The 72,089-nt window shown below is 36.3% G+C and overlaps 3 protein-coding genes and 2 pseudogenes across 3 annotated transcripts; 4 read left to right on the top strand and 1 right to left on the bottom strand.

Annotated features, from left to right (window-relative positions):
• The first annotated feature begins 6,734 nt into the window (after positions 1-6,734).
• Positions 6,735-8,576, top strand: LOC100673347 (olfactory receptor 10AG1-like). Its single transcript, XM_023542258.2, has one exon. It carries the CDS (start codon positions 6,883-6,885, stop codon positions 7,828-7,830), a length of 948 nt encoding a protein of 315 aa, XP_023398026.2. The 5' UTR covers positions 6,735-6,882; the 3' UTR covers positions 7,831-8,576.
• A 13,351-nt stretch (positions 8,577-21,927) lies between these two features.
• On the bottom strand, positions 21,928-23,574 carry LOC100656467 (olfactory receptor 5F1-like). Its single transcript, XM_003423009.3, has one exon. It carries the CDS (start codon positions 23,446-23,448, stop codon positions 22,492-22,494), a length of 957 nt encoding a protein of 318 aa, XP_003423057.2. The 5' UTR covers positions 23,449-23,574; the 3' UTR covers positions 21,928-22,491.
• Positions 23,575-34,496: 10,922 nt separating this feature from the next.
• Positions 34,497-35,971, top strand: LOC111748991 (olfactory receptor 5AS1-like; annotated as a pseudogene).
• Positions 35,972-40,032: 4,061 nt separating this feature from the next.
• LOC100655893 (olfactory receptor 5J3-like) lies at positions 40,033-44,567 on the top strand (annotated as a pseudogene).
• Positions 44,568-54,253: 9,686 nt separating this feature from the next.
• Positions 54,254-65,083, top strand: LOC100655611 (olfactory receptor 5J3-like). Its single transcript, XM_064274266.1, has one exon. It carries the CDS (start codon positions 55,870-55,872, stop codon positions 56,833-56,835), a length of 966 nt encoding a protein of 321 aa, XP_064130336.1. The 5' UTR covers positions 54,254-55,869; the 3' UTR covers positions 56,836-65,083.
• Positions 65,084-72,089: the final 7,006 nt, after the last annotated feature.

Genomic DNA, 72,089 nt, shown 5'->3' with positions numbered 1-72,089 from the left:
TCTAATCTCAATCAAAGTGAAGTGTTTTGTCCTGCCTAAAAGTAATCTAAGACAGTTAAGTGGTCTGTGTTGGTTCCTGGGTCGCACAAACAGTTTGCTCTGAGCTACTAACTGAAAGGCTGGTATTTCGAATCCACCCATTGGCATCGCAGAAGACAGCCTTGGCCATCTACTTCCATAAGATCACAGCCATTGAAAACCCTATGAGTTTATAGTTCTGCTCTGAAATACATGGAGCTGCCATGAGTCACAGTTGACTTGTTGGCAATAGGTATCCTAAAACAAAGGAAAAGCTGCTTAAAGGAAAATTTTAGATGTTCAGATGACACACATTTGAAGTTCTGCAATTATAGACTGGAAAAAAGTATATCAGTATTGGAAATGTAGATCTCAGAAAAAAGATGACCAAACTTATACATGTGGGAGAGGTCTTCCAATGAGGAAATTTGTATCAGAGTTATGAGGACGAAAAGCTAGGAACCCCGGGAAAGCACACTCTCAGCAGGGAGTAGAAAGCAGATCAGAGTTTCCCCCAGTGTACTATAATGCGCCTACATTTTTCGCATGTCTCAGTGTGAAGTGGTATGGAGCTGTCATGAACAAGGGATGCAGGAGTAGCCCCCATGGAGTGGTGGGGCATCCTCAGCGTTGTGGTAAACAATGTAACATTGGTGCTTCTGGACCCCAGGATAATAGTACTCCATGTAAGGACAATTGTCGCTGCTTCTACTCCTCTACACACAGGCCCTGTCTAGAGACACCACTTGCCTGAAGTCTTTCCTCTTCAAAATCTGTCCCTAAATTTGCATTTCTACATTTAAGCTGGGAGCTAGGATGACAAACATCATGACCCCTGGCATTTTTCTATCCTTTAGAAAAGAAGCACAACCTAAGGAAAAAAAAAATGCTTCATTCTATCTCCACGCCTTAGAGTAATAAACTCTCCCTTGCTTCCCATATTTCTCTACCTTAGACCAAAAGAAAAATTCCCAGGAGTTCACACTCTGTTCCAAGGTCCTGTGAAGTATAGCTTATAGTGGGCCCAGCCAACTACTCCCATATGCATCTGTTGGCTGAAACATCTCAAACGGTATTTCATCAATTCCCGGATCCTCGTTTTTCACTAATGCCTTCAGTGCAACTTGAACTTCTTCCCTCACTACCATTGGTTTTTGATCATATGCTACTTCCTGAAATGGTTGAACATCAACCAAGTCTTTGTGATACTGTGACGTTGTACATTCCTTTCATCTTCTTTTGATGCTTCCTGCATCATTCAGTATCTTTCCTATAGAATCCTTCAAAATTGCAACTCAACGCTCGATTTTTTTTTTCTTCAGCCCTTTCAGCTAAAGAAATGCCAAGTATGTTCTTCCTCTTTGGTTTTCTAACTCCAGGTCTTTGGACATTTCATTATACTACTTTACTTTGTTTTCTTGAGCCGCCCTTTCAAACCTTCTGTTCAGCTCTTTCTTTTCATCATTTCTTCCTTCTAACTACTCAACTTTCAAGAGCAAGTTTCAGAGTCGAGTCTCTTCTGACATCTATTTTGGTGTTTCTTTTCTTTCCTGTCTTTTTAATAGCCTTTTACTTTTCTTCATGTATGACATCTTTGATATCATTCCAGAATTTGTCTGGTGTTTTGGTCATTAGCGTTGAATTTTCAAATCTATTCTTGAGATGGTCTCTAAATTCAGGTGGTATATACTCAAGGTCTTACTTTGGCTTGTTTCAATTTTTTCAGATTCAACTTGAACTTGCATATGATCAGTTGATGATCTGTTCCACAGCCAGCCCCTGGCCTTGTTCTGACCGATGATATTGAGCTTTTCCATCATCTCTTAACACAGATGTAGTCTACTGAATTCCTGTATTTCAGTCTGGCAAGGTCCATGTGTATAGTCACCCTCTATGTTGTTGAAAAAAGGTATCGTGAAAGAAAAAGTCATTGGTCTTGAAAAATTCTATATCATGTGATCTCTGGTGTAATCTCTATCACCAAGTACATATTTTCCAAATACCAATCCTTCTTTTTTGTTTCCAAACTTGCATCTCAATTACCAGTAATTATCAATGCAACTTGATTACAGGTTCAATCAGTTTCACAATGCAGAACTTGGTAAAAATCTTCTGTTTCTTCATTTTTGGCCTTAGTAGTTGGTGTGTAAATTTGTGTAACTGTCGTATTAACTCATCTTCCTTGTAGGTTCATGGATATTATCCTATCATTGACAGTGTTATGTTTCAGAATTGTTCTTGAAATTTTCTTTTTGACAATGAATGTGATGCCATTCATCTTCAATTTGGCATTCCCAGCATAGTGGGCCTTATGATTGATTCACAACAGCCAATACCTGTCCATTTCAGCTCATTAATGCCTACGATATTGATTTTAATTTGTTCCATTTCATTTTTGATGATTTCCAATTTTCCTAGGTTTATGCTTCATATATTCCATGTTCCAATTATTAATGGATGCTTGCACCTGTTTCTTCTCATTTTGAGTCATGTCACATCAGCAAATGAAGGTCCTCAAAGCTTTACTCCATCCACATCCTTAAGGTTGATTTTACTTTGAAAAGGCAGCTCTTCCCCAGTTGTGTTTTTAGTCTCTTCCAACCTGAGAGGCTCCCATTCTGATTGTATATCAGACAGTGGCCTGCAGCTATTCATAAGATTTTTAATGGCAATTTTTTTTTCAAAAGAAGGCCACCAGATTCTTCTTCTTAATCTGTCTTAGTTTGGAATGTCAGCTGAAACCTGTCCTCCATGGGTGATCCTGCTGGTATTTGAAATACTAGCGACATAACTTCCAACATCACTGCAACATGCAAGCCACCACACTATGACAAACTGACAGATGAGTGATGAATAGTCATAGAGCTCCAAAGCAGGAAGAAAGAAATGAAATTGCAAATAGAAACAGATTTTTAGTTTATGATTTCAAGGCCAATTCACATCAATATTCAAGGGTCTGAAATGTAATCGCTAGAAAGATTAACTTTTTCCATAAAATAATAATGCTAGAGCATGAGTGGTATTACTCCTCCATGCCTTCTCTCCATGTCTGGGAAAGCAAGTTTGCTTGGGATTTATGCCAAGAAGGGGTTGCCGAAAAGTCAGATGTATTCAGAGAAAATCATTTTGAAAAATAAAGCAGAGTTACTGCCAAATGGAAGCATTCTACTTGAAATTAAGTAAATACCCAAGAGAGATTTCCCCCAGGGACTGTGCAACTCTTTCCTATTTAAGAGCTCTTAGAGTTTGAAAGCAAGAAAGACTATTGTAGAATAACAGTGACATTTAGGGGAGGGGGGAGTATAAATAATAAAAAAAAAAGTATATGGTATCAAAACACCTAGACTCTCCTGGACGGCTTTATGCAATCTTTAAAGGTAAGTTGTTATTATATTGATAGGTTATTTTATGTAAGGATAGTTCTAAATTTGAAGACGAAGATACAACTAATAAAAGAGAAAAAAACATGAAATTCTGGGAAAAACTGTATTTGAAAATGAATTTACTTAAGATAACACATGCAGCCCTCTAATTTTCCTAATTATAAATTAAATAAAATTAAATATGTGGCAAATGATCATAATAACAGTGTTTATTATTTATAATAAAAACACTCTTTACTTATGGACATGTTTAGTTTGCAAAGACCTACCTGGTCATTATGCAAAAATTGGCATTATGTGAAAATGGAGGATTTTTTTTGTTTGTTTTCAAACCATCTCAATTTGTTATTTTTTTTTTTTTTTAGTTAGAAAATGTGATCATAGAAATACTAACAGCTAAGATTTACTTACGTGCTCATCACTGTGACAAGTCCAATTATGGATTATGCCTCTGTGGAGAAGGATGTTTGGAGGAGACAAAGCTGGATGAAGCTGGGCTGGGGCTGTGTGACTGAAGGGCCCACAGCTTAACCAATTCACTTTCCTCCTGTGCTGTGTCAGAGCTTCATGGAGCTGTTCCCAAGGCTCCACTCCCACCCTGCAAGCCCTGCTTTGAGGATCCAGGAGGCTCCGTTTCTCTTGGGGCCTGGTGAGCCATGAATGCTAGGGCTTCCTATCAGGTAGCTGGGAGACTGGCTCCTGCACAGGCCCCACCAAGGCAGTCTTCAGGTCAAGGTTGGCTCACTTTGGGATTTCATTAAACAAATGCATATTTCTTCCAAACACCTTCTCTGTTGCCTCTTTCTTTCCTCCCTTCCCATCCAACAGCAGTTTTGAGATGCAAGGCCTCAGGCTGAAAAAGAGCTCAGAAACCAGATCAGGCACACTCTGGCTCCTTGCTGCCTGCTTGTCTGCACAGAGAACTTGGCCATGAAGGAGGCAGGTCCATGGCAACTGGATCTGGCACCTCCACTGGCAGGAGGGAGATGATGGCTGGGGTAGCACAGCCCAGCTTCCTGGAAGTTGTCCAGAGACCCTCGTCAAGGGAGGGGATGCTCCACAGCTGCTGGGACAATGTCAGGCTGACTTTTTAGTGCAAAAAGTCAGAACATAGATTTTTTTACTATTGTACATGCTGAATATCACATAATGAAACAGTCAATAACTGAGGAGTAGGTGTAATTCATTTAAAGTCATTTTGATAATAGTACTAATAGGGTTGGAGGAAGACTCATTACCAACCTGCTTCATCCAGATGACACAACTTTCCTTGCTGAAAGTAAAGAGCACTTGAAGCACTCGATGAAGATCAAAGACTACAGCCATTAGTATGGCTTATACCTCAATTTAAAGAAAACAAAAATCCTCGCAACTGAACCAATAAGCAACATCGTGATAAATGCAGAAAAGTTTGCAGTTGTCAAGGATTTCATTTTACTTGGCTCCACAATGAGCACCCATGGAAGCAACAGTCAAGAAATCAAAAGATGTTGGTCTCCAGACTTTCTGTTAGCCCAAGACTGGAACCATTCCCAAAGCCAACTCTTCAGACAGGGATTGGAATGGATTATAAGATAGAAAATGATACTGGTGAGGAGTGAGCTTCTTGGCTCAAGTAGACACATGAGACTAGGTGGGCAGCTCCTGTCTGGAGGAGAGATTAGAAGGCAGAGGGGGACAGAAGCTGGCTGAATGGACCCAGGAATACAGGGTGGAGAGAAGTAGGGTGCTGTCTCATTAGGGAGAGATCAACTAGGAGTTTATGGCAAGGTGCATATAAATTTTTGCATGAGAGGCCAACTTGATTTGTACACTTTCACTTAAAGAACAATTAAAAAAAAATAAAGAAATCAAAACCTGCACTGCAGGGGGCAAAGCTGCTGCAAAAGTCCTCTTTGAAGTGTTAAAAAGCAAAGATACCACTTTAAGGACTAAGGTGTGCCTGATCCAAGCCATCTAGTTTTCAGTCATCACCTCCTATGCATGTGAAAGTTGGATGATGAATAAAGAAGTACTAAGAAGAATTGACACTTTGAATTATGTTGTTGGCAAAGTATGTTGAATATACCTTGGACTGCCAAAGAAGGAGCAAATCTGTCTTGGAAGAAGTACAGCAAGAATGCTCCTTAGAAGCAAAAATGACCAGGCTATGTCTCACATACTTTTGACATGTTATCAGGAGGAATCAGTCTCTGGAGAAGGACATCATGCCTGGAGAAGTAGAGGGTCAGCAAAAAAGAGGAAGACCCTCAATGAGATGGATTGACACAGTGGCTACAACAATGGGCTCAAGCATAACAAGGATTGTGAGAATGGCACAGGACAGGGCAGTGTTTTGTTCTGTTGTACATACGGTTGCTTTGAGTTGGAACTGACTCGACCACACCTAACAACAACAAAAGTACCAATAGAAATAAGGAAATATGGAGGAATGTTTGTCTGATCACCTTCACATTGAAAGTTATTACGTCAAAATCATCAGCTGTTTGCACTAGAAGGTAGAGTATAGGGTAATAGATTTGAGAGAAGGAAATGCATGAATAATTGTTTGGAAAAGTTGGAAAGTTAATATTAAACAAGTGTGATCTGAATTGTCAAATAGTGTCCAGTGACTGCTTGATATCTGAGGATGTTAATAGAAAGTAAAGCGAGACAGTTGTATTTTTCTCAGGCCTTGTTCACATCCTCTGTCCTCGTGTAGGGCCAGAGTAAATAATAAGTTTGTTTAATCAAAGTTATACTTTTATAAATGAAAATTATTTTAAATGGGAGGAAAGAATGTTAGATTTGGTAGCAAGGAAATTATATGACAATGGAGCTTAGAATCATAGGTGGGTAAAGAGTGAAAAAAATATTGTGAGGAGTGGGTCATATTTCTTGACTGAATTAAAGGTTAACTAACATTTATCACAAACTGAATAGGGATGTTGAAAGGTAATGTTATTCAAGAGGATGCTGAGCTTAATGTTTTTTATATTTTTTATAAGCAATGAAAGGGATACAGATAATAGAAAACTAATAATGCACACATTTATTCTCTCAGTAACAAAGGAGTGGCTTAAGAAAACCAAGTCTTATAAAGGGAAAGTCTTCAAACTAACTTTGAATGAAGAATTAAGTAAAAAAAAAAAAAAATTGACTTGAGAAAATTCAAGTAGGGATGTGTATAGAGAAAAAATCCAAGAACTGAGACAAAACAATAGATAAATATACACTCTTATTGGGGTAAAATAATCAGATCTCTTTCCTACAAAATAAGCTGTAACTCACCGTGTACACTTCTCAATATCTCTATTATCATTACAATCCAAGCTTAATAAAATATAAAAGAATTTTATTTGTTGAATTGATTTTAATAGCATATCAGTTCATTGCTGAAGTTTCAAATATCATTCTGTAGAAATGGAGCATGGTGATGGAGGAATTAATTAATTAATTACGTAGGTTTATACAAGTACCTATCCAGTTAACAGAAGTTAATATGCTTTTCAAAATAGTGAATAAATTAACCATCTTGAATTCATCATATCCACAGATGGAAACCAAATTAAAAGCAGAAGAATCAAAAAATACTACAATTATGGAGTTTGTTCTCGTGGGGTTTTCTGATGAACCCAATTTACAGTGGATACTCTTTGGGACATTTTTCATCATGTATCTGATTATTTTGTTGGGCAATAGCATCATAATACTGATAACAAGAATTGACCCTACTCTCCGGAACCCCATGTATTTTTTCCTTGGCAATTTTTCCTTCTTGGAAATATGTTACGTAACAGTCGCTATCCCAGGAATGCTCATGGACATTTGGACCCGGAAAGGAAATACTTCCTTTTTGGCCTGTGCTATGCAAATATGTTTTTTTCTTATATTTGCAGGCACAGAGTGTTTGCTCCTGACAGTGATGGCCTATGACCGCTATGTGGCCATTTGTAACCCTCTGTATTATCCTGTAGCCATGAACCACAGGGTCTGTATCCAGTTAGTGGCTGGCTCCTGGATCAGTGGAATTCCAGTCGAAATTGGGCAAGCGTGCCAGATTTTCTCTCTGTCCTTTTGTGGGTCTAACACAATTAATCATTTCTTTTGTGACATCTCCCCAGTAATCAAGCTTGCATGCAGGGACATATTAGTAAATCAGATGGTGGTCTATATATTAGCTACGATGTTTTTGATGTTACCATTTCTGTGGGTCGTTGCTTCCTATGGCAAAATTATCTCCAATATTCTGAAATTGTCCTCAGCCAACGGAAGAGCCAAAGCCTTCTCCACCTGTTCTTCTCACCTGACAGTTGTAATCTTATTCTATGGAACAGCTGCTATCAATTATTTACTGCCCAAATCAAATCAATCTGAAGGACTGGGGAAACTGCTCTGTCTTTTCTATACCATTTTGACACCAATGATGAATCCTGTTATATATATATAGTCTGAGGAATAAAGATGTCATGGTGGCATTGAAGAGGCTGCTACCTGATTATTAACATGATGCAATGACTTGAAATTACAGAAACTATATGCTTATGTTTTTGCCATGTAGATACAATGGGAAAATCTTCTAGTTTTCTTTCTACATTCTTAAACAGAGATAATTTTACAGTGTGCCAACAATCTCACATTATGTCAAGGTACTTTCATTTCATAGAATTAACTACCTCTGTGTAATCAAACCACAAATTAACTTAAGTGCAAAAATAAAATCTTGAAGATCAATCTTTTCTCTGACTGAACAAGTGAGGTAAGAGTGTGTTGTTTAATTCTGAATTAGGTCCATAATCTGGAATAATTTTTTCTTATATTTCCCATTCCTCCGGACGTATTATCTGCCTTTCTCTGCCCCTCTTGTTGGATTTAGCCAGTGAGAAACACCAGCAGTAGCTGAGATGGTGGAAGCTGGGGAGAACTTGGCTTTTCTGCACAGTTTTTTCTCTGCTCCTATACCTTGTCTCTGCCCAAGTCTCTGAAAGCTACATGTGCTTCAGGGTGTACCCACATCTATGGTCCCATCTCTCGCCATTCTCTGGTAACATTATACCCTCCACTTTTAGCTTCAGGTCTTGGTTTTGTATTATCTGGTATTTTCCCCCATAATCCAATCATACCCATCTAAACAGCCTTTACACTAAAGTACTTTAATTGGAATTATCTTGAATGAATTCTATTTCTTGCAGGCTCCCACTAGTTCTTCATTCTTCCATTCTATTCTTGCATACCTTTTGGACAGTGATTTAGCATTTTTTTCTTTGTGAAAGAAAAACAAAAAACTCTTTTAATCTCTAAACTGATTTAAGGAAAACCCATTTTATGCAAATAACAATACTTATATGAAAGTGATTATTGCAACTACTCATTTGTTGAGGAATATTTAACTAAAAAAGAATATAGTGAAAAAACAAAATTGGAAGTGAATGGAATTAGAGATTATATTAAGATGCTAGAGTACGTCTATACCATAAAATTATACAGCCCATTAAGAAGATTTTAGAATAGCCATGGTGAAGAAACTTGAAGATGTCTTGATGTGTAAAAGAATTAAAATCTGTTTCTAAAACACCACCCCATTTTTGTAAAACAATGAAATAGAAACCTGTAAAAAACAAACCCATTGGCAATGAATTGATTCTGACTCATAGTGAACCCATACGACGAGTAGAACTGTCACAGAGGGCTTCCTAGGCTGTAATTTTTACTGGAGCAAACTTCCTTCTCCTATGGAGCTCCTGATGGGTTGAACCACTATCGTCTCAGGTAGCAGCCGAGCACTTAACCACTGCACCATCAGTGAGCCCTATAATGAAACATGGCACCTCATAACTCCATTCAATTATTTACATCTGCATGTCAGTAGTGGGTGTGTATGGATATGTACATGAGCATTTTTTGAGTGGGTGTGGATTAGAAGGGATTATTGGCTTTCTCACAGTGGCAAGATTTCAGATGATTCCTGCTTTATTTTTCATATTTTTCTGTGTAGCTTCAATTTACTGTAATGAGAGTGCAATTGGTATATCACAGGAAATAGTAATCAATATTCACTCTGAAAATAACATAAGAAAATATTTGCATTTCTTCCTTTCTTCTTGCTACTAAATGTCTTAAGAATCTAGCATGTAGAAGAGAGATTTCAATAGGAGCCAAGGTGTCTTTGATTTGTAAAAGAAACAGAAGTGCATGTGTGTGTTTATTACTTAAAAGGAATCAAAATATATAATATCTATGGTTATTCCTTGAAAAATATCTCAAAGGCATGTAACAATAGAACCAGAGATGGATAGATTTATGATCACAAGAATGAACATATTTAAAAATAAATGCCTGTCAGTGAGCTTGAATGACAAAAAACAATCTTTAAAATAAAAAAGGAAAGAGAAATGTCAACCAATATTGAATTAACAAAGAATTTATCAGTAGCCAGCAAATAAAAAAGACAAAAATATAAACTGATAATTTATAACACTACTGACTAATATGGTTTTTCAGTACTTGACAAATCAAGACTGTAAATATAATAAATAATAACAACAACATGCTACGGGGAGCCTTAAACCAAAGACTGTGTCACCTAGAGAAGATTGTGTCCAAAAGTTGTTGCCAGGACACATTTCACAAATGGTCTGTGATTCATACCTTTCCCAAATACACTTTTGTTATCAACGTCACCCTCTTAATTCTGTTCTCTTTATCCTGTGTTGTCAGCACCAGCGTCGTTCATGTCAAGGACACTGATAGCTTAACTGAATCCACCTGATGTCTGGATTCACATTTTTTCTGAGGTTGCATCCTCAGGTTTGTGAACGGAGTAAAGAAAAAAACAACAACACTAGGGACAATGTTATTTTACTATTTATTTGCATTTGTGTCATGGACTGAATAATGCCCCCCGCCCCAAATGTGTGTATCAATTTGGCTGGGCCATGTTTTCCCATATTGTGTGGTTGTCCTCCATTTTGTGATTGTAATTTTATGTTAAAGAGGATTCGCATGGGACTGTAACGCCTCCCTTACCCAGGTCACATCCCTGATCCAATGTAAAGGGAGTTTCCCTGGGGTGTGGCTTGCACCACCTCTTGTCTTACAAGAGATAAAAGGAAAGGAAACACGCAGAGAGTTGGGGACCTCATACCACTAAGAAAGAAGCACCTGGAGCAGAGCATGTCCTTTAGACCCAGGGCTCCTGCTCAGAGAAGCTCCTAGAAGATTGACAAGAAAGACTTTTCTCCCCAGCCGACAGAAAGACTGCCCCTGGAGCTGACGCCTTGAGTTTGGACTTTTAGCTACTTTACTGTGAGCAAATAAACTTCCCTTTGTTAGAGGCATGCACTTGTGGTACTTCTGTTACACAGCCATTAGACAACTAAGACAGTTTGTTTGCCATTTTACTACTTAATTTCGAGAGCTGCAATTTTTAAAAATATTTTAAGAGAAATTCTGCATTAATTAACATCTAACTACATTTGGCTTAAGCATTAAGCAAGACACAACACTCTTATAAATAATACTTCACTAATTATTTGGAATCTAAAAATAATCAACTTATGATTTGATGAAGCAAAAATGAAAAAAAAAGTTTGTGTGTGTATTTTGTGTTCTTAAAAACTCAAAAGTCAATGTGTTTTGGGTTATTCTATACTTAAATCATCAATTTTTTTTTTAATTTCCATCAAACACACATTCTTAGTGAAATAGTTAAAAGGGCAATTGCTTTTCTTTAACAGTACTTTTGTAACTGCTAAAGGTGTTCCTATAACTTACAATCATATTTATCGCTTCCATTTCCAGCACTGGTCGATCTTTTCTATCACTCTCTACACCCCTAAATGTTCCACCCACAACAAACTCAGCTTATTTCACCGCACGTATATATTCCTAGTGACTGAAGCTCAGCGATGACCTAAGTGTGTATGGAACAGGAATTAAGTTAAGAAAATTGGTTTTAAAGTTTTATATATATATATATATATTCAAATGGTAAAATGGTCAGCTATTAATATCACATAGTCTGATTTAGTAGGTCTGGAATGGTCTCTGTTAATGTTGTTAGATGCACTTGAGTTTATTTTTGCCTCATATTGACCCCGCGTGATAGTGTAGAAATGCCCCATAGGATTTTCTAAGCTGTAATATATAGGGTTGCTATGAGTCGGAATCAACTGGACAGCAACAGGTTTTTGTTTTTTTTTTTAATTTTTGGAATCTTTAGGGGCCACCATGCACCTGTCAGGTTGTCATGCTGTGGGGGCTTGCCTGTTGCTGTGATGCTGGAAGCTATGTCACCACTATTCAAATATAAGCAGGGTCACCCATGGTGGACAGGTTCCAGCTGAGCTTCCACACTAAGACTAGGAACAAAGACCTGGCTGTCTACTTCTGAAAAAAATACCCAGTTAAAACCTGAAGACTAGTGGCAGAGCACTGTCAAATATAGTGCCAGAAGATGAGCCCCTCAGGAGGAAAGGCACTTGAAAGACAACTGGGGAAGAGCTGCCTCCTCAAAGTGGAGTCGACATTAATGATGTCGTTGGTGTCAAGCTTTTGGAACCTTCATTTGCTGACGTGGCACAACTCAAAATGAGAAAAAATAGCTGCAAACATCCATTAATAATCAAAACGTGGAATACATGAAGTATGAATGTAAGAAAATTGGAAACCATTAAAAATGAAATGGAATGCATAAACATAGATACGCTAGGCATTAGTGAGCTGAAATGAACCGGTGTTGGTCATTTTGAGTTGAACAACCATATATGGTCTGCTATGCTGGGAACGGGAAATTGAAGATGAAAGGCATCATGTTCATTGACAAAAAGAACATTTCAAGATCTATCCTGAAGTATAATGCTGTCAATATTATTATAATATCCATAAGGCTACAAAGAAGACCAATTAATGCAGCTATTATTCAAACTTATGCCACAACCACTTAGGTCAAAGATGAAGAAATTGAGGATTTTTTACCAACTTCTGCAGTCTGAAATTGATCAAACATGCAATCAAGATGCATTGATAATTACTGGTGATTGGAAGGTGAAAGTTAGAAACAAGAAAGAGGGATCGCTACTTGGAAAACATGGCATTGGTGATGGAAACGACATTGGAGGTCACATGATAGATTTTTGGAAGACCAATGACTTCTTCACTGCAAATACCTTTTTTCAACAACATAAACAGCAACTATACATGTGGACCTTCCAGATGGAATACACAAGAATCAAATCGACTACATTTGTGGAAAGAGGATGGAAAAGCTCAATATCATCAATCAGAACAAGACCAAGGGCCAAGTGTGCAACATACCATCAGTAGCTCATATGCAAGTTCAAGCCAAAGCTAAAGAAAATTAGAAGTCTACGAGAGCCAAAACACAACCTTGAGTATAGTATAAATAAAAAAATAGTATATCCTGCCTGAATTTAGAGACAATCTCAAGAATAAATTTGAAACACTGAACACTAATGACCAGATACCAAAGGAATTGTGGAATGACATCAAGGACTTTATACATGAAGCAAGAAGTCATTAAAAAGACAGGAAATAAAGAAAAGACCAAAATGAGCGTCAGGAGAGACTCTCAAATTTGCTCTTGAAAGTAGAGCAGCTAAATAGAAAAGAAAAAATTATGAAGTCAAAGAGCTGACCGGAAGACTTCAAAAGGCAGCTGTAGAAAATAAAGTATTATAATGAAATGTGCAAAGATAGAAAACCAAAAGAGGTGAATATGCTCCTTATTTCTCTAACTGAAAGAATTTTATAAAAAAATCAAGACTTGAGTTGCAATGTTGAAGGATTCAATGGGGAAAATACTAAAAGATGCAGGGAAAATCAAAGTAAGATGGAAGTAAAGAATGGAGTCACTGTACCAAAAAGAATTGGTCAACATTCAAACATTTCAAAAGGTAGCATATGATTAAGAAACGATGGTGCTGAAGGAAAAGGCTCAAGATGCCCTGAAAACATTGGCAAAAAACAAGCCTTCAATAATTGACAGAACACTAATTGACATGTTTCAACAAACAGATGTAGAGGTGGAAGTGTTCATTCATTTATGCCAAGAAATTTGGAAGAAAGCTACCTGGCCAACTGACTGGAAGAGATGCATATTTGTATTCATTTCAAAGTACAACAGAATGCAGAATTATTGAACATCACTAATATCACACACAGGTAAAAATTTGCTGAAGATGGTTCAAAAGTGGCTGTAGCAGTACATCAAAAGGGTACTGTCAGGAATTCAAGCCAAATTATGAAGAGGGTGTGAAAAAAGGGATATTATTGCTCATGTCAGATGTACACTGGCTGAAAACATAGAATATCAGAAAGATGTTTGCCTGTGTTTTGACTATGCAAAGGAATTGCACTCTGTGGATCATGGAAAATCATGGATAATATTGCAAAGAATGGGATTCCAGAACACTTAATTATGCTCATGAGGAACCTGTACTTAGACCAAGAGGCAATCATTGGAATAGAACAAGGAGACACTGTGTGATTTAAAGTAAAGAAAGGTGTGTATAGGGTTGCACTTTTCACCATATTTTTTAAATCTGTATGCTGAGCAAATAATCTGAGAAGCTGTACTATGTGCAGAAAAATGGGAAATCAGTTTTGGAGGAAGACTCATTAACAACATGCGATATGCAGATAACACAGTCTTGCTTGCTGAAAGTGAAAAGGACTTGAAGCACTTACTGAGGAAGAACAAAGACCACAGCCTTCAGTATGGATTACACCTCAATATAAAGAAAAGAAAAATCCTTACAATTGGACCAATAAGCAACATCATGATCAATGGAGAAAACAGTGAAGTTGTCAAGGTTTTCATTTCACTCGAGTCCACAATCAACACCCATGGAAGGAGCAATCAGGAAATCATTTGACACATTGCATTGGGTGAATCTGCTGCAAAGATCTCACTTTAAGGACTAAGTAGCACCTGAAGCACCTGGTTGAAACATCTGGTGTTTTCAATCACTTCTTATGCATGTGAAAGCTGGGCAATAAGTAAGGAAGACTGAAGAGGAATTGATGCCTTTGAATTATGAAACTGTGTGAAGCATATCAAATATACCATGGTCTGCCAAAGAACGAACAAAGGGGTCTCAGAAGAAGTACTGCCAGAATGCTTATTAGAAGCGAGGATGTTGGACTTCATCTCACATACTTCTGACATGTTATCAGAAGGGGCCAGGTCCTGGGGGAGGACATTATTCTTGGTAGATTAGAGGGTCAGTGAAAAAGAGGAAAACCCTCAACATGATGGATTGACATAGTGGCGTCAACAATGGGCTCAAGAACAACAATGATTGTGAGGATTCCGCAGAATTGGGCAGTGTTTCATCCTGTTGTGCATAGGGTAATTATCAGTCGGAACTGACTTGACAGCACCTAACAACAACAACAATCTTTAAGGAAGAAGATTGCCAGGACTTTCTCCTGGGGAGCGCTGGGTGGGTTTGAACTACCAATCTTCCGGTTAGTAACCTTTTGGTTAGCAGCTGTGCTCTTAAAAATGGCAACTGCAGGCTTTGTTGGAATGACCTCTAAGAAAATTCATATATAACTCATGTAGGCTCTTATGGGTTGAATTGTGCCTGCCAAAAACGTGTATCAACTTGGCTATAATTTCCACCGTTATGTAATTGACCACGATTTTGTCATCTGATGTGATTTTTCTGTGCATTGCAAATCCTACCACTATGATGTTAATGAGGCAGGATTAGAGGCAATTATGTTAATGAGTCAGGACTCAATCTACAAGATTGTATTTTAAGTCAATTTCTTTTGAGATATAAAAGACAGAAGCTAGCAGGAGACAGGGGCATCTTCTCCCATACAGGCAGAATTATTGGATTTGGAACTCAAAAAGTGGAACTAGGAACAGTCACTATTAAAACTAGATCTAACATAATATTGTGTTTTTTAATTTACTTACTCCTCCTGTGACTCTAGGCTCACCACAGTATTACTGAATTACTAGTATTCAAGAGAAGAATGGTTCCACTGGGTAAGAAGTCAAGTTTCAATTAAAATGAAAGTTGTGATTGCCCTCACATTCAGCCTTTTGGAGCTCCTTGTAGCAATTTAGGAATAGGAAGGGGAGAAGGTCATTATCTCGGGTAGGATGATTATTAAATATTCAATATTACCGAGGAAGGAAAATGTGTTTCTGCTGCACGACAGAATTAAAAAAGAGCATGCCTGGAACCAGAGATTTTACTGGGTTAACTATTAGTACCCCATGTCCAAAAGCGCTGAAGAATGGAAAACTAAAACCACCAGACTTACAATGGCTATTAATACTTAAATTCTATTAGAATGAAGCTTTGAATCAGCACACACACACCCACACACATAAACACCAAATTTAAAAAAAAAAAAAAAAAACATTGGAAAAGAAAACTGACCAACCTAAATTCCGGCAAAGAGTAATGGAGAATGTTAAACTGGCCTCAACAGCTAAAATGCATTTATATTGTTTTGCTAATTATATATATGTATATATTTTTTTTCTGTTTTCACTAACTGCCTTATACGAAGAGGACTGGTGTTGGCTGTTTTCTATTTAAGATCCAAATGAAAGGAATACTGAATTTACATCACCTGATTCGATATGGTAGCAATGGAACTTTTGTGTTCCCCCGTCTTTTTTCTTCCCCCTCCTTGAAGATAAAAGACAAGAGTGGATGCTGAAAGGCGAAAGAAATAAACCATGCTAGACAATGTTTTTTAGATAGTGTTTTGCTGGCCCACTTCCATTTCCCACCCAACTCTGCTTTCGTTTATGTCCTGTGTCACTAAACTCCGGTTTTGATCGCTCAGGTTTCCTTGAACTTGGCTTCTGATTGGGTTTGGCCAAGGGAAGACAGTCCGTGGGTGATGCAAATGGTTAGTGCATGCAGCTGGTAACTGAAAGTTTGGAGATTAGATCCATCAAGAGGTGCATAGAAGAGAGGCCTGGTGATAAACTTCTGAAAACTCAACCGTTTAAATCCATTTGAAGCAAGTTCTCTGATATTCACGGGATTGCCATGAGTTGAAACTGATAGTAACTTTTTTTTTTTTTTGCCAATGGAGATGAAAGAGATGAACATTTGAGAAGAAAAAGAGTAATGCACTTTTTCCTCTGTTCCTTCTCAGCTGTGCTAAAGATCTGCAGTGGCATTTTTTCCTATTAAAGGCCGTATATCTTTTCACAGGAAACGCTGGTGGCGTAGTGGTTAAGTCCTACAGCTGCTAACCAAGAGGCTGGCAGTTCAAATCCACCAGGTGCTCCTTGGAAACTCTGTGGGGCAGTTCTACTCTGTCCTATAGGGTCGCTATGAGTCGAAATCAATTCAACGGTAGTGGTTTTGGTTTGGTTTATCTTAACACAGAACTCATCGTCCTTGGCTGCAGTCCTCTCCAAGTTCCTGAATAGGTTCTTTCTCTAGGTTCTTTGGTCAACACTGGTGATACCGTCTCAGCTCCCGTTGATTTCCCTATTCCTGTTCACATTTTCTGAACAATCCTTTCATCAGGCTGTCTTTAATTGAGCCTGAGTGTGCCACACTGGCTTAAACAAACTCTTTCTGACATGAATATTTCAAAATCTTTCTTGCTATTCTGTAGTTTCTGATGTCCCATACTCCTATTCCATTCACCTAGCTACCTCACATTCATGTTAAAAGAAGAAATAGAAGGTATCAGATAGGAACATCCTCAAATGCCTGGTAATAAATATGAAAATCTACCTGCATCTACAAAAACATAACTTCATCTTTCCATTCTTATTCTGTCCTTCTCATTACAACAGAGGAACTTGTGCTATTTCTGCATATGTTCAAATTTTCAGCTTTCCATTCAGAGCTTTGAATCCCATCAACTGGATTTCTCTGGAAACTTACAGATCTTTTATACTTTACCTTTTTGGTTTGGTCAATTGTTACTTTTTTCAGCACTTTATGAGAAAGGCAAAGTAGACAATCACGATGCAAATACCATTGCTTTACTTTCAATCTACTTGTGTCCTTGAATCTAAAATTTGTCACCTTTCAGTAGCATATAGTAGGATCTTCAGTTTTTTTTTTTTTTTTTTTTTCCTAGTCTGACAACCTCTGACTTTTGACTGGATTATTTTGACTGGATTGTGTTTATACTTGAAGCCATTTTACTTTGTTTTGTATGTAGCTCTTTTTTTCTCTCCATTCCTCCTTTAATCTTTTCTTTTGCAAAGTGTGAATATTTTCTAGTGTAAGTTTTAATAATATTTTTACTATTTCTTGTGTTATTTCTTAGTGTTTATTCTAGGGCTTACAATATAGACCAAAACTTAACAGTGATTCCTTCAGATTTGCACTAACGTAATTCTAATGATAAGAATATGTTACTTCTATGTAGCTCTATTCTCTCTTTCCCCTTTGGCTACTACTGTTATACTTTTTGTATTTCTGTGTGTTATAAACTCCAAAATAAATTATTTTCATTCTTACATTGTTTTTTGTTGTTGTTAGGTGCAGCTGAGTTAGTTCTGACTCATAGTAACCCCTTGTGCAACAGAACAAAACATTGCCCATCACTTCTCCATCTTCACGATTGTTGCTATGTTTGAGCCCATTACTTTATGTAGATTTATGCAATAAAAGATAATGAGAAAAGAGGGGAAAAAAAGTATGTATTCATAATGTTTACTGCATTAACCTTCGTATTTACCATTTCTGGTCCTCTTCATTTGTTCCTCTGGACTGGCACAACCTTCAGGTGTTATTTCCTTACTCCTACAGAGCTTCCTTCCCCCATGCCTGTGTGCCGTTATTATCAGATATATTTTATTTCTACATTTCGTAGGCCCAAACAGAAATCATATACATATTGTTTTATACAATTGCTTTTTTAAATAAGTTAAGAGAAGAAATGAAAATACGCATCATACAGTCTTTTAGAGTGGTTCAGTGGTAGAATTCTCACCTTTATGAAGGAGACTCGAGTTTGATTCCTGGGCAATGCAACTTGTACACAGCCACCACCTGTCTGTCACTGGAGACTTGTGTGTTGCTTTGATATGAACAGGATTCAGTGGACCTTCCAGACTAAGATCTAGTAGGAAGAAAGGTGATCTGCTTCTAAAAAAAACCCTATGGGTCACAATGGTCTGCTCCACAATAAATAATGGGGATGGTGCTGGACCGGGCAGCATTTTGTTCTGTATACATGGTGTTGTCATGAGTCCTGGATCAACTTAAAGGCAGCTAACAATAACAACACTTCTGATACGAAGCTATCAGCCTATGCCCGGGGGAAAAATGTAATACGCATTATTATTAAAGGAAAAATCAAGATTAAGAAATTGGAAACAAAAAAATCATCAACAATGGCCCATTTAAAAATACAACTTGTTACTTGTTGCTCTGCTTCTGACATCATTATATGAGCCCACGGTTAGCTGGTAAACTACTACAGGGAATACAGCTATGGCATTACAATCAGCCATAGTTATACCTTTACCATTTGCTCTTTAGCTGTGTGCTTGTTCCTTCTAACTAATGCTCGCCAAATCTACCATTTGTAATGATTCTGATACACAGTCTTCTTTGTTAACACATGATTTCAACATGATGATTTTATGATGCATGAAATAAAACCAACTTCTCTTTCACTTTTTTTTATGCTACTTATGTAAGCATTCTGTTCCCATAAAAACAAAATTTCTATTCCCTTAAAAAACAAAATAAAAACCTGTTGCCATCAAGTCGACTTCCACTCACAGAGACCTTACAGGACAGGGTAGAACTGCCCCCTAGGGTTTCCAAGGAGCACCTGCGGGATTCGTACTGCCGACATTTTGGTTAGCAGCCATAGCACTTAACCATTACACCACCAGGATTTCCTCTATTCCGCTACTCCCTCCAAATCACATTTTTTTTCACCTTGCTTCTTCTCCTGCTAGTATATTAATAAATCTGACATGTCCTCAACAAAATCTCAATGAAACAAAACTATGTTTTATTTATTTATTTTATGTGTTTGTTCATTTGACAATACAGAGTTAAAATTATCATACAAATTCTGGAGGTTGAGGGCTTGCAGCCCAATTCAGAAATTCAGACAAATTTTTGACATAGATCTTAATCAGGTCGATCCCTGGCTTGCAAAGCTTCAAAATTCTGTGGTCAGTATTTATAACCTCCTACATCAGTAACAAAGCTGGGCGCTATCATTTTTGGTAAGTTACCGAACACAAACACCTCTAATGTGATGGATGTGGGCAACGTCTTCACAGAAGCATTAAAATACCAAAATTGAAAGAAAATCTCATTGATAGTATGTACAAAGTTCCCAGACAAAGCAGTAAATTGTATTTAAGTTTAGCTACAGTGACTATATTTCTACTTTCTGATGTCACAGGTTCTGTTTGACATACATTCTATACTTGACACATTCTATTTGACATATATCCCATGTTTTCAATAGAGCTATTAAGTCATTCTCTATTCCTCTTTTACAGATTAAATATTCTCACATCAACTTGACCACTTTTTGGCTTTTTTTTCTAGACACCTGGACAATTTGGATACTACTACCTTCTTAGCATAACAGTGTTTATTTGTCTCCTCTGAAGCATGTTAACTATAAATTAATATACCGTCATTGGTTTTATAGGACCAGTGTGAATTGAAATGGAATTATTTCTTCAATTAACTAGGGCATTTGTCTTATTTTATAACTAGAAGCATGACTTCCCATAGATAATAGAGCTATGTAAAGTATGGTGTACATGCTAGTTGACATTTAAGTGAATTCAAAAATTTCTATACATTAATATTAAACCATTTGTACACTTTGTTTTCTGTCTATATATGGGGCTCTGTCTCTTAGTAATATAACATTAATGTTTTTGGTTTATTATTTTAATCCATATGATTCTTGAATTCCATTATTTCTTCCAAATTATTTATTTACTTTTTCAGCTTTGTAATGTTCACGTTTTGTAAACCAAGTCTCTATTTGGCCTCACCTAGGAACCCTGGTGGTGTAGTGGTTAAGAGCTATACCTGCTAACCAAAAAGTCTGCAGTTCCAATCCACCAGGCGCTCCTTGGAAACTCTATGGGGCAGTTCTACTCTGTCCTATAGGATTTCTATGAGTCGGAAGTGACTTGATAGCAATTTTTTTTTTTAATCACTATTGGGAAACCCCGGTGGTGTAGTGGTTAAGTGCTATGGCTGCTAACCAAAAGGTCGGCAGTTCAAATCCACCAGGTGCTTCTTGGAAATCCTAGGAGGCAGTTCTACTTTGTCCTGTAGGGTTGCTATGAGTTGGAATTGACTTGGTGGCAATGGATAATCACTACTGAACATAAAGTGCAGAACAAAACCTAGTGGCAATATCTCAAATTCCCTTAATTAACTTTAACAAATTCATTACCCAAAAAAAAATTGAGCAAAGGTGAAGTATCAATTGATACCTGTGCAAGTTTGGGAAGGGTGTAACGTCAAATATTTAAGTGAAAACAAGAGAGATCGGGAAAGTAGAAAAATAAAAACAATTAGGATACTATAGCAAAGAGACAAAAAGAGCATTAACTTTATAAAGGAGGGTTTGATAAATATTGTCAAATGTTAAAGAAAGAGGTGAAGAAATCACATTATATATAAAATTATGTTTCTCATTACTTTTTAAAGCAAAATTTCCTTTGAGTTAGAGAAATAAAATTTTTTGAAATTTTTTTCATATAAATAGATTGAACAATAAGCCAGGGAATTTGACTTTTTTTAAAAAAAAAAAAAGTTTTACTACATGTAATTAGGAGTTAGAGAAAGTATCAAAATCTATGTAAAACACATATTCAATGAATTAAAATGGACCCAGCATCAGGAGGTGGTACTAGCTTCCAAAGATGGCAATATCTGTAGACTTTGTAAATGAGAGTAATCAGATTGAGGACAGCTGAGTTAGACAGCTGAGAACATGGCTCAAAATAAGACATGCTGAAAACCCCAAACATCGGAATGACTTTATTGCTTCTCCAACACGTTTTTTCTATCCCTAAGTTTTACAGCGGAAGCCACATAATATTACTGTTTCATTATGCGATGTTTTGATCAATACATAATTTCCTTAAAACACACATTGTAAGTAAACCTTTGATGGCAACCTCCATATTAATTGTGCTTCCTACTTATATTAAGGTGACTTTCAATTGCTCTCTATTAACAATTGAAAGAAGATTTCTATGAAGAAAATCAAGAACCTAATAAAGAGTTTGTGTTAGATTCATCCATTGAAGACTCATCTAACTCCTTTAAAAGTCTGTCATCTATTGGAACCCTTTGTAATAGCTGAGTGGGTTGTCCCTTTTTTTTTTTTTTGATGTGTGTTTATGTGTGTGTGACTCTGGAAGACAGAAAGGGGAAGAAGGGTTCAGAAAGTTTCAAGAAAAAGGTCAGAGAATGAAAGGAGTGCTGTCATTGGCGCATTCAAATCAGTCAGCAGTGTCCTTAAGAGCCAATTTTTGCATGAAGGCACACTCATTCTTTAACAAATGTAGGTGCGTATAGATAGGGAAAGAGAAATAGAAAGATAAAAGCTTGAAAGTGTAATAAAAGTTTAGTACTGAAGTTTGATTTAAACATCCCTTCCGTGATGTATATCACTAAATTAAAAAAAAAGTCCATTATAACTTCAAAGCATTTATGGAATATGTTATAGATAGCTAACAGTTATCTTAACAAGTGGTAAAAAGGAATGCATATGGGAAAACATTGAATAGGTGGACCAAAATATTCTATATGGCTAGTTCTGTGTGATATTGTGTCTTTTGTCTCTAAATACTTAATCTCCTTTTTTCTACAGCCAAGTGTGCATTATAAATAAGTTCTATTTTAAAAGACCCAGTGACCATATAGACTGATTTTAACATAGAACATCCATGCCCCTGTTATTATTTGTCTAATTTATCTTATCTCTAATTAGATACAGATATTTGAGTATTAAAAGAATGTTTTTACTTTGAAAATATTCTAATGAGAACCTGTATGTTTGAATTAGCCCTTGGAAGTTAATCAAAAACTTTATTTTGTTCGGGAAATAACTAAATACTCAATTTAGTTCAGAAAAATTAACCAGGCAGCATCAGAAATGAAGGGGTTCTTTTCCTGGTAGTCACATTCCACAAAGCCTTCTTTACTTCCTTATTCCTGAGGCTGTAGATCCGGGGATTCATCATGGGGATCACTACTGTGTACAACACAGAAGCCACTTCATCCTGACTCAGGGAGTAACTAGACCTGGGATGCAGATAAGTATAGACGGAGGTTGCATAGAACAGAATTATAGCAGTCAAGTGGGAGGCACAGGTTGAGAATGCTTTGTGCCTTCCCTCCCCTGAATGCATACGAAAGATGGAGAAGAGAATGTAGGAGTAGGAAGTCAGGATGACCAGCAGAGTTTCAACCATATTCACACCAGCAAAAGTGGAAAAGATGCTTTCATTCAGGCGTGTGTCAGAACAAGAGAGCTTAAAAAGAGGGGGGCTGTCACAGAAGAAGTGATGGATGATATTGGAACCATACAATGGTAAGCTGCTTACATAACTTGTGTTAACCATGGAGTTCAGCAATCCTGCTGTAAAGGCCCCAGCCGCCATTTTAAGGCAGACTGTCCTGGACATGATTAAGGAGTAAAGGAGTGGGTTACATATGGCCACATAGCGGTCATAGGCCATTAACGCAAAGAGGATGCATTCAGTTGTTGCCAGGGCAATAAAGAAATACATCTGCAGGAAGCAGCCAGCAAAGGAGATGGTTTTCTTCACAGACAATAGATCTACCAGCATCTTTGGGGTGATGGTGGACGAGTAGCAAGCACCCACAAAGGACAAGTTAGCCAGGAAGAAATACATGGGTGTGTAAAGTCGAGAGTCCACCCTGATTAGCAGGATCATCCCCACATTCCCCAGGACTGTGAGTGTGTAAATCACAACAAAGAGCAAAAAGAGGATGATCTGTAGCTCCAGGGCATCTGCTAATCCCAGCAGGATGAACTCGGTCAGTGAGGTATGATTTTTTCTGGTCATTTGTTACAAAGCGATTTTGTTTAAACTTTGGATCAAGTGTAAATATTTCCCTCTCCAAAAGCTTACAGGAAGAAGTTGAAATGTCAATAAGGATATTTACATATGGAAAAAAAAATAAAAACCTAGGATAAAATGAAATAGTAAATGAAATGACTGAAGAGGAAAAATAGAGTACTACTGGAAAATGTATTTTGTTTTAACAAAGGATTTTCTGTTTTGAAACTGGGTTGGAGGACTTTTAAATCACTTATCTAAGTCCACAGACTCCAGTTCAGCTTCTGCAAATGTAACATTGGTTGTTCTCTTCTTTGTATGCCAGCCCACATTAAAATGTAAAGGATAGTAATATTCTTGCTGAAGTTTCTTTGGTTCTTTTTACGGTTATGTGGATTTAACTCAAAGATAATGTTTTCTCTCCCTTAAAACCACTATGATCATCTCTCCAAAATTCGTACATTCCCCCCTAGAAATAGCTTTTGTATAACCCTAAGTAGGAAAAATTTTGACAATTAAATCTGAGAGATACTTTGACACGCATTATACATTTAAGAATAATTTTGTACAGTGAGCCAAATGGTTGTTCTTGTTACGAGGATGACACATATACCAAATTAATGTCATTTAATAGCAGATAGGGTATTTCTGCACCCCAGTGAATGAAATCCTTAGAACGTCCTTCCCAGAGAGTATCTTACCTGTGTAGTCTATCAATTTCATTAATATTAAGGTTCTCATTTGGAGGTTAAAAAAGAAAAATTTAATTCTTTTTTAAATGCAGTGTAAAGATGAATTACCTTGTAAATTTTGAGATACCTTCTGAGTAAATACATGTTAAGGTACTTTTATTTTGTTTTCCTTCAAGAGGATTGAGGAGCTATGGGGATTAGATGTAGGTATTAATTGTGAAGTCAATTCTCTAAAGACAGAAAGCTTAATCTCAAAAGGAAATACAATATGACACTGGACACATGTATATGTACTTGAAAGCTGTTGGAATCAGACCTGTGGAGCTGGCGTCATAGTGTGGCTTCTGCTCTCCGTGTTATATTAAAGTTCTTCACCAAAGGCAGATAATTCAATTTTTAATTGACCGTTTACATTTCTTCTTTCTTGGTATTTTTAGCTTATTCCAAAGGAATACATAGAGCACTACCAAATTTGTATTTTTCTTTAGTCTGTGTGTGTACATCTGGGTAAATTTAACCTACAATTCAGCTCTGTTCCCCAGTGAAATTAAGGAGAATGGGAAACTACCTAGTATTCTTTGTGACCATCTTCAAAGAAATACTCTTGCCTGAGCAGATAGGAAACTAGATAACCATACCAAATTTATTTTTATGATTTCAACTCTTTTTTTCTTGGTTGTTTGCAATTACTGTCGGTGACTATCATTCTATAAGGGGTGATACAATAGTATTTCTAGACCAAATTCACAAGCGAAAAAAGATGTGATAAGCCTCATTGGATGTCCATACGCAAGGAAAATCTATTTGCATAAAACTTTGTCAGACTTGGAGGAATATCTTTTTTTATTATTATTACTATTATTTATTGTGCTTTAAGTGAAAGTTTACAAATCAAGTCAGCCTCATACAAAAACTTACACACACCTTGATATGTACTCCTAACTGCTTTTGGCCTAATAAGACAGCACACTCCTCTCCACCCTGTGTTCCCCATGTCCTTTCAACCACCTTCTGTCCCCCTCTGCTTTCTCATCTCACCTGGGGAAAGAAGTTGCCCACATAGTCTCATGCATCTACTTGAGCCAAGAAGCTCAGTCCTCACCAGTATCATTTTCTGTCTTACAGTCTAGTCCAATCCCTGTCTGAAAAGTTGGCTTTGGGAATGGTTCCAATCTTGGGCTAACAAAGGGTCCAGAGACCATGACCTCTGGGGTTCCTCTAGTCTCAGTCAGACCATTAAGTCTCGTCTTTTTATGAGAATTTAAAATCTACGTCCCACTGTTCTCCTGCACCATCAGGGATTCTCTGTTGTGTTCCCTGTCAGGGCAGTCATCGTTGGTAGCCGGGTACCACCTAGTTATTCTAGTCTCAGGCTGATGTATTCTCTGGCTCTTTCTGTCTCTTGTGCTAATCTTTCCCTTATGTCTTTGGTGTTCATCATTCTTGGAGGACACCTTAAGGGATCATTTTACCAGCAAGGGTATAATGTTCACAGGTACAAACTTTACTGTTCTGCTACCTGTATCTCCTCTGATAATGTGGGAAATATAGACAAACAACATAGACTACTACAGTAGTAGAAAATTTTTTAAAAAATGGACCAGAGAGGACTAGAAAGCTAGCTGGGAAAACTGGCTTGATGATAACAAATGTTGTTGGTATTTTTTGTAACAATATATGTGTTTGTGTTATGTAAAAGTGAATATTTTAAGAGCTAAAATGTTGAGCTTACTAGAATTATTTTCTAAAGACAGGAGGAATGGGAAACAGATCTTTGAGTAGAGACCACCATAAACTTGAGAACCCGATGATCATGAAGATGTCACAGGGCCAGGCAATATTTTTTTCTGTTGTTCTGAGTCAGTTGACTAGACAACAACAACTACCAACAATGAAGACCTTCTATAGTGTGTCTTCACCACAAGTACCTTTGTTTTGAATGGTAGCAGCTACCTGCTTTTTGCTAAATCCAAAGGACTTGTTTCACTTATTAATTTATTGAAGACTCTGAAGAATTTACACATCTATTCAACCTGCATTATCTGTATTTATATATTTATTATCTGTATTTTTATTCTTATTCTCTTTCATCTTATTAGATAATTCAGATACTAGTTTACACTGAAGATGCTTAGAAGATATATTCTAGTATTCTGGCAATTATAGTTTCTTGACTCAGTATAAACTGGGTACTCATCAAATGGAAGTTTATGAGTTGTAGAGTAAGTTCCATATTTTTGCATGTTTATTTACTTAACTATTAAAAAAAACTATGTAAAAAAGTAGTTTGAAAAGGTATATTGAAATGAGCTAATTTTTTTTCTTAATCATTGGTTTACATTAAAAAAAAGATGGTACTTTATTCTTGTTGATTCAGAGTTCCATATATCTTGATTTTATTAAATGATTGTCATTTTCTCTATAATTAAAAAAAATTAAAAAACTTACCTAAACTTCAAAGGAATCATGAAGCCATTAATTACAAAAACCTTTTTAATTGTATTCATAGGACACATTCATAGCAGTATTTACCATTATCAGTTACCTGTTTATTTTTTTCCACTTTTTTACTTTCCTAATAAACTTTCTCAGAGCACAAACTTTTAAAATCACTATCCAGTAAAATAAAACAGTGCCTGCCATGTAGTAGCTAGTCAATAAATATATATAGATGAAATAATGAATAAATAAATGAATTTCTTTATATTTTAAGGTATAAATTTAAAAATCCTTTAATTCATTCAGTTTTATGTTGTTTTTGTTGTTGGGTGCTGTCAAGTTGTGTTTGACTTACAACAATCCCATGTGACAGAGTAGGACTGTTCCATAAGGTTTTCTTGACAAGAGCAACAGCAATCTTTAGGGAAACAGATCACCAGTTTCTTCTTCCCAGGAGCTTATCCCCATTTGGTTCACAGCAGAGCACTTAACCGTTTGCACTGTCAGGGCTCCTTATTCCGTTTATAAATGATTAGTTTTATATATCATTGGTTCTTAGACTGAGAACATTTTTATGTATGTCATTTATATAAGGATTATTCTCAGGATGCTAACATTTTACTCTAATAAGATTCTTGGTACTAATAAGGGAAATTCATGTAATACATTTTAAAGAGAGTGTAGGAAAAATATGTCTTTTTGTAGCCATTTCTGTTGCTGAAATACATGTAGACTTTAAGTTCTATTTTTTTATACAGAAGAATTAAGTTATGTTGAATCTTTAAAATCTTAATTTAAAAAGAAGAACAAAATACATGAAGATATTTTCAGAATGTAATACCTAGGTCAGAGGTCACAAAGGTCACTGTCAGGTTTAATGATCTCACAGATCTCAATAAAGTCATTATACTCATCATTATGGTTTACTACAGTGAGAGGATACATGCTGAAATTGGCAAAGGAAAAAGGCACATAAGGAGGAGCCCAGGAGAAACCAGGCTTGAACTTCCAGTTGTCTCCTTCCAGTGAAATACAACAGAGAGTGCTTAATTCTCTAAGCAATGTTTTGTGACAACGTGTAAAAAATATTGCCAAACAGGGAAGCTCATCTGAGCACCGGCTTCCATTTATTCAGGATCAGTCATGTAGGTATGAAGCACAGGTATGGTTGACCTTAGCTATTCAGTCTTTAGCCTGTATAACCTCAGAGATCAAAAAGATATAGTATGGCCAAAAGCAGGCATACAGAAAGACAAAAAAACAAACAGAAAATAGTCACTCAGAGTAAATCACTTTGTTAGTATAAACTACCTACTTGGCCCAAGAAGTCAGGTATAAAAAGACACTCTTATCAGGCAGGACATTCAAGTACTCAGAGCTGACTTCCCAGGAGATAGTCAAGGGCCAGATCTGAAGATCTTTGGATTGTACAGGCTTTGGGTAGTAGTCAAGGTTGCTAAGTTAACTCTTTACAGCACAGTACCAATATCAAAATCTTAGTAGTGTTGATTCTTACTCAACTGTATTTTAACTCCTTAGTTTTGCCACTACACTATCTTCAGAACAACAGGGAATTATTTTTATGAATTTGATAAGCTGCATACTTTTATTTTTCCCTGCTATTCCATATATTGTCCTCTTAAATACAGCACATGGTGCCCTGAATGCAGCTTTTGCTATGGATAATGCTTTTTTACCTTCATATCCCACAAAAAGCAATCATACCTCCAAAATTACTCTTCCTTTTTTTATTTGGGGGTGGGGATGCAGGAGAAGCAAAGAACTTTCAGTAAAAAATTCAGTACCTGTCTCTAAATTTCTAAATCCGAGGCAGCAAGGGTGGGAGAGGGGAAGAGTTTGCTTCTTGCTTTCCCATGAAATGGCTCACCTGTCCACCAGAAGGTTAATATAATGTGTAAACAGGAAATATCCACAATCTAGATGCCTTGCTAAATAATGCAAGTATGTGAAAATAAAAATACAAGGATGTGACAAACATCACCGCCACCACCTCTCCCTTGGGGTACTTTCTATGAGTCTAGTCATCTTGGTCACGTTGGGATATCCTCACCAAATGGAAGCATACTTTGTTCAAATTTGTACTCTCCACCACCACCTACAATGAAAAGCAATTAATTCGTAGGCCCCTTCCAGTTTGGGAGGCTACATATCCTACATGAGTGAGTTCACTTTTGCCACACGGAGTGAATCGTCTCAAAGCTAAGCAAGTTTGTGTAGGATCCACAGCAAGAAAGCATTCTCCAGACTGCTGTACAAAGAGTTCTATACTTTTGTTCTTTGGATACAGTTGCCCCAGATACCCAGACCCCAGTGCCCCTAGTATATTGACGTGTAATATGGAGCACCAAAGACCTTTAGATATTTTAAATATAACAAATACCTGTTTCCGAGAGTTCCCCTTTCCCACACTGAGAAATAAACATTGACTTGCCACTGGATGGTGACTGAGACTGAATACTGACCCAGGCACACCAGGTTATTATATGTCCCAAATGTTCTATTAGGAGCACAGAGTTATAAGGCTAATTTACTGGTAAAGACAAACCTTCCCTGAAGAATGTTATTACCTCACGGAATCCATAGATCAGAAGCTCGGCCTGAAGTCTGAGTGATTTCCAGGAGCCCCTCCCTTACTTTCCTATCCCAGGGCGGCACTTCCTTCAACCCCACCAAAGGTTGGGGGGAGCTCTCTATGTCCAGGTAAAACAGGAGTGAAAGACAACCTGAGCCTGGTTGGCAGCTGGCTTTCCAGGAGATGACAGATGCTACAAGGAATGGATTGCTGCTAGATTATAACCTCTGAACTGGAATTTCTAAAGAATATTGGACAATGTTACAGAATGCACCCAGGAAGCAGAGCTTCCAAATATAAACAGTTTCATCTATATCGCTTTGTGGAAAGATCTGTTTCGGTTTGATCAGACAATCAGGAACCTGAAGGAATAAAATTGATAACGAAGAGGAGGCTCAAGGAAGGTGTATGGGGACGGAGCACCTAATATAGGCTAAGGGTTCAAGTGATGACACACTTAGAAAAATGTTTCTACCCTACTTATGTAACTCTTAGCTCAGCTGCTTTAGAGGATTTTATATTCAGGGAGGGCTATTTCCTCCAGGGTGCACAGTGGGAGCTAGTCTTGCCATTGAATTGGAGGCTGAGAACACCACAGGTGCTTTTCAGGCCCCCACAAAGGCAGCCAAAAGAAACAGATATCTCTTCTTATAGCTCCTTAACAAAAGCTTGGCCATGTGAACTAGGCTTGATGAATTTAAAGTCCCAGCTCTGAATTTAAGTCTTTAGAAAGTTATGAAAAATGAGAGATTATTCACCGTATCTGCATCAGAGTCAAAATGCAGAAGTGCACTGTTGGGTATTTAGGGAAACTACCGTCCGGCATCAAGTAGGCAAGTTACTAGGGACGGTGATGCTAGGGCAGCAAACCCAGCAGTGATGTCAGCATTGCCATGTATGAGGTAAACTCTTCCTATGGGGAGATCTTCACTATGTTGTGTTTCCTTTGGTTCCTGCCAGTTTTCTCAACCTGTCTTTCCAGCTTCCTTGTGAATTCTATGAATTACCCAATATCCTTTCAGCAAATTTGTGTCTTTTTTTTTTTTTTTTTAAAGTGAAGAAAACTGTTTAGCTGTTTTTCTGCTGTCTGCAGCCAAATTTCGTATAGGAAAAATACTTTATTACCCTATAATTAAGGATAATCCTTGCATTTTAATAATTTATGCATTACAAGTAGAAAGAAAAAAGTTCAATTAAATTTTTAAAAAATACACCTAGGAAAATGTTTATTAATTTTTTTCCAGACTTGTAGATTTACTAAAGAAGGAAGAAAGGAAGGAAGGATGGGAAGGAGGGAAGGAGGGAGAGGGGAAGAAAGGAAGGAAGAAGGGAGGGTGGAAGGAAGGAAGGGAGGGAGGAAGAAAAGAAGGAAAGAAGGGAGGGTGGAAAGAAGGAAGGGAGGGAGGAAAGAAGGAAGGAAGGATAGAAGAAAAAGAAAGAAAAGATGGATAGGAGGACTGGAAAAAGGAAGGGAAGAGGAAAAAAGGAAGGAAGGGAGTGGGTGAATGAGTGAAAAAGGGAGAAAAAGAAATGATGGAAGGGAAGGAAGGGAGGATTGGATAAGTAAGAAAGAAAAGAAGGATAGAGGGAAGGAAAAAAGGAATAAAAAAGAAGAAAAAATAAAAGAAAAAAATAATTGTGGTACTTCCTTTAACTCTGCAATTTTTCCACGTTTTAGTTCTTCATGTACTTTGCTGTTTTGATTTAGGGAATTTTTTTTTTCCCTAAAAACACAGATCTTCACCCTACTAGAAAAGAAGTCCCCCTAAAAGCTATAAAAAAACTTTTTTAAATTTCTCACCAGATGGAGGAATGAAGTGAATTGTTTGCATTAAGCCTGGCGCCATACATTTATCTACTCTGCATTCCGTGCACCTTAAGCTTCTGAAGGGTATAAGACTGTTCCAGTGTCAATAATCTAAAGAAAGTTAAAACCAAGAGCTGCATTTGAAAGTATTAGGAAATATTGCTGTAAGTACTGCTGTAATTGTGAAGGAAAGCTAATAGTCATATAAACAAATACAATCTGCTGAACGTGGTGTTAAATAGTTATATGTGTTATCTCCCTTAATTCTCAAGAATCTGATAATGTGGGAAATTATTCACAATTTTCAAATTAAAAAAAGGCTAACTAAGGTCAATGTCACTCTTGTGAATAAAAAATGAGTCAAACCCATGTTGGGTGAGTATTAAGCTCTTACCACTGCATCTTATCATTCAAGGCATAGTTCCTCCCAGTCACTCCTATAACTGAGAAACAAAAACGCGGCCATTGGCATTTTTCTCAATAGTAGTCAGTCTGTACCTTGACATTTCCACATAAAACTAACTGCTGCAAAGTCTCTTTGAATATCTTAATTGATAGTGGTTACTCAGAGACAGAATTTGAACAAGAAAGCTTTTTTTTTTCCTATAGATTGGCACAGTTAAAGTTATTGTAATTATTGCTATTTTAATCAAAGATCTCCCAAAAATGCAGAGGTATGTTCTAAGTGGTTTATCATAGTAAATTGTGTTAACTTTATCTTTTTCGTTTTTAAAAGAAAGCAGCCACACCACTGGAAACAGAGTAATTGCCTATCCAAAGATCTCCTGGGATTGGGGAGTATCCTGGGACAATGGTCTATTTGTCAGAGGCTAGAAGATAAATAATCACTCCTTATAAGACGATTTCTAAAACCTGGAGAGAAATGTTACCAACATCTCATACAAAATAAATTCCACATTCAAAATTCTAGATGGTGCTGAGATAGGTGACTTCCCAAAGCATCAGCAAATTGTCTCTTGTGAATGTAGCAATAATAATGAGCTAACTTTAGGCAAAAAATGTATTTCTGTTGACTCTCTGTTTTTTTTTTTCTCATAGCCTGAGTGTGTTTGTACATGTAAGGGAGTAAGAGCAGTAGTGACATGGATCTGAGCCCACCCATATCCATGGCATTTTGAAAATAAAGTAAAAAAAAAAATTATTTTATACCACTGTCCAATTTGTTGGGCACCTTGTTGCCATTAGAGGAAAGGTGAGTGAGCTATTTTTCAAATTTGGGGGAATCCAATGGTCTAATTAAGTCCCTGAATCTGTAAACTAAGCCTCAGATTCTATGAACACACAGCATATATGCACTCACAATATGATTGATCATTTTGTATTTGTTCCTATAAATATAAATTCAGAAAATTTACAGTTTTAAAGCTAGATATTGAACTATTAAGTAATAATAATGATATTAGTGTGATGGTAAGGAGTCCTGGCAGTACAATGGTTAAGCACTAGGCTAACTGAAAGTCAACAGTTGGAACCTACCTGCAGCTCTGCAGAAGAAATGACCTGCAATGTATTGCCATAAAAATTTCAGCCTTCAGAAACCCTATGGGGCAGTTCTACTGTGTCCATTGGAGTTGCTGTAAGTCAGAATCGACAGGACCACATACAGCAATAGTGTAATAGTGATAGCAATGATGATAATAACTGATCATAAATAGTGAGAACTTTCTATGTATCCACGAGATAACAAACCTGGTAAAAATGTACTGTAATAAGTTACACATTTTAATCCTGACTTCAACCTTATGATATATTAATATGCTAATTAAACAGAAACAGAAATATAAACAGAGAAGTTCTATGGCTTATGGATTAAGAGTCAAACCTGAATTTAAAATTATTCTGCCTAAGTCCAGATTCTGTGTCTTGGCCATCACAACACGATATAATTTGAAAAGGAGAACAAGTGAATTTATTGTGGTTTCTTCTTCTTTTTTTTTTTTTCTTCTACATAAGTCTTTCAAGCAGAATGTCAAACAGAAAATAATTCATGGACACCTTTCAGAAATAGCCACATTGTCAGGTAAGATTTCAATGAGAACCAATGGGGCCAAACTTGTTTTAGGAGATTAATCTGAGTTCAAAACAGTGTGAGATGAATCCTTCAAGGGCAGTGAAATTGATCTAGAAGACCTGGTCTCTCATTTAACAATTAAATATTGAACCACTCCAAACAGTCTTCTAGATGCCATGGCGGCTCAAAGAAGGAAAGTTGGATTTTGATTTCAAGAAGTTTGTAACCTGTTTATGGATCAGATTTACACTTTTTAAAAAGATTAATGGACATGTCACTCACTGGATAATCTTGTAAATGTGACTTAAAATAAAGATATAAATTAGATCACTGCTGAGGTTCCTTCCAACAGTAATATTCTATAATTGAATAATTTATTGTGAAATTCCTATAACAGTGGAAACTATTTCAACATCAGAAGTACTATGCAGCCTTTTTTTAAAAAAAGGCAGAGTGGTATTTTTTTTTTTTTTGATAAGTTACTCTATCAAGAAAATATAACAGTCATAAGTCTTCATGTATTAGTTACATAACTGTCGATGACAATTCATATAGCACAGTCTAATATTGAATTACACAGCTTTAAAACATATAATCCAAAGACACAGCAGAAGAAGAAATTGTTAAATCTGTACTCATGACAGAAATCTTCAAAACTCTTCTTTTACTAAACTTCTGGTTACCAGCCGAGCGCTTAGCAACTGCACCACTAGGGATGTTTATTTCCATTAGCTACCTGTAACGTTTCAGTTCTCTAACTGCCTGTAGAATTCTCCGTTCCTACTCTAGCTTATTTGCAGACACACACACACGCTCACTCACACACACACACACACATACAAGTACAGGCTTATCTTTGTAAGAGACTCTAGATCATGCTTAAGACATATCCGTGAAGCCAACAACAAGATCAATTTTGAGACAACCACCTGGATAGTTTAAGTTAATAAAATAAGAAAAAAATAGAAACAAAAATCAGTTTATGTTTAATGTATTATATTTAATAAACACTTATATACAGGTTATGTTCTAGTCACATAATTCACATATATTTACTCATTTATTGCTCTGTCACAGAGTGTTTTAGTAGCATTACCAAGAGTACACAAACATTAAATATCAAACCTAAGGTTTGAACTCAGTCATCTCTTGCCTAGCAACTGTGCTCTTCACTACTGTATTAGGCTGCCTCCCGGATCACAAGTTTAGTTCTGTGGAACTATCTAGTCTATCTGTGAGCATTTCTTTTCCCCAGAATTTTTCTCAACTCTTTGTCTTTACAAAGAAAAATGTGATTTTAAGGTAGGAAACATTGATCTTTGCCCCTAAAGAGCCTGCCAATTTTCATAATTCGTACCAGGTTTCATCAGGTAAGCCTCTTTCAGCTTGAAAGGATCTAATAGTATATCCTAATGTCCATAGATTTAATGAGTTACTGTATCACAAAACAGCACCTTCTGAGTGAAATCATCTGGTATTGAGAGTGAGTTCTAATTATATCCTTTAACAGAAAAAAAAAAAAAAATTGCCAGAGAAAATACAACACTTTGATTTTACTAACCATTCATTTCTTTCCTTAAAAAGGAGAAGAATGACCTCCTCAGTTCATTCATCACTGAAGTCAACTCCTCTCTATTGATAACACCTATCTTGAATGAGAAAAATAAGAAAACCAAGAAGATGCTGGAGAATAATTATACCAGGCCAACTGAGTTCATTTTTGTTGGATTCACAGATTATCTACCTCTCGGAGTCACACTATTCCTGGTATTTTTCATGCTGTATGTGTTAATTATGGTAGGAAATATGGGCTTGATAATCTTAGTTAATGTCAATTCAAGCCTTCAAACCCCCCATGTATTATTTCCTGAGCAATTTATCTTTCTTAGACATCAGTTACTCTACAGCAGTTGCTCCTAAAATGCTGGTAAATTTCTTAGCATCTGGGAAGAGCATCTCTACCCATGGCTGTGCACTACAAATATTTTTCTTTGCTTGTTTTGCTGATGCTGAGTGCCTCATCCTGAGAGCAATGGCATATGACTGCTATGCAGCCATCTGCAACCCATTACTCTATTCTACACTTATGACTAGGAAAATCTGCCTCTGTTTCGTTGCGTTGGCCTACTTCAGTGGAAGTATGACTTCACTGGTGCATGTGTGCCTCACATTCAGGCTGCCATTTTGTGGCTCCAATGTGATATCCCCCCTCTCCTGGCTTTGTCATGTGCGGATACCAGTATCAATGAGTTTCTGCTCTTTGCCTTGTGTGGCTTCATCCAGACCAGCACTTTTGTGGTCATATTTACCTCTTACTTCTGTATCCTCATTACTGTTTTGAGCATCAAGTCCTCAGGAGGCAGAAGCAAAACATTTTCTACCTGTGCTTCCCATCTCATAGCTGTCACCTTATTCTATGGGACGCTCTTGTTTCTGTACTTACGTCCTACCACCAGCTATTCTCTAGATACTGATAAGGTAGTTGCAGTGTTTTATACAGTTGTCTTCCCCATGTTTAACCCCATAATCTATAGCTACAGAAACAAAGATGTGAAGAATGCTCTCAAAAAAACTGTTGGAAAGGTACTGGACATTCAAATTAATGGAAATAAAAATAAAATAAAACATATTTCATTTGAGAATATTTGAGGACTAATCTCCCCTCTAATCTCTCCATTTTCTACTACCCCATGCACAGCTTATGATTCAACAATTTTAAATGTATCAATATTTGCTAAAAAATAAAGAGAACTTTTCAACAACATCTTCCAATTCTCTGTCTTTTCTTCCAGAAATATTCCCTCTCTAATGCTTCTACTGGAAACTCTGGTGGGGTAGTGGTTAAGTGCTATGGCTGCTAACCAAGAGGTCAGCAGTTCGAATCCACCAGGACCTTCTTGGAAACTCTATCAGGCAATTCCTCTGTCCTATAGGATTGCTACAAGTCGGAATCGACTTGATGGCAGTGGGTTTGGGTTTTTTTTTTTTTTGGTTTTTGGAATGCTTCTACTGTGTGAACCATTTCTAATTCTAAGATAGCTTAACTGTTCTCCAGTGAGTGTTCCTAAAATACTCTATGTATTTATTCATTAAATTATTTATCATGCTGTATTGAAGATATATGTTGACCTACTCTTAACCCGCCTATATTAGACGATCCTTGGCTGCTGGGAACATATATTATTGGTTTATTTTTGTATGAGTTGGAACCGACTCCACAGCAATGGGTTGTTGTTGTTGTTGTTATATAGCACCTGGTACATTGCATGTTCTTATTACATGTGTGTTTAATGGCTAGGTAGGTGAACGGTGGATGGCTGAGTAGATGGATGGATGGATAAATCTATCAGTTTGTGTTCGGGAGAGTGAATCTGTATTCTGTACGAATATAGCATTTATTATCAGGGAAAGTTGATATTACCAATGATAGATGGCAGTTGGTGTCGGGAGAGGTGGGGTTCATTGGTTCTCAGGAAATCGGACAGAAGGTATATAGCAATACGCTCTTTAATATCAGATCATAGTGAAGTTTAGCTGTTTTTGGGCTAGAGTGTTGCTGCAAAAGATTCCCTACTCTTCCATTCACAGTGAATATTTGTGAAAACCTTTAAGATTTTAAACTCTATAAATTACTTATTATTTACACATATAGTACTGAAATAGCCTTTGAAACAATATCTTTTAGAAAAGGTGAATAATTGCTCTGATAATTTTCTCATGGAAATTGACAATGCAGACTAATTGAACTGTAAGCAACTTTGTTCTTGTATAATTTTTATCATTAAGATACATATCTTCTGTGGCTACTTCGGATTTTTCAGTGTCTGTTTACTTCTTGTTTTATCTTGAAAGAGTTGAAACAATAAATTGCACACATATGAATGTATATTACTGCATATTTTGCAGTAATTATGAAAATAGAGATGGCTGCATTAGTCGTACTGAATGTATCCGGTTGTCAATTTAACATAAAAATTCAGCCAAATAAATTTGCAATGAAATATTGTCTTATTTGAGTGCCTCGATGTCCTATTTTGTAAATGGAAACAATAAGTATTACTTACTGGATAGTATTGTTTTGAAAATCAAATAAATTAATATACACAAAAATACCAGTACATGCATGATTTGAGGATTAAATAAGGTAATAAAAAAATAGATACAAATTTCCTAGAATATTTTCAAAAGCTCTTAGAACCAACCATGTCTGGCACATTTTATCAGCATATAGTGCTTATTTGTTCTTACCGTTATCATATTACTATTGATTTTAAGACGATAGGATTTGATTTTCTGTGAGGTGCTAGGTAACCTGGCAGAGCTGGACATTATTATCCAAGAGAAGGACCTTGGTCCTTTTGCTGTGGGCTTTTATGTCTCTTGATTATAGAAGCACAAGTGCCTCTCCTGATGAAAACTGAAATGGAATAAAACAGAGAAGCTTGTCCATATCACAATTTTGTCTCCTCAACATTTATCACTTGGGAAGTAACAGCACGTTCATGAAAATATATGATTAATCAGGGCAGGAAACCTGATTTTCCTCTTCAGCCTTTGTGGTTAAGGGGACATCACCTTCTTACCCATCTTAACCAGCGGCTTGAAAGTGCAGTCGATGAGGTGTGTGATGACATGACCGAACTTGTGCTCTGAGTTATATCTCAGCATTGATTACCAGTATTGATTGCCTTAACATGAAGCTGTAACTACTTCCCCTGTAGCTTTTTAGGAGGGCAGCCAGTAGGGAATCTACCTTGGTATGTTGATCATTACCCTTGATTTCTTAGAAAAAGCTCACCTGTTTTGGCTTTTTATATTAACAAGTGTTACTTCACATTTTACTAGTGGATATATTGTCACAAAAATTATGTAGCCCACCATTTGGCCTACACTGGTCATCTGCTTTTTGGAAAGGTGTGCATTTACAGAAGTATTGGTAATGATTGATTATTTTGCTTGTGGGGAATGCCGTTTCTTGATTTTTCTGGAATTCAAATAAAATCCTAATTTGTAGTCAACATGACAAATTACAATATAATTCTTTGGTCCTGAAATTGCATCTATCATCTGTTTTGTGACATCATACTATGATGTTTGAGTTTTAGAAAAGATATATTATTTTTTTTTTTTACAAAGGGAAATTTATTTTACCACAGTGAAAAGCTGAGGTATCTTCTGAACAATGATCAAGAGGGCCTGCAGACTTATGGTTAATTCTACTCTCAAGAGACCAGAAAGAATGTTAATAATCCAACCTGTGGACATCTGAGACTCACATCTATGCAATGAGCTCCAGTTTGTGTTCCCAAAAGAAAAGGAACCAAACATAAAACCCCTTTAAGAATCATGGGAACCAGGTTTCCTTCACTAGAAGCTCCATGTACTCTCAACTTTGCTTAGCTGTATCTTTAATAAGTTATCATGTAGGTTTATTTTTATAATTCTAACGTTTTGTGCTCTTTTCATACTAAAAAATCTGGTACTATAGCCTTAGTATTATTCCCAAAGAGCCAGAAAATACAACTTCCTAACTTGTGGTTTGTTGGTATCTCAATAGAGCTGTCCTCTTTTTATGGGGAAAGACAATATTTACAAAATATCTATAGCCACTATTTTCTGATGTCTGTGTTTTTTTTTTTTTTTTTTTTTTTAATGAAATGTAATATGATTTAAAGTTACTTATACCGTTATGGAAAATTCCTTAAATCATAACACCTGATAATTGCTATGTGTTTTAGCTACATTTTAAAGAAAATGATTTCTTTACAGTCTTATACAATAGTAATCTTTGGCAATCATTTAGAGTCAATGTTGCTTTACAATTGTCATAATAAGGTATTAGGAATTATTTTCTACTTTCTTTAGGTTTGTTACTTCATTTTGTCTGTAACAAAACTGGAACTTGCAAGTGGAACTTTATCCCTAGAGCCCGGGACATATTTTGTTATATCAAGCTACTACTTCCTACTACATGTCTAGTGTGCCTGAATTAAATAACTTTACATTAACATATTTTCTTTAAATAACACTGTCTAAGCCACACTTGCAGGTTTCAGTATGCCAGCGTTTTTGAAAGATTTTTTTTGTGTGTGTGAAGTTTTATGGTGTTTTAGTATTCGTTTTTTTTTTTGTTTCTTTAGTTCTATAAACCATTTTAAATTATAAACCATTCAGTGTATATTGTTTAAAAGTGCAAGTGCATGTATACAACTATGAATTTATATCCTAATATATAAGATCTCACGTAGTGTTTAATCAGTTATATATTTATCTGCATGTAATAATATGTTATAACATAAGACAATTCATTAAATATATTTATATATTTTAATAAATTATTGTATAAATATTAATTTTTTTTATTGTGTCAGCAAAATCATATTTCATAGGCAAACCCCCACAAAACCACACACCGAGGTAGGTAAGCTCTGGTTTTCAACTGGGCATAGTCTCATATGATGGAGAGAGAATAATTTTGATAAGCATTAACTCTTCTGATAGCCATTTGGCTGGGCTCCCTATTTCACTGTAATTAGAAATGTTTTCAACATTCTTATTTTCTCATCAATATCTTTATTTTCAACTGTGTCCTTGATCACTGGTGATTGAATATTTTCTAATATTCCTTTGGTGACATAAATAAAAAATAAATTACTAGGAGAAATTTATTTTTTTTAATCAAACACCATTATTTGAACATGACCTTTCAAGATATTTATCTGAATGTTGGAATAATTTCATACGAGTATGCCACTAAAAAAAAAAAAAAAATCAAACCTATTGCCATTGAGTCGATTCTGACTCATAGAAACCCTATAGGACAGAGGAGAACTGCTCCAGTGGGTTTCCAAGGAGCAGCTGGTGGATTTGGACTGCAAATCTTTTTGGTTTGCTGCTATAGCACTCTGTGGCTCTTAACCACTGTACCGCCAGGGCCCTAAGTATGTCATTAGGCTCTAAAATATGTTTCCTAAGAGAATATGCACACTCATTAGTATTTTAAAGGAGACTTATCTGGATGGCATCACTGAGTGGTAACAAAAATCCTGCATTTAGTGACAAAATGAATCCGTTTGCTAGTTCAAGCTCTAACAGGACAGGAGCAAATCATGCCTTGACCCTCGATAGCACTTTTCTCTACTTATTGTTTTGTATTATGAGTTCCACAAAGAAAAATAGTTGTTAGAAATATAACTGCAACTGGCTGAAATCATGTGGAGTGTTTGAATTCATTAGAAAAATACTGCCTTTTGATTATGGTGCCAAAATCCACAGAAATTCAAGAAATCTAAGAAAAATGGCAAAATGGCAATTAAAAGTAATGAGACAGGATTTTCCTGAGTTATTTTTTCTTAAAAAATATCTTTCCTTTCATTTTGCAGCCTGAAGTGCAATGAAATGCTTGATAGGGCCCTGAGGGTAGAAGGTGTGGCAAAAATGCCTGAGCACCTGGACTTGGTTTATTGCTGGAAAGCTGGACATACACTGGTGGCAAGTACTTGAGAGAAACTGGGTGAAATATAAGATTGAGTATATGGCAGAGGAATCAAAAGCATGGCTTCTGGATCCAGATGGCCTGGGTTTGAATCCCAGCTCCTCTACTAATACCCATATGACATTGGTTAAGCTATTTAACCTCTCGGTGTTTCAATTTCCTTCAGTCTAAACTATAGAACATAATAATACTTAATGCCATTATATTGTTTATAAATAAAAATAACTGCACTCAATAAACATTAACTGTTAGTATCAGGAGCCCTGGTGGCACTGTGGTTAAGAGCTTGGCTGCTAAGCAAAAGCTTGACAGTTCAAATGTACCAGGTTCTCCTTGGACACACTGTGGGGCAGTTCTACTCTGTCGTATAGGGTCACTAGGACTTGTAATCGACTCCACAGCCACTGATTTTTTTTTTTTTTTTAACTGTATTATCAAGCACTTTCCTGAGAACAGTTAACATACTGGGCTACTAAACGAAAGGTTAGAGATTTGAGTTCATCCAGAGGCACTTCAGAAAAAAGCCCTGGTGATCTACTTCTGAAAAATCAGCCACTGAGAACCCTGTGGAGCACCGTTACACTCTCACACACATGAGGTTAGCGGTTATTTAGCGCTGCATTCCCCATACCCTCCAGCTATGACTTTTTTTAATTGAAATAAAATAATTGCACTGCCAATCAAAAAAGGGGTAAAATAGAGTTTTATGTAGTTTGTCATCATAAATACTCATTAAGATACGTATTTTCTAACCTTTATTTAGATTTAAAAAATCTACTCTCTTCATTTATGACTTTAATTTATTCCTTGAGAATCCTATACTAACATAAGCTTGAAAAACAACTGGTTTCAATCTTCAGAACGTATTTTCCTTCTCTGTACACTTGATTTCCTCTCTTTTCCACACGAATGCTTTTTTCTGTGCTCTGGTGTTGAGACTTGTCCATCAGTATCATGTCTCAGCCCATTGCTACATCCACAATTTGAAACTGCATGCCAGTTAAAGCAGCAGGAACTTCGTTTTTTTTTTTTTTCCTCTGTATCTGTAAAAGGTAACTGGGAATATTATACAAATTCTACTTTGTGTTATACCAACTTTAGTGCCTTAGTTCCTTTTCATGGCTTATTTGTAATAGGCAAAACATACAAAAAGTCAAGGACAGAGCTATATCAGAACCCAGACTGCCCTATTCTATGATGTTCCAAAGATATTCCCATAAACGGCCTCCCAGAAGAAGAAAATTGGTTGCTCTTGAGAAACACACACAAATGTCCCTTCACGTCCTTTATTTATTTATTTCCAGGTTATAAATACCTTTTGATTCCCTAGCCTATGAACTAGTTTCATTAAGAAGAAAAAAAATTCTTTGCTACTTCCAGCCAAAGTATTTCCTATTTTCTGTGGAATAGTTGAACTTAGATTCCCTATGCTTCCTATGGTCACTGATGGAAAATATGGGCAGAATATGAATTGTAAATCAAGAATGGAGATTCTTATTTTGATTTAGCAATAACCTGAAGATTACCCCCCAGCCTTACCCAAATCTTAACATGGAAGAGGTCAGGTTCCATGAGGGCTTTATGGACTGAGTTGTGTCCCCCCCAAAAAATGTGTGTCAACTTGGCTAGTCCATGATTTCCAGCATTGTGTGATTGTCCACCATTTTGTTATCTGAAGTGATTGTCCTATGTGTTGTAAATTCTATTTCTATGATGTTAATGAAGTTGGGTTAGAAGTAGTTAATGAGCAGTACTCAGTCTACAAGATTAGGTTGTGTTTTAAGTCAATCTCTTTTGAGATACGAAAGAGAAAAGCAAGCAGAGAGACATGGTGACCTCACACCACCAAGAAAGCAGAGTCAAGAGCTCATGTCCTTTGGACCTAGGGTCCCTATGATGAAAAGCTCCTAGATCAGTGGAATGTTGATGACAAGGACCTTTCCCCAGAGCCTACAGAGAGAGAAGGATTTCCCCTGGAGCTAGATCCCTGAATTTGAACTTCTAGTCTCCCAGACTGTGAGAGAATACATTTCTCTTTGTCAATGCCATCCACTTGTGGTATTTCTGTTATAGCAGCACTAGATAGCTAAGGCAAGCTCATACATCCTTCTTTAGATCCCTAATGCCATAAATGGTGCCTTGTAGAGAGGGCATGTTCATTGAACTGGTAAGCAGATATGCAATCTATCCTTTAGTGAGAGAGACATAAAAAGTGCGTGAAAAAGGTAGAAAAGTTAATAAATTTATACATGCACAGAGTAATATCCAGGAGGGGGAATAGAACAACAGAAAGTGGAAAAACAATTCTTTTTTTTATAGAGAATAGTTTTTATATAAACTAATTAAAATTATATAAAGTAGGAGCAAATATTTGTGACAATTAAAACACATAAGTATATTCTGTGAATACCCACAAAAGTGGAAAAGTGTAAATAGAGAATATTCTTCCTTCTCTGGGTGTTAGTGAGATAGCCAATGAAAGGGTTACTTTTTCTCTTTTTCACAAATCAAGTCTTCGGGATAGTAGAGTCATCAATCTTCCAAATGTGGGATCTAGGCAGAAAATGAAGCTAAAAGATGTCTGAATCCTGAGAACTGGAAAGGAAGGAGATTGCATTTCATGGAAGTCAGCACCATCTCCAGAACTGGGTGTGAAAAAATATGAACAAGCTAGTGATAGGATAAGGGAAAATTTGTTATCACTTTTTGCTACTCAGTTATTAGTTATAAAAACAGAGGGCTTCTATACATCATAAAATAAAGTCAGAAGTTTAGAGTCAGGCATATACGGGTTTAAATGTCAGTTCTACCAATTAATAGCTTCACGATCTGGTAGAGTTTTCTTAACCCCATTTTTATGATGTGGAAACTGAGAACCAGGAAATAAAATAATCTCTAGTTCCAAAAACTTGAGTCATTTTATAGGAATTATCTAGCGAACATATGGCCCCAAACTGAAGTTAGTTAATTTTCTTCATATGACTACAGGGCAAGCCTAAATGCTTTGTGCAATTATGGATACGGGATCATGAAGGTGCCATAATGTTTTTCATCTAAGTAATATCATCTTGTTCCACAACTAAAGAGCTATATAAACCTAAGTGCATGGCAGGTTGGAATCATACAGGTGTGAAGGAGTTCCTTCTGGTAGGATTAACAGAAAATCCAAATTTGCAACTCCCTCTCTTTTTGCTTTTTGCTCTCATTTATTGCATCACTCTGGTAGGCAACTGGGGGATGATTGTTCTGATTCGGTTAAGTGTTCGACTTCATACTCCAATGTACTTCTTCCTTAGCAACCTCTCTTTTTGTGACATCTGCTACTCTACTGTCTTTGCTCCTAAGATGCTGGTAAATTTCTTATCAGAACATAAGTCCAGCACATTTTCTGGCTGTGTACTACAGAGTTTCTTTTTTGTGGTATATGTGGCTACAGAGGGCATCCTCCTGTCTATGATGGCTTATGACCGCTATGTGGCGATAGCTAATCCCTTGTTGTATACAAGGGTTTGTATTCAGATGGTCCTTTGTCTTACTTAGGTGGACTCATTAATTCCTTGACACATACGATAGGCTTGCTCAAACTACACTTCTGTGGTCCTAACATTGTGAGCCATTATTTCTGTGATATTCCTCCTCTTTTGAGACTCTCTTGCTCTGATTTCCATACCAATGAGATGCTGCTTTTGAGCTTCTCTGGGGTTATTGCAATGTTCACTTTCGTTATCATTATGGTCTCTTATGTCCGCATCATCATTGCCATCCAGAGAATTCGCTCAGCTGAAGGAAGGCACAAGGCCTTCTCCACATGTGCCTCACACCTGACTGCTGTGACTTTACTCTATGGGTCTGCGACTTTTAGTTACATCCAGCCAAGCTCCCAATATTCACTGGAGCAGGAGAAGGTCTCTGCTGTATTTTATACATTGGTGATTCTCATGCTAAACCCGCTGGTTTACAGCCTTAGGAATAAGGATGTGAAAGATGCTGCAAAAGGTCAATATTGTGGAAGATAAACCCCACTGGACTGAATCCTGTGCGTGCCTTTGCTAAGCTGACATTAATCAGTTAAGAGATAGGAGACTTTTAAAACTGTTTCATAGATATAATCACAAGCAAAACTATGATCAAAATATTCTCATGCAATTTGGGGCGGAAGTGTTGAATATGACATGAAGATTAAAAATCAATTTAATTCCCATTCATCATTTTTGTGATATAATAGTTTAATTTTCTCAAAAGTGGATAATTTTTTTTTCTAACTAAATGTCGTGCTAAATTCTGAAAGAGCTCACTGAGGATCCAAAAGAATCAGACTTTGCTGAGGTCTTAAAAGCTTGTAAGTGGCTACCTAAGATACGTCTACTCGTTCCATCCAGTTAGGAGCAAAGGAGAACGAAGAAAGTCAAAGACATAAGGCAAATATTAATCCAAAGGACTAATGAACCAAAAGCACCACAGCCACTACCAGCCTGAGCCCAGGAGAACTCCATAGTGCCTGGCTGCCATCGGGAATTGCTCTGACGAGGATCACAATAGAGGGTCCCAGACAGAGCGGGAGAAAAATGTAGGACAAAATTCAAATTCACACACACACAAAAAAGACCAGACCTAATGGTCTAACAGAGACTGGAACAACCCTTGAGACTATGGCCCCTGACGCACCTTAACTTAGAGCTGAAGTCACTCCCGAAGCTTAACCTTCAGTCAAAGATTAGACAGGTCTATAAAACAAACAATTACACACATGAGGATTGTGCTTCTTAGTCTAATCATGTATATGAGACCAAAAGGGCAACACCAGCCTAAAAACAATAAGAAGAAGGCAGGAATGGACAGGAATCATGGACAGATGGAAACAAGGAATAGAGATGTGGAAGAGGAGAGTGATGACACATCATAGGGACTGCAACCAATGTCACAAAACAATCTGTGTGTAAATTGTTGTATGAGAAACTAAATTTTCTCAGTAAAGTTCCACCTAAAGCACAATTAAAAAAAAAAAAAAGAATAAGACTACTTCAAATTAAAAGAATATTCTAGGACAGGGATTTACCAAATGCATTTGTGCCTCAGAGAAAATTTGAAATATTCCCTTAGTCCAATTCTCTAAGATCAGTCACACAAATTGATTTTATTCTAAAAATGCCACCATTCAAGTAAAAATATATACCTTCTATTTTGTATTTAAATTTGCATATCTCACTAGTATCTTATAAAAAATGGCTGTAGAAAACAACTCTTATTTATAATTTATTTATTCAACACACTTCTATTGTGCCAGTTACTCTGTGTGATCTAAACCTAGACAGGTTTATGCTAGGCAACAAAAGCAGTTAGAGGAGCAGGGAGCAGATGAGCATGGGAAATGGAAGAACTCTTTAAAAACATGAAAATATATGAGTTTAACTCTACCATTGAATGTTCAAAGGCAATAGAAAATAAGGCTGATGAGTCATTTAGGGCCATATGTATGAAGGCCTTTGGACGCCAGGATAACATGCTTTAAAACCCAATGTATGGTAAGTGAAGTCCTAAGTGAAATATAAATAGAACAGAAAAATTCTCATGATAACACTGTAATCAACATTTTGGAAGGCAAGAACAATTTGGGAAAATTACTCCAAACCTATAACAAAAACAATAATAATAAAAAATAATTACTTTGAGAAAGAGAAGAAGTATTACAGGTGAGCAATAGAGAGAAGTGAGTGATTTAAGACATAGTTCATGAAAAGCATCAACAGGACTTAAAAAAATAGATTTTTATTTTTGAGGGAAAGAGTATATAATGGATGGAAGACTTTGAAACTGTGTAACTAGCAAGACAAATTGGTTAAGGAGAAAAAAGATGAAATATAAAATATATACATATATTAAAAAAAAAAAGCTATTGCTGTTGAGTTGATTTTGACACATAGTGACGCTATAGGAGAGAGAAGAACTGCCCCATAGCATTTCCAAGGTGAGCCTGGAAGAAAGAGCTTTCTGAAAAGTGGGTATAGCCAAGAACAAAGATTTCCTAGAGTCATCAAGAAAGAACAAAACAGGCAGAACTGGAGAAAAGAGAGCAAGGAGAGATGTAGCAGGAGATGCTGCCAGAAAGGAAAAGGAAGCCAGATTGCATGGGCTGTATAGTCTAGAGACTTTGGACCTGAATGAGAGGAAAGGCAAAGAGTCTCATCAGGCAGAGGAGTGACATGATCCAACTTGCACGTTAAAAAGTTCACTTGAGCTGCTGTGTTGATAATAGAGAAACCATGAAGGGCAAGAGTGAAAGAAGACCAGCCAGGAGGCTGCACAATAATTCAGTTAAGAGATGATGGCATGTTAAACCAAATCTATCATAGTGAAAGTAGTGAGGAATACAAGTGCAAAATACATTTTGATGGTAGACCTAGGCAGGATAGTGGAGGAAACAGAGGAATCAAAGATGATACCAAGGTTTTCTATTTTTTATTATTATTTTTTTAATAGACAGCAGACAAAAGATAACAGCTTTCAAAATCTCAAAAAAGTGTATTGTTTTCAAGCATATATACAATATTTATGAAGTTGACTGTATGATGGGACAAAAACATGCCTTGATACACATCCAAGGATGGTATGTGCTAGTTCTGTAAATGCAGAAAAGCTACTTAAATTTACTAAGAAGTTTTTTCACTTGTAAAGGGATAATAATCATACCTCCTTCAAAGTTTTATTAGATAGAAGAATAGATCGAGAGAGAGAGTTTACTGTGATTTTATTCTCTGTTAAGACCTGAAATTCTATAAGCTCACAATAATATGAAAATAATACCTTAAGGATCAAGAATCTAAGACACTTTAATACTACAAGAATAAAAAATTCAAAACAAATTTAAGCGATATAACACATTGGGCAGGGTTTGCAGGTTATTGTAAGATGAGAGTATTACCTTATATTAATCCTCAAACTTTGGGCAAGCATGAGAAACATATTAAAAAATAAAACTGTTACATTATTATGTATAAATAAATATATGTATATAATTGTGTATATATTGATATGTATGTATGTACACAGAGAGAGGGAAAGCAAATGCAGCAATTGCACCTGGTGTTTATAGGCAAAGTACACCTAGGTGATCATTGTAGGAGTCTAACAAATTTGTGTTGTTTTTTAATCTCTAATATAAGTTTGAATTTTTTTTTTTCAGAATAAAATGTTAGAAAGACATGGCAAAGTGCTTATGAAAGAAACACTTTTATTTTGGGGTGTGATTGAGTAGCTGGTAGTCAAGGCAGCATTTCTACAAAAATACCAGGAAAAGCAAGATAAGATAAAGAATCTATTGAAAAAGAATGAATCACTGCTAAGTCAAAGAGAACTGGACTGACTGCAAATTCAGAAGGATTAACCTTGGAGAGGGTAGCTGACTCATTGCACTGACTCAGGGCACACCTGAAAATCTAGGTTTGGCAAAAACGGAGGTCCCTTTGGGGCTCAGAGTAACTAGCAGTGTTCCTACCAGATGTTCTATAAGTCTCAGCACACATGGCTGTATTTTTCCTCAGGACATTAACCAAATTCTGGGCCTTGAGACCAAATATATAAACAGAAAAAAAAAAAATGGATGGATGGATGGATGGATGGACGGACGGATGGATGGACAGATAGTCATAAGTGGAGAACTTATACAATGTAAAATGGTACAACCACTTTGGAAATCAATTTGACACTTCCTTAAAAAGCTAAAAATAGAACTACCATATGATCCAGCAATCCCACTCCTTGGAATATATTCTAGAGAGATAAGAGCCTTTATAGGAACAGATATATGCACACCCATGTTCATTGCAGCACTGTTTACAATACCAAAAAGATGGAAGCGAGCAAGATGCCCATCAATGGATGAATGAATAAATGATGGTATATTCACAGAATGGATTATGACACATCAATAAAGATCAATGATGAATCTGTGAAACATTTCATAACATGGAGGAAACTGGAAGGCGTTATGCCAAGTGAAATTAGTCAGTTGCAAAAGGACAAATATTGTATAAAACCACTATTACAAGAACTTGAGAAATAGTTGAAACAGAGAAGAGCATATTCTTTGATGGTTACGAGATGGGGGAGGAAGGGAGGGAGGGAGGGAGAAGGTTTTCACTAATTAGATGGTAGATAAGAACTATTTTGGTAAAGGGAAAGACAACACTCAATACAGGCGAGGCCAGCACAACTGGACTAAACCAAAAGCAAAGCAGTTTCCTGAATAAACCGAACACTTCAAAGACCAGCATAGCAGGAGCGGGGGTTTGGGGACCATGGTTTCCAGGGACATATAAGTCAATTGGCATAATAAAATCTATTAAGAAAACATTCTGCATTCCACTTTGGAGTGGTGTCTGGGGTCTTAAACACTAGCAAGCAGTCATCGAAGATGCATCAATTTGTCTTAATCCACCTGGAGCAAAGGCAAATGAAACACACCAAAGACACAAGGTAATTAATAGCCCAAGAGCCAGAAAAAGCCATATAAAGCAAAGACTACATTAGCCTGAGACCAGAAGATCTGATGGTGCCTGACTACAAACGAAGACTGCCCTAACAGGGAACACAACAGAGAACCCCTGAGGGAGTAGGAGAGCAGTGGGAGGCAGGCCCCAAATTCTCTTAAAAAGACCAGACTTAATGGTCTGACTGAGACTAGAAGGACCCCGGTGGTCATGGTCCCCAGGTCTTCTGTTAGCCCAAGACAGGGACCATCCCTAAAGCCAATTTTTGAGACAGGGATTGGACTGGACAATGGGATAGAAAATGATACTGGGGAAGAACGAGCTTCTTGGATCAAGTAGACACATGAGACTATGTTGGCATCTCCTGTCTGAAGGGGAGATAAGAGGGTAGAGGGAGTCAGAATCTGGATGAATGGACACGAAAAGAGAGAGTGGAGGGAAGGACTGTGATGTCTCATTAGGGGAAGTGCAATTAGGAGCATATACCAAGGTGTTTTTTTACCAAGGTGTTTATAAATTTTTATATGACAGTTGGACTTTATTTGTAAATTTTCACATAAAACACAATAAAAGTAAAAAAAAGTAGACAATATCAAGTATTGATGAAGATGTGGAGCCATGGGAACTCTCAGGAAGCACAGATGATACTGTGAATTGGAACACTTTGAAAAATAATTGAAAGTCTTCCATAAAGCTACATGTACAGAGTACAGAGCCTTTGCAATATATTTTCTAAATTTTCTAGTTTACAGTACTGCAATGAAACTGAAAAATGTGATTCATGCTCAGGAATAAAAAACAATTAGTAGAAACTATCTCTGAATGGCCCAAGTACTGGACTTAGCCACAAGAGATTTGACACCTCTGATTATGGTACTGGTGAAAAATACTGACAATGGCCTAACTTGAGCATGGTGTTTTCAATCACCTCACCTGCATGCGAAAGCTGAACAATGAATAAGGAAGACCGAAGAAGAATTGATGCCTTTGAATTATTGTGTTGGGGAAGGATATTGAATATACCATCAACAGCCAAAAGAATGAAAAAATCTCCCTTGGAAGGAGTACAGCCAGAGTGCTATAGCCAGAGTGCTCTTTAGAAGCATGGGCGTCAATGATTGTGAGGATGGCTCAGCACCAGGCAGTGTTTTGTTCTGTTGTACCTAGGGTCACTATGAGTCGAAATTGACTTGAGAGCGCCTAACGACAACAACATGACACAATTATTCATCAAAAACAGAATCTCAATAAATAGAAAAAAAGTTATACAAAAGTACCAAATGAAAATTCTGTACTTAAGAAGCAGATAACTGAAATGAAAAAATACACTAGGGAGGATTGAGATCAGATAGGAGATGTGTAATGGATTGAATTGTGTCCCCCCAAAATGTGTACCAACTTGGCTAGGTCAGGGTCTCTGTGCTGAGAAGCTCCTAGGCCAGGGGAAGGCTGATAACAAGGACCCTCCTCCAGACCCAACAGAGAGAGCCTTTCCCTGAAGCTGGAGCCCTGAATTTGGACTTCTATCCTCCTAGGATGTGAAAAACTACATTTCTGTTTGTTAAAGCCATCTACTTGTGGCATTTCTGTTATAGCCTCACTAGATAACTAAGACAAGATGGAAAAGGAAGGAATCAGTAAACGTGAAAATAGATAATTAGGCATGATCCCATTTCAAAAACAAAAAGAAAAAAAAAATGAAGAAAATAACCAGAGCCTCAGAGACCTGTGGGATACCACAAAGGGTATTAATATATGCATAGTGGAGAAGGAAGAGAAACAATAGAAACAGAAGAAGGAGGAGGAAGAAGAGAAGAAAGAGGGGCAGAAGGAGAAGAAGAAGAAAGGATAGCTATGCTATCTTCAAGGGTTCCATTTCATATTTGATGACATCCAATTTTCCTAGTTTTGTAATTTGTACGTTACACATTCCTATTATTAAAGCATGTTTGCAGCTGTTTCTTCTCATTTTGAGTCATGCCACATCAGCAAATAAAGGTCCCAAAAGCTTTACTGCATAAACCTCATTGAGGTCAACTCTACTTTGAGGAGACGTCCCTTCCTCAATAGTATTTTGAGGAATTCTAAACTGAGAGGCTCAACTTCTGGCACTATAAAAAAGTTCTACCCCTGCTGTTGTTGCTTTTAAGTGCCATGGAGTCACTTCCAACTCACAGTGATCCTATGTACAACAGAAAGAAGTACTGCCGGGTCCTACGCCATTCTCACAATTATGATGCTTGAGCCCATTGTTGTAGCCACTGTGTCAGCCCATCTCGTTGAGGGTCCTCCTCTTTTTCACTGGCCCTCTATCACACATAATGTCCCTCTCTAGGGATGGGTTACTCTAGATGAAATGTCCAAAGTGTGTGAGACAAAATCTTGCCATTCTTACTTCTAAGGAGCATTTTGGCTGTACTTCCTCCAAGACAGAGTTATTCATTCTTTTAGCAGGCCATGGTATATTCAATATTCTTCGTCAACAAAATAATTCAAAGGCATCAGTTCTTCTCCCATCTTCCTTATTCATTGTCCAACTTTCACATATGTATGAGGTGATTGAAAATACCATGCCTTGGTTCAGGCCTGCCTTAATCCTTAAAGTGATATCTTTGCTCTTTAACACTTCAAAGAGGTTTTTTCGGAGCAGATTTACCCAATGCAACGCATGTTTTGATTTCTTGACTGGTGCTTCCATGCGTGGTTATTGTGGATCCAAGTAAAATGAAATCTTTGACAACCTCAATCTTTTCTCCCTTTATCATGATGTGCCTTATTGATCCAGTTGTGAGGATTTCTGTTTTCTTTATGTTGAGGCATAATTCATACTGAAGGCTGCGGTCTTTGACCTTTATTAGGAAGTACTTCATGTCTTCTTCACTTTCAGCTAGCAAGGTTGTGTCATTTGCATATCACATGTTATTAATGAGTCTTCTTCCAATCCTGATGCCCTGTTCTTCTTCATATAGTCCAGTTTCCTGGATTATTTGCTTAGCATACAGACTGAATAGGTATGGTGAAAGGATACAATCCTGACGCACACCTTTCCTGACTTTAAACCACCCAGTATCTCCTTGTTCTTTTGAAACAATTGCCTTGATCTATGTACAGGTTCTTCATGAACACAATTAAGTGTTATGCAATTCCCATTCTTCGCAACACTATCCATAATTTGTTATGATCCACATAGTTGAATGTCTTTGAATGGGCAATAAAACACGGATAAATATCTTTCTGGTATTCTCTGCTTTCACCCAGGATCCATCTAACATCAGCAATGATACCCATAGTTCCACATCCTCTCCTGAACCTGGCTTGAATTTCTGGTGGTTCCCTGTCATTGTACTGCTGTAACCACTTTCAAATGATTTGCAGCAAAATTTTATTTGTCTGTGATATTAATGATATTATTTGATAATTTTCACATTCTGTTGGATCACCTGTCTTTGGAATAGGCATAAATATGAATCTCTTCAAGTCTGTTGGACAGGTAGCTGTCTTCCAAATTTCTTGTCATAGATGAGCGAGCATTTCCACCACTGAATCCGTTTGTTGAAACATCTCAGTTGGTATTCTGTCAATTCTTGGAGTCTTGTTTTTCGCCAATGCCTTCCGTGCAGCTTGGACTTCTTCCTTCAGTACCGTTGGTTCTTTATCATATCTTACCTCCTGAACTGTGTGAACATTAACCAAACCTTTTCAGTACAGTGACTCTGTGTATTCCTTCTATCTTCTTAGACAAACTGACAGAAGTGTGGTGGCTGCAGAAGACAGCAGACCTGTTCTGGACACTCTGAATGTGATTATTTTGTTTTTGTCAACTGAGTGCCTGTAGATATAGACTTCTTAAAGGTCTTTTCAAATACTTTTTTTGTCCCTGATCTACCATTTCCTAGGAGAAAGAATATCTGAGACACTTAATTTCTTTATCTTTTTTTTTAATTAATATTTGGACAGAGAATGAACTATAGTTTTAAAAAAAATAGAGTATGTGCCAGGTGCTTAGAATGTTGGAGGGCTTCCAAGATAATGAATCATTTTCTGTCCTATTTCAAACTTAGGAAGTTTCCCAACCCCTAATTTTACTACCTCTGTATTGCACCACCCAGGTACATATTTGACAGAAGCTATTATAAAAAAAAAAAAAAAAATTTTTTTTTTTATTATCAAATCCAAAATGAGAAGTTTATAAAAAGATCTTCAATGAGGGGAAGAGTTTACATTTCCAAATTCAGTTGTTAATCTTTCATGAACTGCACTTTTTTTTGTTTTGTTTCTTTAGAATGAAATTCAGTTTAGCTTTCACCTCCCTACTACCCTTTAAACATGGATTTAGTATGTAGAAAATTTTAAGTATTTAATATAAAGAATAGAAATCAATTTTTATTTAAATACATATATAAGTGAACAGTGTGAGAGGTCCCTATCAAAATCACTCATGACACAGTTTAAGCTAAGGACAAAGTCCCCAAAATTACCTATCAGTAGACATCACAGTTTACAAGACGGTTGGTGGTCTTCATTTCAAGGATTACTGTTATGAACCTCGTTACGAGTAGGAATAAACTCGAAGGCAACTAACAACCTCAACAGTATTAACTTCCTTTGATGCCATTCTGGCCATCCAAAGAATTCAAAGAATGGGACTGGTTTACATCAGGGCTCGCTCTACTAAGTTAAGGCCCTCTGACCCCCCTCCCCTCCCAATAACTGGGTCTAAGTAAAAGCTTCCTTTGCTAAAGTATTGAGCAGGTATCAGAATCAATTATATTTCATTTTTTTTTTTTTCAGAGATCGTATATTCTGTGTTTTCCCCACATTTCTTTCTACTCAGTGTCACTTTTAGACAATTAAATACCTTAGGGAAGCATTATGTTCTTGAGAATTTCCTAAATCCCTCAAGAAACATGGAGGAACATTTCATAATACATTTATTAAACCCGCTCAATCAGAAGATAGACTGCAGGGACTTTATTCTCATTTGAAGTAGGGAAAAAATATAGTGGGACTGTTTTTAAAATCATCTTGTTCTTGCTTTCATATCATGGAAGCTGTGCCTTGATAGTCACATATCAAAGGTTTATTTTGGCTTTTAATCCTGCTTCCTGTAACTACTGTCATTTGTGTTAGTTAGGTATTACTATAAATGACAGACAAATTTTAACTGACTTCTCTTATGCAGGAAAACAGTCCATGGGAATAGATGAACATGAGTTTCCCAAAAGAGCCTTGTTTTTGAACATTTTGCCTTCAATCGGTAAGTTAAATTAATTTATTTGAATATCCCGTACAGTTATATTCTGCAGATATGGGTGGTCTCTTGAAAATACAGGGGTGCGAAAAATTTATAATTTGACCTCTTAATTCCACCCTTTGTTTGAAGCTTCAATCTCTTTTTCAGTGTCGTTGTCAAAAGTGTTGTTCAACTTCTACTGAAATAATGCAAAATCACTATCTTAATTCAGTTTGTGAACATTCTTCCCTAAAGGACGCATTGCAGCCTAAGCTCTAACTACATATTCCCATGGAAATTATTCACCTGACACTGTAGATACTCTAGAATTAAAATATTTGCTGTCTCCTCATTTCTTATTCTATTAGTAGCCTGGCAATATTTTTCATTTTTTAATTTTAACCACTATGCTCAAGGAATAGTACCTCCCAGTGAAAGTCTGAAGAATCCACAAAGAAAAAAACCATATTTTACTTTACATATAGAAAGCTACTAGTATTCTGGATTGTTTAAAATATTTTTTATGATTTTTATACAAATATTATAAGCTAGTTAATATATCAGGGTGAATATAGAGATAATCAAACAGATGAGTTCTGGTTGTGTGTAAAAGACATTGCATGTTCTAAAAATTGTGTTGAACATTAAAAATAAAAAATAAAAACTATTGCAATGTACCATTTGTATCTTTTATAGGTTTGTTTTATCATCTAGGCTTACTTTAACTTTTTCTCAGAAAAAGCATGAAGGTTTCTGTTTCCTGAGTCTCTGTAAGGTGTTTCTGTTGGGCTTCAAAGGTCAGTTAAAATTATAACTTGATGTTTATCATGTTTCATATTCCAGTTTGCAGTGTCCCTTCCTCCACTCCCCACTTTTCTAAGGATGATGAGTCCAGAGTTTTTGAATGCTAGAGCCTTCTCTTTCATCACTTCCAACTTAAATTTGGCGTATAAGCTAAACATAAACGGGTCATCTCAAGTTTAAATTCTGTAGGAAGGATTATTCTAATATCTTGATATGTGTCACATTAAACCAGCGGCTGCTGAGTCAGTTCTGCCTCATGGAGACCTATGTGCGTCAGAAGAAAACCACATCCACAGCGTTTTCAATGGCTAGTTTTTCAGTGGTAGATCACCAGGCCTTTCTTTTGAGGTGCCTCATGGGTGACCTAGAGCCTCCCACATTTCGATTAGCAGCCCAGAGTTAACCACTTGCACCACCCGGGCACTTAATTGACCAGAGCTATTATTAAATCCAAAATGAGAAGTATTATTAAATCCAAAATGAGAAGTTTAAAAAAGATCTTCAGTGAGGGGAAGAGTTTATATTTCCAAATTCAGTTATTAATCTTTCATAAGCTGTACTTTTTTTGTTTTGTTTCTTTAGAATGATATTCACTTTAGCTTTTTCTTCACATCAACACCAACATTTTAAATGAATCTTGAAACTATTAAACCCTGCATGGTTTTCTAATGTAACATACAAATAAACAGTACTAATTTCATAAATAGGACAACCAGAGAGAGGGGATGTGATAACTCAAGTCACAGCGCTAGTTAAGAATTCCCAGTAGTCTTGATATTGCAGCACCATTATTCTCTCTTAATTTATTCCAATCTCCTTATCATTAGCAGGTATCAAGAAAGCCAAATGGCTCATGAGAATTTGACAGAGGTTACGGAGTTTATCCTACTGGGACTGACAGAGCGTTTGGACCTGAAAGTGGTCCTCTTCATGTTGTTCCTGCTGATTTACATCATTTCTTTGGTGGGGAACCTGGGAATGCTCTTTCTAATCCAAATCACCTCCAAGCTCCACACACCCATGTACCATTTCCTTAGCTGTCTGTCACTTGTAGATGCCTGCTACTCAACAGTCTTTGCACCCAAAATGCTGCTGAACTTCTTTGTTGAACAGGAGACAATCTCATTTTCTGCATGCATTGTGCAATATTTTTTATTTGCGTCACTCATCACCACTGAGGGCTTCTTGCTGGCAGCAATGGCTTATGATCACTATGTGGCCATTGTATACCCTCTAATTTATACAGTGACCAAGACTAAAATAGTGTGTGTTGTGTTGGTCATAGGATCATGTGTGGGAGGTTTAATGAACTCGTTAACACACACAATTGGCCTGGTGAAACTCTCTTTCTGTGGGCCAAATGTCATCAGTGACTTCTTCTGTGATCTTCCTCCCCTGTTGAAGCTGTCCTGTTCTGATACATCCATGAATGAATTGTTGCTTTTAATCTTCTCTGGTGTGATTGTCATGATCACTTTCTTGATTGTGATCATCTCCTACATCTTCATTGTTTCTTCCATCTTGAGGATCTGCTCAACGGCCGGTAGACACAAAGCCTTCTTCACCTGTGCTTCACATCTGACAGCTGTGACTTTATTCTATGGTTCTATAAGCTTTAGTTACATTCAGCCAAGCTCTCAATATTCCCTAGAACAAGAAAAGGTGGTGTCTGTGTTTTATACCTTGGTGATTCCCATGTTAAACCCACTGATTTACAGCCTAAGGAACAAGGAAGTAAAGGATGCTGTGAAGAGGGCAATAGAAATGAAACATTTCCCCTGTTACTTTCATGCCACACATTTCTCAAAATAGGATACAGACGTGTGCTCAGTCTAATGATATCTAGACGAATTTAGTAAAATTTCATGGCTGAAAAACTTGGAGTTTATTCAACTGAATCCATTTGCTTTAGAAAGGAAGAGAAAATCTGAGAAGTGTAACCTGTCATAGGACACTTGACTGGTAATTGCAGCAACTAACTCAAAATAAGACCAGAGACATAGACCAGATAACTCTGGACAATCTGTAACAGATCCAGTCCCCTCCCTCCACACATATAATTGATTACTGCTCAACATCAACACTTGGAGAAATCAGGATTTAGCAGAATTTTTTTTTTTTTTTTTTACCTTACATAGATTTTATCTCAGACCTTAGGGAATCTTTAGGAAATATGTGTTAAATTTTTCTTTCATGTCTGTTAAGTTGGGTTTGAGATTTTGAAATGGGCCTTGCTGACCTTGAAAAGAAGTCATTGGCACCATATGAACTGCTCGTAGTCATATTTGCATCAAGAACATTTGTTACTTATTAAGAAAACCAGGAGCCAATGCAGTGAATTTATATTCCTAAGATTTCATTTTTTGTCCTGTGCATGAACTCATAGTGATTAGATTGATCTCAGCTTTGATGGATATTTTCATTTGTCCTTGGTCAAATGTGACATGTGGGCAAACACTGACTCCCAAAATCATGGACATCTAAGGATCATACAACCCTCCCATCCAAACCCTAATCTGATATAGAATAAACTCTTGAAAGTCCTTAACTCATGGTTGTCTACCATCTCCTCCAAAATCGACACTCTCTTATTTGATGAATTAAATAAGCACATATTGTTTCTCATTTTAAACAAGAAATACATCTTTTCTTAAGGCTTAAATAATTTAATCTTAGATATGCCTTATGAGGAAACCCTGGTGGTATAGCGGTTAAGTGCTACGGCTGCTAAAAAAAAAGGTCGGCAGTTCGCATCCACCAGGCGCTCCTTGGAAACTCTGTGGGGCAGTTCTACTGTACCGTACAGGGTCGCTGTCAGTCAGAATCGATTCAACGGCAATCGGTTTGGTTTTTTGGAAGCCTTATGAAGTCTCAGAACTTGGATCTTTTCATTCTTCATAAAGTTCTCAAATGTTTTTGCCAGAATACCCTACTGAGTGCAATTTTTCTCAGGCTATCTCCAGTCTTTTCAGTTACGCTTCATGCAATATCATTTCAAATTTCATCATCGTCTTCATTCTTTAGTTTGTCAATGTGGAAAGATTACATGGAATAAATGGTAAAAGAAACACAGGTTTTTATATCAGTGAATTGTTTTAAAATTATTGTTCTACCAATTCTTACAGTGTAAACTTAGAGAAATTCTTTAAATATTTCAGGCCAACTCTAATGTGAGTCATGAGAATGAAAATACTTAACTAAATCAATCTCATGATAACTAGAGATAATACCTGGAACATATGTATCTGGAACATAGTATAGGCATTTAATAAATAGAAACCTTTGCAACTAGGACTCTCTTAACTTTCAGTTTTCAGGAAGAAAGATATACTCCATTAAAAAAATATATATATGTATTATTATAATATTTTTAGTATTTCTTTCTTTTTAAATCATTGCAAATTTTTTCCACTTGTTCTTGTACAGTTTTCTTTATTGGTCTGATTTCATTTTACCTATCTTTGTGGAAGCAGAATCGACTCGACAACACTGGGTGTTTGGGTATCTTTGTGCTTTATAATACTTATTCTTTCATTCTTTTTGTTGTAGATTTAGACTATCATTTTACCCTGTATTTATCTCTTTTATACTTTCATTCCATTTTCCAAATATCAGCCTTCTCAATATTTCTGAACATTTCTTTCTATGTCTGGAAAATGTACTAAAAAAATGTTGAGCATGATAATTATATCAGTATCTTAATTGATTAAATTTGTAATAATTTTTTGAAAAACATATTGTAGACTTTTAACATACATGTTTTTTCAAAAAATATTACAAATAATAGTGTATATATAAAGGTATTCAATCACCAAAATTTTGAATTAAAATACATTTGGATTGAAACAAATTTAAAATAGAAATATACATGATATTTAATTACACCATAAAGTTGTATAAATTGTAATTATAAACACTAATGGAGTTAATTTTAAATATTCAGTTTTTCATCATATAGTCTCACATAGATAAGAAAAATATCCACAATGATTTTCCTTTAATATTGAGAAAAATTCAAACATGTACTCTTTAGATAGAAAATGTTGGGGCCTTACTTTTCCCAGGCTTATATATTTTTTTATATTTAGCTGCTTTAATGGTATGAAACATGCTGAATCTGAAATTGACTGTTCACATAATCACTGGAGATTCCATCCTCCAAATGTCCTGAACCAAATATAAAACAATAGTCAGGAAACATAACCAAAAACTCCCGGGTTTCCTCTCAACTCCAGGTAGGTGTCGTGTTTACGTATTCACCAAAGCAATCACAAATACCTTCTCTGGTTTTCAAAAGCATCATCTCTCAGTATATGCTGTGAATAGAGTATGAAGAAAAATCGACGAGTTCATTGTCAAAGTCAAGTTGTTTTCTTAAAATATTTTGCAGACGTATTTCTTATTTCCCTCAGGATGATGTTGTTAGGTGCCTTCTAGTAAGTTCCGACTCAGAGCAACCCTATGTACCCGAGAAGGAAACTGTCTGGTCCTGTGCCATCCTCACAATTATTGCTATGTTTGAGCCCGTCATTGCAGCCATTGTGTCAACCCATCTCAGTGAGGGTCTTCCTCTTTTGCACTGACCATCTACTTTAACAAACATGATATCCTTCTTCAGGGCCTGGTTCCTTCTGATAACATAACAAAAGTACATGAAATGAAATCTTTCCTTCCTCACTTCTAAGGAGCATTCTTATTGTACTTCTTCGAAGACAAGTTGGTTCATTCTTCTGACAGTCCATGAAGTATTCAATATTCTTTGCCAAAAGCATAATTCAAAGACATTAATTCTCTTTCAGTCTTCCTTATTCATTGTCCAGCTTTCACATGTATATGAGGCTATTGGAAATATCTCAGCTTGGATCAGGCACATCTTCATCCCCAAAGTGACACCTTTGCTTTTTAACACTTTAAAAAGACCTTTTGCAGCAGATTTGTCCAATGCAATGCATCCTTTGTTTTCTTGACTACTGCTTCCATGGGCATTGATCGTGGATCCAAGTAAAATGAAACCCTTGACAAGGTCAATCGTTTCTCCATTAATCATGATGTTGCTTACTGGTCCAGTTGTGAGGATTTTTGTAGTTCTTTAATTGGAGGTGCAATTCACACGACAGGCTGTAGCCTTTAATATTCTTTAGTAAGTGCTTCAAGTGATCTTCACTTTCAGCAAGCAAGGTGGTGTCATATGCATATCTCAAGTTGTTAATAAGTCTTCCTTCTTTTTTAAAAATTTATTTATTTTTTGTATTGTACTTTAGGTGAAGGTTTACAGAACAAACTCATTTCTTATCAAACAGTACATGCATTGTTGTATGACCTTGGCTAACAACCCCACGACATGTCAACACCCTCCTTTCTCAACCCTGGGTTCCCTATTACAAGCTTTCCTGTGCCCTCCTGCCTTCCAGTCCGTGTCCCAGGGCTGGTATGCCCCTTTAGTCTTTTTTTGTTCCATGGGCCTGTACAATCTTTTGCTGAAGGGTGAACCTCCAGACTGGCCTCATTACTGAGCTGAAGGGGTGTCCAGTGGCCATATTCTCAGGGTTTCTCCAGTCTCTGTCAGGGCAGCAAGTCTGGTCTTTCTGTTTCAGTTAGAATTTTGTTCTACATTTTCCACCAGCTCTGTCTGGTGCCCTCTATTGTGATCCCTGTCAGAGCAGTCAGTGGTGGTAGCCGGGGACCATCTCCTTGTACTGGACTCAGTCTGGTGGAGGCCATGGGAGATGTGGTGCATAAGAACTTTGGACTAATCTTTCTCTTGTATCTTTAGTTTTCTTCATTATTCCTTGCTCCCAAAGGGGTGAGACCTGTGAAGTATGCTAGATGGCCACTCATAGGCTTTTAAAACCCCAGACACTACTCACTAAAGTAGAATGTAGGACACATTCTTTGTAAACTATGTTATGCCAATTGAACAAATATTCCCTGAGATCATGGTCCTCACAACCCTCAGCTGAACAATTCGGTTCCTCAGGGAGTTTGGATATGTCTGTGGAGCTATGATGACCTTGCCTTGTACAGGTTGTGCTGGCTTCCCCATTATTGTGTAATGTCTTACCCTTCAAGGAAGTTTCCATTTATCTATTGTCTATTAAGTGTTTTTCCATCTCCACCCCTCCCCTTCCTTGTAATCATCAAAGATTGTTTCTTTTTTATGTAAACCTTTTCATGAGTATTTAAGGTAGTGGTCTCCTACAACATTTGTCCTTTTTTGACTGACTTATTTCTCTCAGCATAAAGTCCTCCAGATTCATCCATGTTATGAGATGCTTCACAGATTCATCATTGTTCTTTATCATGCATAATATACTCCATTAATTGTACCTACCACAGTTTGTTTATCCATTTATCTGTTGATGGGCAACTAGGTTGTTTCCATCTTTTTGCTATTGTGAACAATTCTGCAGTGAATATGGGTGTGCCTTTGTCTCTTTGTGTGATGACTATTTCTCTAGGATATATTCCTAGGAGTGGGATTGCTGGATCATATGGTATTTCTATTTCTAGCTTTCTAAGGAAGCTCCATATCGTTTTCCAAAATGGTTGCATCATTTTGCATTCTCACCAGCAGTGCATAAGGGTTCTAATTTCCCTGAAGCCTCTCCAACATCTGTTATTTCCTGTTTTATTGATTTGTGACAGTACTTCTGGAGTGAGATGGTATTTCATTGTGGTTTTGGTTTGCATTTTTCTAATGGCTAGAAATTGTAAGCATTTCCTTATGTGTCTGTTGGCTGTTTGAATATCTTCTTTGGTGAAGTGTCTGTTCATTGCCTTTGCCCATTTTTTAATTGGGTTGTCTTTTTGTTGAAGAGGTGTTGAATTTTCTTATAGATTTTAGAGATTAGACCTTTGTCTGATTTGTAATAGCCATTTTTTTTCCCCCTAGTCCTTAAGTTTTCTTTTCACTATTTAGGTGAAGTCTTTTGATGAGCATAAGTGTTTAATTTTTAGAAGACCCCAGTTATCCTTAATTCTGATGCCAAATTCTTCTTCATACGGTCCAGCTTCTCAGACTATTGGCTCAGCGTACAGGCTGAATAAACATGGAGAAAGGATACAACCCTGACGCATACCTTTCATGATTATAAAACAAGCACTATCCCCTTGTTCCATTCAACCAACTGCCTTTTTGTCTATATATGGTTTCCACATGAGTACAATGAAGTGTTCTGGAATTCCCTCTATTCCCAATATCATCCTTAATTTGTTATGATCCACATAGTTCAATGTCTTTGCATATTCATTAAAACACAGGCAAACATGTTTCTGGTATTCTCTACTTTCAGCCAGGATCCATTTGATATCAGAAATTTTATCCCTCATTCCATGTTCTCTTCTGGATCTGGTTTGAGTTTCTGACAATTCCCTGTCAATATGCTGCTGCATCCACTTTTGAATGATCCTCAGCTAAAATTACTTGCATGTGATATTAACGATATTGTTCTATAATTTCTTAATTCTGTTAAATCAATTTTCTTTGAAACAGGGACAAATATGGATCTCTTCCATTCTGTCAGCCAGGTAGCTGTTTCCCAATTTTCTTTGCATAGATGAGAGAGTGTCTCCAGTGCTTCATCTGTCTGTTGAAACATCTTAATCGACATACCATCACTTCCTAGAGACTAGTTTTTCCCCAATGCCTTCAGTGCAGCTTGGATTTACTCCTTCAATACCGTCCGTTCTTAGTCATATGCTACCACCTGAAATGGCAGAACATTGACCAATTCTTTTCAGTAGAGTGACTCTGTATATCCTTGCCATCTTCTTTTTATGTTTCCCTTGTTATTCGAATTTTGCCCATTGGTCCTTCAGTATTTCAACTAGAGGCTTGAGGGATTTCTTCAGTTCTTTAAGCTTGAGAAATGCCGACTGTTTTCTTTCCTTTTGATTTTTTTAACTCCAGGTGTGTGCACATATTTTTATAATACTTTGTCTTCTTTAGCCACCCTTCGAAACATTCTGCTCAGCTTTTTTACTTTGTCATTTCTTCCATTCACTTTAGCTACTCTAAGTTAAAGAGCAAGTTTCAACGTGTCTCCTGACATCCATTTTGGTCTTTTCTTTCTTTTCCATCTTTCCATGGCCTTCCACTTTCTTCATGTATGATGTCCTTGATGTCATCTCACAACTTGTCTGGTCTTCTGTCATTAGTGTTCAATTCATAAATTCTATTCTTGAGATGGTTTGTAAATTCACATGGCTTATACTCAAGGTCATATTTTGGCTATTGTGGACTTGTTTTAATTTTCTTCAGTTATTCAACTTGAACTAGTATGTGAGCAAATTATGCTCTGTTCCACAGTTGGCACCTGGCCTTATTCTGACTGATGTTATTGAGCTTTTCCATTTTCTCCTTCCACAGATATAGTCAATTTCATTCACGTGCATTCCATTTCATGAGGTCCGTGTGCATAGTCACAGTTTACGTATTGAAAAAAGGTATTTGCAATGAATAAGTCATTTGTCTTGCAAAATTTTATCATGTGATCTCTGGCATCCTTTCTATCAATAAAGCCATATTTTCCAACAGCTGTCCTTCTTTGTTTCTGACTTCCTCATTGCAATCACTAGTAATTATCTATGCATCTTGACTGTATGTTTGATCAACTTCAGACTGCAGAAATTGATAACAATTTTCAATTTCTTCAACTATGGCATTAGCGTTTGCTGGATAAATATGAGCAATAATTATATCAACTGATTTTCTTTGGAAGTTTATACATGTTATCCCATCACTGACAGGGTTCTGCTTCAGGATAGATGTTGAAATGTTCTTTTTTGCCAATGAACGTGGCACTGTTTCTCTTTCACTTGTCATTCCCAGCATAGTAGACTATATGATTGTCTTATTCACAATGGACAATACCATTTTTTTTTAAAGTAGATCACCAGGTCCTTCGTCTTAGTCTGTCTTAATCTGAAAGCTTCCCTGAAAACTGTCCACCGTGAGTGACCCTGCTGTTATTTGAAAAAGTGGTGGCATACCTTCCAGCATGACAGTAGCACACAAGCCACCACAATATGACAAACTTACAGACAAATGGTGGCATTTTCTTTTAATGGATGTTTTTCCCTACAAAATGCGAGGATCTGGTCTCGTGCTCTTTAATCTGGAATATACTGTTACGTAAGTGTCATCCACTAAATTCTCTCTGTTAAACAAACGTTTCTACTAAGGCCTTTCGGGGGGATTTTAGTTTCTCCGTGGCATCTATGTGGCACATAATGACAATTTATATGCCCTGCTCAGAGTTTGATATAATGAAAGCCTTGTATCAGGCTAACTTTTCACGGTTTTGAGAATTACATTTACTGTAGATTAATATTACAGACTATTAAAGTCATACAGTGTTCTAAAGGTGTTAGTAGATTGAATTCATACTTTCAAGCTCTATATTTGTTTTTTTCTTTTTCTCTGTAGCTCTCTCATAGGGGATCTACACATGGCAGACAGAAATGTCGATGGAATCACTGAATCCATCCTCCTGAAAGTCTTATAATCATAAACTAAGATTTAAATCTATATTGGATCTACCGAAGTATCCATTGCAGAGCATTATATATGTAGTGTTTTTACATTTTGACTAATTAAGTTACAACCTAATGATAATATGTGCATATACAACTTCCCAGTTAATTTCATTTTATTTTTTGTTTCAAAAGATCCCTAACAATGGAATTATTAGGTAAAACATATATAAACATTTTAATATGATACTTTGCCAAATTGTTTCCCAAAAAGCATTTATTTAAAAAAAAAAACTAATTCTTTGATAAAGGCAATTATTACATTTATTTGAAAATTTACTTATAATATCCTAATAAGAAGAAATAAATAATGAATATGTTGTATAATAACATCTCAACAAAAGAGGGGAAAAAAATCAAAACCAACAATGTGAAAATTAATGAAAATACAATGAGCAATCTTGCTCTTCTTTCACCAAATTATTAGCTAATTGCATGAAAACGTTTAGGGAATTAGACTTTGAGAATAAGATCATCAGACCAAATTCAGTATTAGAACCACGCTGATAGAATCAGGTTGAATTAAGTTCAGGGAACAGAATCCAAGGGAACGGACTTTCTAAAATACTGTACAATTAGAGACATTGTTTAGCAATCTTGTTAAAAAAACGGGAGATATTCATATAATATTTCTTACTTGAGTTACAAATTATTAGGGTAAATTTTCCTAGTGGTTTTAGCCTGAAATCCGAGCAACAATTAAGTACTGAGAATCTACTATTTGGAAACCTATTGAAAAATCATGTTCAGCCACAAGTACCAACTTCTGAGATCTAGAAAGACCTTCTGTTACGGACAGTTTCTCCAGCAATCCCCAACCTTGTGGGAAAGCCTGACCAAGCAAAGCGTTCCCTAGTGTGCTCTTAAACTGTGTGATCACCTGGTCACTCAGAATATTTTCACGATTTTTTAATTGACCCAATCATTTAATCTAACTTTAAGCATGTAAGTGAATGTGATCTATTTCTTTAGATCCATAGCCAACCTAAAGTGATTTTTTTTATTGCTAACAAAAGCTTCTGTTAACAGTTTAATGCTGCCGAAAAAAAAGAGAAACTTTATTAATAGAGATATAATTTATAGGATGTGTCTGTGTTTGATTTAATACACGGTTGTTCAGCCACACTGAATTAATATGTGTAGCTATAAATAGGGTATATTTATCATGTTCCAATTTATTAAAGTTCTTTTATAGAGAAAAGCCAGAAAGATGATAAAATTATACCCTGTGGAGAAGCATATGTTTTCATAAAAACTGAATAAAAAAAAAACAAAACTGAATAGCAACTAGTAATAAGAAATCTTCCCTTATCCTGTGGCTAACCTGTTCCTGTTTCTCCATACCCAATTCAGGTCATGGTGCTGCCTCCCATAAAACGCAACCTCCTTCCTTCCCAAGCCTCAGAACTCAGGCATCTTTTAGCCTTATCACCTGCCCAGACTGATGACTATAACATCCTAAAGAGTTGATTTGTGGGAAAGAGATAAAATAATCTTTTCATTTGCTATTTAGTATTAGAGGATATCAAGAGTAAAACATTCTATCTCATTAACACCCAGAGAAGGGAGAATATTCTCTATTTATACTTTTTCCCATTTCTGTGGGTATTCACAGAAAATAGTTATGGGTTTTAATTGCCATGAACATTCATTCACTCCTACTTGATATAACTTCTATTAGCTTATACAAAAGGGCATTGTTTTCTCCTCTTTCTATTGTCTTAGACACCTCCTGGATTTTATTCTGTGTGTATAAACTTACAATCTTTTGTACATTTGCCATGCCTTTTTAAGTCTCTCTCATTAAAGAATAGATTACATATCTGTTTATCAGTTCAATGAATATACCCTCGATGCAAGATGCTATTTATGGCATTAAAGACCTCTAGAAGGAAGCATGAATTGTTCCCTCATGAAACTTGACCTTTACTGGGTTAACATTTGGGTTAGTCTGAGGGGCAATCTTCAGGGTATTGCTAAATCAAGATTATAATCTCCATTATTAATTTACAAATTATATCTTGTTTATATTTTTGAACTGTGACCATGGAAAGCAAAGTGAATCCAAGTCTAAATGTTCCATGGAGAAGAGGCAATAATTTGCTGGAAAGTAGCAGTTTTTTTTCCCTGTTAATAAAATGAAATCATAAATAGGGAATCAAAAGGTATGTATAACCTGGAAATAAGCTCAACTTAAAAAAAAAAAAGAAATGGAGGTGAAGAGACATTTGTGTATGTTTCTTAATGGCAACCAGTTTTCTTCTTTTGGGAGGCTGATAATGGGAACGTCACAGGAATATAATAGGATAAAGATGGTCTGGATTCTGATATAGCTCTGTCCTTGACTTTCTGTACATTTCGCCTAGCTACAAAAAAGCCATAAAAAAGAACCAAGACACTAGGGTTTGTATAATACAAACTAGAGTTTGTATGATATTCCCCTTTATCATTCAGAGACAGAGGAAAAAAACAAAGTTCCTGCTAGTGTAACTGGCATGTGGTTTCAAATTGTGGATGTAGCAATGATCCAAGACATGACTGATGGACAAGTCTCAAAGCCAGAGAACAGAAAAACAGGACTCATGTGGGGGAGAAAGGAAAAGTGAGGAAAACAAGTGTACTTGGAAAGAAAACATGTTCTGAAGGTTGAAGCCATGAGAAACAGATGTTTTTCAAGTTTATACCATGTTAGTACTAGATCCTCAAGGAAGAAATCAAAGTCATAAGTGTAGGAAGTAGATTTTTTAAATCTAAGTAAAACTCTAACTTGCCGCTTTTATAATTGGCAATGCAAACATTCTTTCTATAGCCGGGGAATACTGTGCTAAATAACCAGTAACCCTATATGCGTCAAAGTAGAACTGGGCTTCACAAGGTTTTCAATGTTTGATTTCTCAGAGGTAGATCACCAGGCTTTTCTTCTGAAATGCATCTGGGTGAAATTGAACCTCTAACCTTTCAGTTAGTAGCTGAGCATGTTAACCATTCTCACCCAAGCTCTTGATAAAAAAAAAAAATACTAATAGTTAATATTTATTGAGTGCAATTATTTTTACTTATAAACAATATAATGGTATTAAAAATTATTATTATCTATAGTTTAACCAAAACCAAACCCATTGCTGTCAAGTCAATTCCAACTCATAGCAACCCTATAGGACAGAGTAGAAGTGTCCCATAGGGTTTCCAAGGAGCACCTGGTAGATTTGAACTGCAAATGTATAGATCTAAGGAAATTGAGGCACTGAGAGGTTAAATAGCTTAACCAGTGCCATATAGCTATTAGTAGAAGAGCTGGGATTCAAACTCAGGCAGTCTGGATCCAGAAGTCATGCTTTTGGTCCCTCTGCCATATACACATTCTTATATTTTATCCAGTTTCTCTCAAGTACTTGCCAACAGCTTATGTCCAGTTCTCTAGCACCAAACCAAGTCCAATGGGGTCAGGCGTATTTGCCACACATTCTCCCCGCAAGTCTCTATCAATCATTTCATTGTACTCAAGGCTGCAAAATGGAAGTGTTTTTAAGAAAACGTATTTCAGGAAAATCATATCTCATTGCTTTTAATTGTCATTTTGTTATTTCTTAGATTTCTTGGTTTTCTGAGAATGTTGGCACTATAATTAAAGGGCAGTATTTTTCCCACAAAATCAAACAATTCCACATGTCTTTACTCAGTTTGTAGTAATATTTCTAGCAACTATTTTTGTTTGTTGAACTCATAATACAAAACAGTAAATAGAAATGCTATTGAGGGTCAAAGTAAGATTTGTTCCTATGCTGTTAGAGTTTGAACTAGAACACAGATCACTCTGTCACTAAACACAGGAATTTTGCTACCACTTAGTGCTGCCTTCCGGATAAGTCTCCTTTAAAATATTAGTAAGTGTGCATATTCTCTTAGGAGCATAAAGACAAGAAACAAAATTTTAAAACCTAATGACGTTCTCAGGCCCAGTGGTTAAGAGCCACAGTGTCCTACTGCTGCAAACCAAAAAGATTGACAGTTCAAATCCACCAACCACTCCTTGGAAACCCACTGGAGCAGTTCTACTCTGTCCTGTAGGGTCGCTATGAGTTGGAAATGACTTGATGGCAATGTTTTGTTTGTTTGTTTTAAAGGACATATTCCAACATTCAAATCTTGAAAGGTCATGTTAAAATAAGGGTGTTTGTTTAAAAAAAAAAAAAGAAAGAAACTTCTTCACATAATTTATTTTTTATTCATGGCACCGAAGGGATATTAGAAAATATGCAGCCATCAGTGATCAAGAACACAGTTGAAAATAAAGATATTGATGAGAAAATAAGAAAATTGGAAACATTTATAATTACAGTGAAATAGGGAACCCAGCCAAATGGCTATCAGAAAAGTTAATGATTATTAAAACTATTCTCTCTCCATTCTGTGGGACTATGCATGGTCGTTAATCGAAGCTTACATAGCTCGGTGTATGCTTTCATGGAGGTTTACTATAAAATATGATTTGCTGACATTATATTTACAAAAGTATTTATTATAAAATGTATACAAATATATTTCATGAATTATCTCATGTTATTATAAAATATATACAAATAAATATATAATTGATTAAATGATATATGAAACTTTATGCTACAGATATAAATTCATAGTTTTATACACGCACATGCTCTTTTAAACAGTATACACTGAATAGCTTATGATTTAAAAGGGTTTAGAGAACTAAAGAAGCAAAAAATCCATCAAATACTAAAAGGGCAAAAACTTCACAAATAAAAAACACATATTACAAAAAAAATAAAACTTTCAAAAACCCTGGCATACTGAAAGACCTAAAAATGTAGTTTAGATACTGTTATCTAAAGAAAATACATTAATGTAAAATTATTTCATTCAGACACACTAGTGTTGCCGTAGGAAGCAGCAGCTGGGTGTAGAAAACATGTCCTGAACTCTGGGAATTAAGTGCCATTTGCAAGTCCCAGTTTTACTACAGATGAGATGGAGCAACAAACACAAAGGAAACTGAAAATAATTCCTAATATATCATTACAATCATAAAGAAATGTTGATTCTAAATGATTGCCAAAAATAGTATTGTACGAGACTGTGAAGAAATTATTTTCTTTAAAATATAGCTAAAATACATTACAACCATCAAATGTTATATTTTAAGGAATTTTCTATAAAGGTGCAAGTAACTTTAAGTTAGTATATAAACCCAGTATTGAATTCCATCAAAAAAATCACAGATATAAAAAAATATTAGACATAAATATTTTGTAAATATTGTCTTTCCCCACAAAAAGAGAATAGCTCCGTTGAGAAATCAATGAATCACAGTAAGGGAATTTTATTTTCTGGCTCTTTGGGGCTAATACTAAGTTTATAAAACTGGTACCAGATTCTTTTAGTATGAAACGATGAGAAAATATTAGAATTATAAAAATAATCCTAGTTTATCACTTATTAAAGATACTCACAGCTAAGCAAAGTTGAAAGTACATAGAACTTCTAGTGAAGGAGACCAGGTTTCCATGATTCTTAAAGAGGTTTTAAGGAACACAAACTGGAGCTCATTGCATAGACATGAATCTCAGATGTCCACAGGTTGGGTGATTAACATTCTTTCTGGTCTCTTGAGAGAGAAACTAACCCTAGAGCTCCAGGTCCTCTTGATCATTGTTCAGAAGATACCTCAGCTTTTCACTTTGGTAAAATATATTTCCCTTTGTAAAAAATAAAATTAAAATAAAAAAAAATGTATATCTTTTCTAAAACACAAATATCACCAGATCAAGTCACAATACAGATAAAAGATGTAATTTCAGGACCCAAGTAATATATTGTAATATGTGATCTCGAATATAAATAGTTTATTTGAATTCCAGAAAAAATCCAGAAAAGGCCTGTGCCACAAGCAGAACAATCAATTGTTACCAACACTTCTGTAAATGCACACCTTTCTAAAAAGCAGATGACCAGTGTAGGCCAAATGGTGGGCTACATAATTTTTGTGAGAATATATCCTCCGATAAAATGTGAAGCAACACTTGTCAATACAAAAAGCCAAAACAGATGAGCTTTGCCTAAGAGATGATGGAGGTGGAGAGTAATGATTAACATACCAAGTCAGATTCCTTATAGGCTGCCCTCTTGAAAACCTACAGGGGAAGTTGCTACACCTTAATGTTAAGGCAATCGAGACTGGTAATCAACGCTGAGATGACTCCGGTCACAAGTTCTGACATGTCATAAAGCACCTCGTTAATTGCTCTTTAACCTCTGATTGAGATGACAAAGACGGTGATGTTCCCTTAACCATGAAGCCTGAGGAGGAAGGTCAGGTCCCTGCATGGATCAATCACATATTTGCTTCTGTAAGGCTTGGCAGCAGTTTCTTAATCTTTCTCAGGCCACGGAACAGCTGTTACTTCCCAAGTGATAAATGTTGAGGAGACAAAATTGTGATGTCGATGAGCTTCAGCAGCATACTTCTGTTGTATCCCACTCCAGTTTCCACTAGGAGAGGCACTTGTGCTTTTCTAATTATGAGACAGAAAAGCCCACAGCCAAAGGACAAAGGTCCTTCTCTTATATAATAATGTCCAGCTCTGCCAGGTTACTGACCACATCACAGGAAACCACATTCTGTTGTCTTAAAATCCAACGGTAATGTTTTAGCAGCAAACAAACAAACATTATATACTGATACTATATGCGAGGCACTTTTCTAATAGTTTTCGCAAATATTCTAGGAAATTTATATCTATTAGCTTGTTTAATCCTCAAATCATACATATACCAGTAGCTTTCCATATAATGCTATAGCCACTAACCTAAAGGTCAGCAGTTCGAATCCAACAGGCGCTCCTTGGAAACTCTACGGAGTAGTTCTACTTTGTCTGGTAGGGTGGCTATGAATCAGAATCCACTCAATGGCAATGTTTTTTTTTTTTCTCCATATATTAATTTATTTGATTCTCAAAACTATACTATCCCATACGTAATATCTTATTTTCTCCATTTATGAAATAGGACACTGAGACATTCATATAAGAAATATTTCATTCCAAATTTACTTGGCTAAATTTTTACATTGACAACAGGTTATGTTCAGTATAACTAATGAAATTATCTATATTTTCATAATTACTGCAAAATACTCAGAAGTATATATTCACATGTATACATTTTATTGTTCTGGTCCTTTCAAAATAAAACAAAAAGTAAATAGACACTGAGGAATCAAACATAACCACAGAAAATACATGAGATATTAATGATAAAAAATAATACGAGAAAAAGCTGCCTACACTTCAATTAGTTTGCATTGCCAATTTCCAAGAGAAAATTATCAGAGCGATTATTCACCTTCTCTTAAAAATATTGTCTCAAAAGCTATTTCAGTAATATATGTAGAAATAATAAGTAATTTAGAGTTTATAATCTCTATGGTTTTCACAATCTTGTTTGGTTTTCACAAATATTCAGTGTGAATGGAAGAGTAGGCAACCTCTTGCAGAAATAAATCTAGCCCAAAG

The sequence above is a fragment of the Loxodonta africana genome, chromosome 22 (genome assembly GCF_030014295.1).
Source record: "Loxodonta africana isolate mLoxAfr1 chromosome 22, mLoxAfr1.hap2, whole genome shotgun sequence".
Lineage (NCBI taxonomy): Eukaryota > Metazoa > Chordata > Mammalia > Proboscidea > Elephantidae > Loxodonta > Loxodonta africana.
The sequence above is the reverse complement of the archived record's forward strand: the minus strand, read 5'-3'. Positions and strand labels throughout refer to the sequence as shown.

Bases quoted from the DNA above. Each gene is read 5' to 3' on its own strand.
- LOC100673347 (XM_023542258.2), top strand. From the start codon at position 6,883: ATGCTTTTCAAAATAGTGAATAAATTAACCATCTTGAATTCATCATAT.
- LOC100656467 (XM_003423009.3), bottom strand. From the start codon at position 23,448: ATGACCAGAAAAAATCATACCTCACTGACCGAGTTCATCCTGCTGGGA.
- LOC100655611 (XM_064274266.1), top strand. From the start codon at position 55,870: ATGGCTCATGAGAATTTGACAGAGGTTACGGAGTTTATCCTACTGGGA.